The following is a 61,069-nucleotide window of genomic DNA, read 5'->3' on the forward strand; positions in this document are numbered from 1 at the left end:
TTAACAACACAAAAGTGTAAAAAGGATGTAAGCCCTCCCTCTTAGGATATTTTCACTTGCCTAAATTTCCCTCTGACTACATGCTCTTTGAATGGGCCTCCTGACTCCTCCGCCTCCATCATTCCTCATCCTTTTACCCCCGATTTCCTCTTCTTCATGGCACTGATTACTCTCAAACACTACTTGTGTGCTTTCTGTCTGCCCTACCAGAATATGGCTCCATGAGGGCAGAGACTTTGTTTTGTTCACTGCTGTGTCCTTATCTCCTAGAACAGTGCTGGCTTGACACAATATAGGCTTTTAGTAAATATTTGTTGAAAGAGTGCCTGAATATCAAGAAGAAGATATAGGAGAGCTCTAAGAGAAATGCAGGCTTTCTTTTACATGATAGCAAAAAGCCTACATAGAAAGTCTAGTTCAGGGTAGGGAGAAGAGTCAGGAGTGTTGATGGCTTCCTGAACCCCTCTCTCCAGGCAGGAGGAAACAAGATGAGGGGGAACTGGTAAAACAAAATACAAGTGTCCCTGTGAAGGTTCCCCCCAAATTTGCACTCAGGGAGGATCAGCTGCTTTGGCCTCTCTCACAAGTTCTCAGTCCTTATAGTTACGTTTTCATACAGCCGAGTTGTCTTACAGCACAAAATTAAAATGATAAATAAACAAATAAATGTAAAGGACCACAAAAGCTAAATTTACTAAACAGCTATCATGTGTTTAATAACTTTACACATATTAACTCAATCTTCATCACAATCCTAGCAGGTCGGTACTATTAATACTCCCACTTTACACGTCAGGAAATGGAAACTTAAGCAATTAACCATAAGTCATGTGGATAGAAAACAACAGAGCCAGGATCTGAATCCAGAAGCTGTATGTTCAAGATAAAGACATCATAAATGTTGACCACTACCTGGAAGTACACCAACCACAGTGGAACTGTACTTTTTAACACTGTTGAAAGAGAGCTCACTCTAAAGAGCTTACAATGGGAAACTGAGAATGGGAGGGAAACTGATTCCACTAGTGCACAACTCGTGCATATGAGAGTTTTGGAGTGCTTTCCTTACTGCGTGCCAGGTAGATCCAGCAGTGAGCTCTGATTTCTCCAGGAGGACCACATCTTTCATGCCCGCTTTGGCTAGGTGATAAGCCAGACTCACACCAATGCAGCCGCCTCCAATTATCACTGTTTCTGCCTGGTCTTTCCATCTTGTTTCTGCAGATAAAGGTGGGTTGTTCTCTCTGGAAGACAATTTGTTTTTAATGGTACCTTTACTAGGCTATGGTAGCTATAGTTTTGTTGTTGTTTCTTTGTTTTTTTTAAGGCATCTATAGCCTGACTTAGACAACCTGGTTGGGGGAGGGGGTGGAGGCATTTGAACCCCATTCCATATTATTCTGGTTCATCAGAGATAACTAATTTAGCTAAAGAATTAAACAGATGAGGTCTTTTTCTTTTCAAAGAATGTAGAGAATAATTTTTCTCAGTCTACTTAAAGAACACACTTATAATCATTTTACATTCCACAAAAAACATAATTGTCATGAAGTTTAATATCCATAAATCTTGGATCACCTCATCTCTCTACTGTTATCCAGAATGAAGAGAGCCAGATAGGGTAAAATATTCTTAACTTTCTTTCACTTAACTTTCTTTCACTTAACTTTCTCTTGCTGTTTACATGTTTCTTTAATTATATTGTTTAGTGGTTTAATGTATTTATGTGCATGACTGTCACCTTAGCTGGATCGTGAGCTTCTTCAAGACATTGTGAAAATCGATGTGTAAATAAGCCAAAGTAGAATATATATATACACTTGTGTTTGCCGACACATAGACCATCTCTGAACAGATACAGAAGTTACTATACAGTTGACTGGGGAAGGGGATTGGAGTAGGAGAGACTTTGCACCAGGAACCCTTTGATACTGTTTCACTTTGTACGGTTGCATATGGAAAAGAAAACAGATAAATCAAGAAGAAATCCAAATGCCCATTTTTTAGAGGCCGAAGAGCCGCCAACCCCAAAATCTGCCTTAACCCGCCCGCCCCCCGCCCCACACTCCTTGGGGCCTCCAGGACTCAGGCCTCTGGTCAGGCCGGGCCCCCACTCACCCTTCGCGGCCACAGACGGAGCGTGGACAGCCGGGGAAGCTGGGCAGTGGAAAGCCCCGCAGTCGCTGCGCGCCCCGGCGGAGCATGGCGAGGCGGAGGCTGAGGGCGCGGGCACCGGCTCTCAGGCCAGCCGACATCCTGGGACCGCGGGGCGGCGGGGAGGCAGGGCGGCAGGGACGCGGGGCGGCAGGGGATCCTCCCCCAGTTGTAGGGCGGGCTCCTGGACAGACGCGCTCCCAGCGACCCGACCCGGCGCCCGCAAAGCTGCAGCATCATGGTACCAGCTGGAGGCCCCGGGGCCAAGAAGGTGAGTTTCCCGGAGCCTTCTAGGTTCTCAGTCAGCCCTCCCGGCTGCGGAGCTCCCAGAGCCGGGAGTTCAAATCCCACCTTATCCCCTAGCCCAGATCTGCGGCCTTGGCAAGGCACCTGTGCGGCTCTGAGCCTCAGTTTACCCGATCGCGAAGCGGGGGATGACAGTACGGCCTTGATGTAATGAACAATCCTAGGTACCATTTACTGCCTGGAGTGCGTTTTGCAATTATCTCCTCATCTTCACAATTGTCCCCATTTTACAGGTGAGGAAACTGAGGCCCACAGAGTCAGCCTGCTTGCTTGGGGTTAAGCGGGGATTTGAAGTCTAGCCTTGGACTCAGAAGCCACACACACGCACCCCGCTCCCCCCCTCCCCGCTTTCCTGATCTGGTTGCCAGCTATAATGGCTTTGTCTCCCCATTTCTACCCTTGGGCATGTGCGTGGTAGGAAGAAGGGTGACAAAACAAAATTAGGAAGGGCATGAACTTGGACGCAGGACATGTGCAGGACCCCTCAAAGCAACCAATCGGTGCCCCAAAATTCAGAAGAGAGGGTCAGGATAGATGGGGCACTATAGACATGAAATGTGCACCACTAACTTATTTATACTAAAAAGTTAGGAATGGCCAAAATGCCCTACAATAGTGGGCTCCCTAAATTAATTAAGGTTCATCTACTTAAAAAGTTGTTAGGCAGCCAATTAAAAAGCTAAGTTTGGAAACGGGCAAAGTGCTTTGGCAATTTTAAGTATAAAAGGAGATATATCACAGACTGATTCCAACTATGCATGTAAAAATATTTATATATACGCTGTAAAGAAAGACACAATAATGGTAGTAGTAACATAAGATGAAGAATATGGGTTTAAAAAAACTTAAAACCATATTTTGGATATGTTTTACTGATCATAAAAGTAAAATAAGGGCATTGGAGAAAATGAGCATAATAGAAAGATAAAGAAGCAAAGAAAAGTGCTAATTTCTTTCTCTAAACTTTCTGTAATACTATGTTCACTTTTACAGTTCATTTTTTTTAAGTTTTAAAAATATGCTATCTGTTTAATTTTTTCTTAGCCTCTGCTCTTGCAACACCAGGCTATGATACACTAATCCATGTTAATGTGTACCTGGGAGTTAAAATGTTAGCGAGAAGGAGCTGACCTCACCTCTCTTCTCAGCTAACAGGTGCATTTTAAGAAGTACATTTAGGTCTTCTGCTCATTTTTAAATTGGATTGTTTGTTTTTTTGGTGTAAAGTTGTATGAGTTCTTCATAAATTTTGGATTTTAACCCCTTATCAGATGTATTATTGGCAAATATCTTCTGCCATTCATTAGGTTGTCTTTTCATTTCGTTGGTTTCCTTTGCTGTGCAAAAACTTTTTAGTTTGATATGGTCTCATTTGTTCATTTTTTTCTTTTGTTGCCCTTGCCTGAGGAGGTATATCAGAAAAAATATTACTAAGAACAATGTCAGAGAGTTATTGCCTATGTTTTCTTCTAGGAGTTTTATGGTTTCAAATCTTACATTTAAGTCTTGAATCCATTTTGAGTTTATTCATGTATAAGGTGTAAGAAGGTGGTCCAGTTTCATCTTTTTGCATTTATCTGTCCAGTTTTCCAACACCATTTATTGAATAGACAATCTTTACCCAATTGTATCTTCTTGTCTCCTATGTCATAGATTAATTGACCATACTGAATTTCAGTATCACTTATCATCAGAGAAATGCAAACTAAAACCACGATGAGATGTCACTTCACACTAGTCAGAATGGCTATCATCATTAAATCAACAAATAACAAATGTTAGTTAGGAGGTGGAGAAAAGGGAACCCTCGTGCACTGTTGATAAGATTGCAAATTGGTGTAGCCACTATGGAAAACAGTATGGAAATTCCTCAAAAAATTAAAAATAGAACTACCTTATGAGCCAGCAATTCCACTTCTGGGTATTTATCTAAAGAAATTCAAAACACTAATTTGAAAAGATATATGTATCCCTATGTTCATTGCAATAGTCAAGATATGGAAGCTATGTAAATGCCCATCAATAGAATGTTGGATAAGGAAGACGTGGTACCTTCCTTATATGTACAATTTACTATTACTTGGCCTTAAAAAAGAATGAAATCTTACTTTTGGCAACAACATCGATGAACCTGGAGGGTATTACACTAAGTGAAATAACTTAGAGAAAGGCAAATACTATATGATCTCACTTATATGTAAAATCTAAAGAACAAAATAAATGAATAAACAAAACAGAAACAGACTCATAAATACAAAAAACAAATTGATAGTTGCCAAATAGGAGTGGGGCTAGGAGGCTGGGTGAAAAAGGTGAAGGGATTTAGAAGTACAAATTGGTAATTACAAAATAGTCACAGGAATGAAAAGTACAGCATAGGGAATATAGTCAATAATATTGTAATAACTATGTATAGTGCTAGGTGGGTACTAGACTATTGGGGGTGGGGGGAGAAATACTTTATAAATTATATAAATGTCTAAGATTTCACTGAATTGCCACAGATGACACCTCCAATTGCTTCTGTAATCCAAAAGAGCAGTCTTGGTATCAATTCAGGCAGCTGGGGAGATATTTTAGGTAGATTAGATTTCTGGCTGCCTCCTGCCACAGGTTGCAGTTGGTGGATTCCTCTGTGTGTGACTAGAGGTGCCCTGAAGCCAGATCTCAAATCCAGAGGTCTAGAGACTGATAATATGCAAGAAGGGGGCATAACTATCTCCCAGAGTTCACTATCAGATCCCAGGCAGATTCGCTGCCAAAAGGGAGGATGGAATGAAAATATCAATGTACTGCAAATTAGTTTACAGTGTTTTTTATTTTACACAGTCCTCTGTCGTTCTAGAGTTGTCTTTAGATCATACTGGTATAGAAATTAATTGAAGTGGTAAGTATAGCAGTGAAGGAGGGGCTAAAAGATGCTCTAAATTCAAATTTTAACAACTTAGTTACTTTGCTAATGGCTGTTTAGAAAACTGGCAAAATTTAAAATGTTAGACAAACGTCTACGTAACAGATGAAAATGTCCTACCTTTGCTTGGTATCATGAAAACACAGCCAAAATTATAATTTTCTGAAAACCCTAGCTAATTTTCTGTTAAAGAATGTCACTTTTTTTTCTCCTTAAGACCAAACTTGTAGCATATGTGAAACATATGACATTTTCAAAATAGTCTTGTCTGTCTGCTAACTCCGCATAGTTTATTAAGGGCTTATTCTTTGTTAGGTGCTGTAGGAGGTGGTAGAGAAAGAGACGAGATGTGTCACCTTAGCCACAAACAACTTACAATCAAACAAGAGACAAGTAAGTAAGCAGACATTGCAGTGTCCTGATGGATGCAGGAATGGAGGATGTTTGGACTTAAGTAGCACACAAAGAAGAAGGTAATCACAAATAGGAGTAGTTCAGGCAATGAAAGATAGAATAGAATGGGCTGGAGTGAACTAAAGACCATTTCAATAATCCACAGGTAGTGAGGATGGGAGTATATGTATAAGAAGTGTTGAATAGATATACTTGATATAACGCTGTGACAGATTAGACATGGGAGGTGAGATACTAACTTATACCACCTAAATTATATACCAATGTTTTCTCTCTCTGTAATTGTTTGACGTGAACTGTTAAATTTGATTCCTAACATGTTTAACTGAGGTATGTTAGATTTTCAAGGTGAGATTTCATACAGGTCTATATGTCTCATTCTCTCGTCTATATTCCTCTGCAGCGTTCATTATTACATTGTGTTTGTAATGTAATAATAATTTGTTGACTCATTGGCCTTCCTCAGGGTGGCCAGACTTTGAGCTTCTCAAAGGCAGGGACCTTGTCTTATTCCAATGTCTATCCCTCTTGCCTAGAGCTGTAACTGGCATGTGAAGAGGTCTCGATGAAAGTTTAAAGTTTATGTCTTTCTTTTATGTTTCAAAAGTACAAAACAAAGATGAATTGCATTTTATAAAGGGATGGGTGAGAATCATGGTAAATATTAAAATTTCTTCTACGTTCAGCTAAAATTCATCTTTAAATATGAAATATGGAAAAATAACCAGAGTCAGAAGGTCTCTCTGTCAAGACAATGTTTATGTTTAACACAGCTGACAGAGCTGGGCTCCATTCTACTTCCCTCCATAGGGCAATGGAGGTGGTACAGGTATGGTAGACTGGTACTTAGCCTCCAGTGTAACCCTTTTTAATGTACTTCTCTGGACTGCACATATGACTGGTTAGAGGAGGCAACTGGAGGCTTTTCTCTCCAATTTTTGCATTGCTCTGTATCCAGCTATAGGCAGGACTGAAATGAACTGACCTTGTATTTTCACTAAAAGGTTTTATCTTCACCTAATGCAGTCTATCCACGAGGGATAGGGATCACCATGGGGGTGTTCGCAGTGTGTCATAAGGTGGTCAGGGAAGGTATCTCTAGAAAGATGACACTTGACCAAAGACCTGAAGGAACCGAGAGAGTGAGCCATGCAGAGGGAGGCATGCTTTAGACAGTGGAAACCCTAACTCTTGAATAACTGCTCAGGATACAACCTTTTATTCAAGTTATGTGTGGGCTGAATAGAAAGGTGGTAAAAGAGAAAAAGACTAGATTAGGAATTTAGAAGATCTGAAGTCTGCTTTGTTACTTACTTAGTTCTGTGATCTTGGACAAGTCACTTAGCCTCTCTGAACCTCAGTTTCCTCACTTGTAAAATGCCCTGCCTTGCTCACAGAGTTGTTGGGAGTACCAAATGATAACGTGTGTATGGACAGCCTGGAAAATGTAGGGCATAATTATGAAATACTGTGTCCATTAGGATTATGTTGGATGGTTTACACACACAAAAAAAGGTTTATTTTTCTCACCTAACAAGAGGTCTAGCAGTCCAAAGATAACAGGCTACGGTTGTCATTCTACTCCACTAGCCTTAGCATGTGGCTTTCAGTGACATGGCTGCAAGATGACTGCTATTCCCCCTGTGCTCATGTTGACACTCAAGTCAGGAAGGAAAAAAGTGTCAATATGGAAGGGAGTGGGCATCTATATCAGGAAAGCAAAACTTTTGCAGAAATCTTCAGTGGATTTCCACCTTTGTCATATTGGCCAGCACTGTATCCTATGGCTACCCTCAGCAGCAATGTAGCCTGAGATTTATTTTTTAAGTTGGGAACATTGCCCAAACAAAATACATCAGCAAAGAAAAGGAGATAAAATGAAAATTAGCTATGCAACTAGCAATGTCTGCCACAACATGTTGGAAAACTAAACTATGGAATCGCTGCTTTCACTATATTTTGACTCAGATAAAATGTTAAGAGAAAAAATAGTCACAGCACTCTGCACAAAACAAGTACCCGGGTTGTCGAAGAAATATAATATACTCAACCTTTCTGAACTATTATTAGACATTGACGATTTTAACAGAATTGAAGCTATAAGAACATAGTACTGCCTTTCCTAGAATTAGAAACTGCTTTTAGGACAAAAGAAAAGAGGGGTCTTAGGTGATTTTTCTTTCTTTTCTCAGAGTATTTTGGAACGTCTGAATAGTGGGGAGGTTGTGGTTGGAGATGGCAGCTTTCTTATAACTCTGGAGAAGAGGGGCTACGTAAAGGCCGGGCTCTGGACTCCAGAAGCCGTAGTAGAACATCCAAATGCAGGTCAGTGCCAGCATGCCCAAGAGTATCTGGGTGACATTTTGCTTACATCTGACCTAGAGAATATTTTTAAAAAATAAACAGCGTGTGTTTTCCAATGACTGTTTCACTTGTTAAAATTGCCAAGATGTGGAGACAGTGACAGTACATGGGCTGATCAAACAGAAGAAAATGTCCCTCACTGCCTCTTCTCCTACCATACACACACATTTTCATCTGCATATATAGGTAGTGCTAAAATATACATCTTAATATTCATTTCATAAATATTTACCTTGTGGATTTTCAAGAGCTTCCTTACCATAGTAAAACTATTATTGCTTCAGATTCATTCTTCTGGCTAATTTGCATATTATATTATAACAATGTGTTTGATAAGGATGATTAACCATAACCACCAGCTTGGCAGAGCATAGACAGCCAGGTTCTGTTGGGGGAGGGGGAGGGAGTGAAGAAATAAACACAGTTGTCCTCATTCTACTTTGAGGGGTCCCCAGTGCTGACTGTAAGTAGACATCCTTCACAACACTGGCAAATGAATAAATTCTCTCTAGATCAAAAGACCAAGGGACAATTGGCCAACCAAGTCTTAATTTCTGCATGAGACTTCACCAGGCCTTGAAACCCATCAGCAGGACATTATAGGCTACTCTAAACAGCCTTGATTTGGTATAGACTCTGCCATGTCTTGTCCTTGAATTCTGCTGACTTTAGTCTGCAATTTTTAAACAAGTACTAGGTTTGAAATTGTGTATGACTGGAAGAGAGGTGAGTGGGTGAATTGCTGCTGCTGGTGAAAATGATAGCAACTGTGATTTTTAATTTTTAATTTCAATTTAAAAAACAACTACTTTGTAGTTCATCAGCTTCACATGGAATTCTTGAGAGCAGGATCAAATGTCATGCAGACTTTCACCTTTTCTGCCAATGAAGAAAACATGGAAAGCAAGGTAAACTGGATTGCCAGTCAGTTGAAGGTCAAAGTGGGGGCAGGGGAAGCAGGGATCATCTATAAAAAAATAACCTCTCGATGGGAAACTATGGAATTGACCTGATGTGTTACTATACTATATTACAAACTCCACATAAAATATCTATTAAGTAATCAATTATTTATGTATATACTAAATAAATTAGCTGCTTCTGTCTTTTTCTCTAGGGGAGGGGTAGAGATAGGACTGGTAAAGAATTGACCATTGGAAGGGCATGGCCATTTTCCTATGCTATTTTTTATAGAGAATTGACACTTTATAGACGCTCTTTTTACCTTCTCATTTCACATTCTTCTTTTCTGACCTGTCCATCTGGAGACAGGGTGGTCTCCAGCACTGGCTTAGGCATGAGCAGAATTGGGTTGGATGCTCAACTTTGCTACCTATTTGTTGTGTGACTTTGTGCAAGACACTTAACTGCATGGGGCATTGGTTTTCTCTGCAAGTGGAAATAAGTTATGGTTAACTGCATAGGGTTGTTGAGAAAGGTGGATACGGTGAAGGGTGTGGAAGCGTTATGAGATATTCTGTAAATGTAATTTATAATACTTATAAATGTTAATGCTCATTTACTCATTCAACCAACAGACGTGTACTGTGTGCTTGTTACAGTGCATTCTCTATGCGAGATACAAAGATAATACAAAGGCATAGAGTTGATTCTGGGGTGGCTCACAGTCCAGTTTGGGAGGCAAACAAATATGCTAAAATCCAGTGTGGTAAGTACAATAATGGAAATAAAAGCCCACTGCTAATAGAGGAGATGGTGCCCAATTCTGCTGGTCTTCTCGAATTGCAGTTTAAACCAGAGACTTGTACTCATCTTACTTACTCATTGCCCCCTGTGCTACTGATTATATTTTACATTTAAAATATCGTCTTAACTCTTGCTATCTAACCTCAGTGGGAAGATGTAAATGCCACTGCCTGTGACCTCGCCAGAGAAGTGGCTAGCAAAGGTGACGCTTTGGTAGCAGGAGGAATCTGCCAGACATCAATATATAAACACAGCAAGGATGAAGCTAGAGTAAAAAAACTTTTTCGACTACAGCTAGAAGTTTTCGCCAGGAAAAATGTGGACTTCTTGATTGCAGAGGTAAGCCTAGCGTTATAGGGAAAGGGTTAAATCTATTTTGACAAGTATGAATGCATAGCCTTTAACTTTCACAAGGGTATTGGACTGCCTATGCCCTCATTTCCTCTGTGTAGATGGTCAGAGGTTTATTTAAATGCACTGTAGTCAAGGCCAACACCCTCTCACTTGTATGGTAGCAAGAATTTTTCAGACAAGGTGTCCTGTGCATGATCCACAAAGAAACTCAGTAGCTATCCCTTCCCACTCTGTGCTTCAATGTTCTCATCTGGCGAAATAATCATATTTCCCTTTCTACTTTATGGAACACTTATCAATATCTAATTAGAAGTGAATATGAAAATACTTTGAAGTAGTATAAAGCCTGACCAACTATTCATTATTTTTCAGCATTACTCCAGTTCCATAAAAGATAAATCCAAAATTTATCAGTAAAATATTTATTCCTTTAAAATTCTGATTTTAAATACTCAGTTACTTTAAAAACCTTTGTGTTTCTCAGATTATATCTGAATGAAAATCTATATATTGTTAAAAGCATTAAAACGTTTCCTAAAAAAAGATATTCTTTAGTCAGTCTGATAGACACATATTCCTTAGCAAGTTTTATCACATATTACATACTGGATAATTTTTATAACTTTTGCAACATTTGCATTCTACCACTCAAAATCTGATTTATATTTGAACCAATAGAAAAAAAATGAAATTTCTTTTAGTATTTTGAGCATGCTGAAGAAGCTGTGTGGGCTGTGGAAGTCTTAAAAGAATCGGGTAAACCTGTGGCAGCTACTATGTGCATAGGCCCTGAAGGAGATGAGTGTAATCTAACACCTGGAGAATGTGCTGTTAAACTGGTGAAAGCAGGTAATTTAGACTCATAATGTGATAAACAGTTCAGTTGTTGTTTATGAAATTTAGCAAAGTTTGCTTAATATTGTGAGAGCAGTTTAGAAATAAAAGAACACTAACTGGAATCAGCTTCCTTATCTGTAAAACGCAAGAGTTGGAGGAGGATGGCTAATCTCTAAGGCACCTTCCAACTATTAAAATATAAAATAAACAAGTAAAAATATAAAATGTAAAAATTCTTCATTTCTTTATGTAGGAGCTTCGATCATTGGCGTGAACTGCCGATTTGGGCCCACGACCAGCTTGAAGACCATAAAGCTCATGAAGGAAGGCCTCCAGGCTGCAGGGCTGAAAGCACACCTGATGGTACAGTCCCTGGGTTTTCACACACCTGATTGTGGCAAAGGAGGGTTTTTGGATCTCCCAGAATATCCCTTTGGTAAGCTCGGGTGCATAGTAGAGGTCTTTGTGATTTCTTGTGACAAAATGAAACAGCTATGATGAACAACTGTGGTACAATCTTATAATAAAAGACTGCATAAGACAAGAAAACATTCAGTGTTAACCCAAAATGAGCTATCTTAAGAATGTATAATCTAAAGTTTACAGTTTTTTAATTAATTAAAAAAAAAAAAACCCATCAGAGCATCTATCATTTGAAAATAGAGATGGTAACAGAGATGTTGTAATTACTGTATTACAGGACTGGAGCCCAGAGTTGCAACCAGATGGGACATTCAAAAATATGCCAGAGAGGCCTACAACCTGGGGGTCAGGTACATTGGTGGATGCTGCGGATTTGAGCCCTACCACATCAGGGCAATTGCAGAGGAGCTGGCCCCAGAAAGGGGCTTTTGGCCTCCAGCTTCCGACAAACATGGTAGTTGGGGAAGTGGCCTAAACATGCACACCAAACCCTGGATTAGAGCGAGGTAGGAATTTTTAAATTAGCATTACTAATTTCCTCAAATCTCATTTTATTTATTATTTTAAACACTATGTATTCATATGATAAGAAAACATTCAGAAAATATAGAATTTAAAAAAAAATAAAGTTGCTCCCTTCCTGACATCAGCCCCAGTCCCAGAGGTAACATGTTTGCCATTTATGTTTTGAAGTCTTGTAACTCTATTTTTTGTTTTATTAATATTATGTAGTAATTACCCTTTATGAAATCATATAATTGTGATTCGGCTACCTACTTTGAAACTTCTGCAGAGTATCTATCTTGCTTTGACACTTGATATCTATCCTCTTGATGCCACAAATAAAATATCCAATCTAATATTCTGGTACCCCAGTAATGATTTTCTAAACATTATTCACTACAGAACCAAGTGGTAAGCATGGACTAAGGAGAAAGAATCCTATTTTATAAAACTTGAGCCACTTGTAGGAGAATGTTCTAAGATCAAGGTCAAGTTGACACTCCTCTTATCTATTCAGTGCTGGTATATACGTAATCCATTTTGTACTTCTTTATCCGTTTCATTAGAATTAGAACAATCTTCATTTTTGAACTAGAATGACTTTCTAATATAAATTTATTTAGATTGTAAAAGTAGGCAAGAAACCATTTAGCCAAACATTTCTTCTGGGAGGTATGGATATTTAATAGAGAAGGTGGAGTTTATAGGGCTCATACTTAGAAAAAGTACTAAATATAAATATAATTAAAAGGAGAGGAAAGGATACTTTGGTGATGATTAAAATACTTCAAATAAGTGAGAAATGGCTTATTTTAATTATCATTGTTTAGGGATCCTTAAAATGCATTAGCCACTAAAGATAAAACATTATTCTGTAGAATAAAACCATACATTCCTTACCCTGAACTCCCCAACATACTGAAGTTTGCAGACATTTGTGATTACACAGAAACCTGTATACTCCCCACATTTCTAATATTTTCTCATCCCAAAATATCGATTTGTTCACTGTTTCATAGGTAAAGAGGAAAAAACTGTAAAAATATATTTAACACAAAGGTCTTTGACCCGGAATCTTTGTGCTCTTCTTTCTTTGTCTAAAAACAAGGAACAAATACAGACAAAACAATCTGTATTCTGTTTTTAATTACTTTTTAAAGAATTATATTTTGTCTCATTACATTAAAAAACTATCTTCATATACTTGTCATTACATTAAAATACTGAGTAGAGCTAGAAGGACTCTCTAGAAATTTCAGAATGAATATAATTCACAAAAACATGTAAAGTCAAACACATTGTCATTTCTGAACAGTTGTATGAAATCTAATGATTGTTATTGAGAACAGACATGTGAGAAAGATCCCTGACATTAATGGATATGGACATAGTTTTCTGTATGTTGAAACTGAAGTTCTACTTTAAACCAGTGATCTATATAACTTATGTGTGTTTGAAAAAATGTATATATAATGTATAGAACTTATAAAATAGGTATTAATCTTTTAATTAATTAACTACATATTTTTTAAAACACAGGGCTACAAGGGAGTATTGGGAGAATCTGCTGCCAGCTTCAGGCAGACCTTTTTGTCCTTCGATGTCAAAGCCAGACATCTAAGAAGTAGTGAAAGAGAACACTGAAATAATAGAACAGAAAGAAATGCCCCTCAAGTCCCGTCTGGACTCCTTCCTCACCTTAATCCTCAGCTCACCCTTACATTTCCATCCACAGAACAGCTAATGTGCTGTTGCCCCTTCAGTCAACTCAACATAACATGTATTACACTCATGGGGTGGTTAAGTACAGAGCTGGATGCTGTGGGAGTTGGAAAGATGATGAGAAAGGCCCCTTGTTCTCGGTATTAACTATCCAGTAATACTGCATGCAGTACATTGTTCTGAAGGTCATCAAGAAGAGCAAAACTTGTCTTTTAGGGTGAATTTGAGATTTTTAAAATAACCAGAAATCACTAAGCACTGAACCTAGTGATTAATTCAGGTAACTAAGCTAGGTGCTTGAGAAAGATGGAGCAGCGTTCTAAACTAAAGCAATGAGTCTGCTTTTCTTAAATGATTTGTTAATGACTCCAAAGGCAATCCCAAGGGAAAAGATGCAAAAAATGTTTTGAGCAATGGCAGGATTATCAAAATAAGTGTTTAACCGTTCAAAGTGATTACTTTAAAAGATGATTTTACTTAAAGTTGTTAGGTCCTAGAATTTTTAAATGTGTTTTTATAATCACAAATAGCTAGATTATAAACTATGTGGGGATAAGGACCATGTGATATGCTTCTTATAGGTTTCCTTATAGTATTTTAGGATTGTGCTAGACATAAAAATAGATGCTCAATGAAATACTTATTGTTTAAAATAAAACACAGTTTTAGAAGACCTTTTTAAAAGTCAAAGTTCAAATCTATCTTGGTCTCATGTTTTTTGATTTATGTTTGTGTTATTTGCTATGTGCTGACTTCTTTGATCTTCAAAACAATGTATCAATTTGTGACAATTAATAAAATTAAAAATAATTTACCTTTTATAGTGTTTGCATATTTAAAATTTTATGAACATTTTTTGAAATAATAACAAACAGTTATTACTTATGTTCCAGGCTCTTGCTTTTCTTTCAAGAGAGAGTGAGAGCAAAAGAGCAAGAGAGAAAAAGAGAGAGAAAGAAACTCATTTAATCCTCACAGGGATTTTAAAAAATGACATAGTGCTTTTAACACAGTAGTTTAGATATGAGGAAACTGAGGTATAACAAGGCTAGGCAACTTGCCTGAGGTCACACAATTAGTAAATGATAGAATGGGATTTGAATCCAAATGGTCTGACCCAGGAATCCATGTTCACAACCACTATACTGCACTACCTCTGCAACTGCTGCTTTTATCAGAGTCTATTCAAATTTTTCTGTTGTAGAGTTTAAGACATTTTTTTCAAATTTGCTTAATATGAATCAACCTTTCAATTCTGAAATGCTTGTTTCTGTAATGTAGACACCTGGAATTCATTAAATGTTGCCACTGTACCCGTAATATAAAAAATGAAAGTGAATCATTTACCTTCATCTCAAGGCCCTAAGGGTCTTTGAGGATGCCTAATCCAAAGCACTAAGTAAGTGCCTGAACATCATTGCCAGCATCTCCAAAAAGGGCCATCCAGTCTCTTCACTATTCTAGTAGTAGCTCACTACCTCTCAAAATCACTTATTCTTTTTTAAAGATACATTTCATTCTTTGAAAGTTATTTCATATATTAATCAGAAATCTACTTATCACTAACTTTCACTTCCTGGTCCAAATATTACACTCTGAACACCTATAGAAATATTTATTGTTTCTTCCACGTGCTAGCTCTTCAAAGATTCAAAGATAAGTGTTACGGCTTCCCTATACTTACTCTTCATTTCCTCCAACTGAAGGCATAAGCTTTTAAGAAATTTTGCTAAAACTAGCTGTGTGACATTGGACAGTTAAGTTTCATGTTTTAATTTCTTCATCTTTAAAATGAGAATAACAATAGAATCATCCCCATTGGGGTGCTAGAGGATTAAATGAGATAAAAAGACACTTAAGATCAGTTCCTGGCAGATAGTAAGCACTCAATGCATGTTAAGTAGTGTAGTATAATTATGTGACTTGATTTCCAAACCCCTCATCCTCGTGGTGACTCTTCTGGTCACACTCCAGCCATCAAAGCTTCTGTTTAAGTTTAGTACCTGGTCCTGAACAAAACACTGTGAGAGTGGATGCTCACGCAATAACAGCCTGCTTAGTAAATAAAGATTTTGTGAAAAGGCAAAGAGCAAGGGCTAAGAGGCTACATAGGGAGGGGAAGCCATCTTCACGCTGAATCCCTTCCTTGAGTTTGCAGAAGTACAAACTAAAACCTTCATTCAGTTTCATATTATACAGTTAGAAGTGGTGCAACAAATAAACATAAATTATATATGGTAGGTGGTAAAGAACTGTTTTTCAATCTAGGTTCTTTGGCCACAAAAAAAAAAAAATGAAAATCACTTGAGGCCCATTTTAGCTAAGAGCAGCTCATTTAAAGTTTTAGAAAGTGTCAAGTCATTCATCACCTTTCAGATTAACAATTGTGATATACACCAAATAATAATTAAAATATATTCTCTAGAGCTTGTTAGTCACAGGAATGTCATGGATTGAAAGATGTGAATAAAGAAATTAATAAGGAAAAATGAATTTGAAGAAGATATGCAGGCTGAGAATAATAAGAGAGGATGAGACATGGCATAAAGATCAGCCTGAGCAATAATGTAGGTTATATCCACTTGATGAAACAGTGTGCAGTCACTGAAAATTGTGTTCAAGAAGAGAATTTAATAACTTCATTGCAGATGCTGCTTTGCTTTGATAACTTGTCTGAGCATTATTGCTAAGACAAAAGTCATCCTAGATTTGTAAAACATACTGGTTTCATTTTGGGTTTAGTGAGTGCAGTGCCTGGGATAGAATGTTGATGACATGGAAGTTGATAAAACTTCCAAAGGACAAGCAGGTAACCAATAAAGGAAGGTCTTTAAGAGGAAGATTTCTCACACTGAAAGATTCCACGTTTATATAGTGATTGGATCACACTTTAGATAATAATAAAAATACATTGGGAGAAAATATTTCAAATCGTGTAGTTCTAACTCTAACTTTTTAAAATGCATACTAAAATGTTAAATTCTTATTTTAATTTACTTTAAATAATTTAGTGTATTAAAATGAGGGTTATTTTTAAAGGCAAGATTTTCACAGGCTTTGATTTGGTAGAAAGAATTTAAGAAAAAGGAAATTGTCTATAAAAAGTTCTCAGTGAAACTAAGAAAAACTGGCTTAAACTAACTTTTTCCAGTTCCACAGAAGATATTTACTGTACTAGAGAGTTATCAGGAAGAGTAAATGACCCTCTGATAAACCCTGCTGTTCTGTGTGTAGAATCAGCAACGCAGACGAGCAAATAGCTGGCATGAAAACCACCATAAGGGATGGAAGAGACATGCTGAAACCAAAGAGCAAAGTTCAATGGCAAAAACAATTCCTGCTTTGAAATGATCACAGCCATGATTTGATACCCTGATGCAAAATCCTAAGCAAAGTTCAGTAACCTATTTTGGCTGTACAGTCAGTTGCCTTGAAGATGAGCACATACGTTATTTAACCAGTAATGAAAATGCTGAAAATAGCATCAGAAGGGTACAGTTTTGCCTGAAATCAGTTATTTTATTAGTCTTGGGCCAAGTTGGTGGAGCATGCTGACTGGCATTGACGGCACTCTGGTAGTCACATTTCATTTCATTCAAAATAGTGAAACTGGAGAATCATCCTTCCATTTGATGGTGACTACTTACCTTGAGGGTTCTATTCTCTCATACCAATTATATTCACTCATTCATTCATGTATTCACTCACTCATCCATTCATTATTCAAATAACTTTTAGTGATTGACCTATGAATGTCACTGCACTCCCCTTATGTGTTTCCGTAGAACCCTAGATTTATTATGAATAAGTACTATGTCGTTTTAATACTTCCTTGATCATTCCTATTTACTTTCCTGTCTTCTACTTAACGGAGCAGAGAAAATATCTTTTTAATTGTTGTATTCCCAGTACCTGGCACACGAAAAATTTTAAAAAATATATATGGAGAGGATGTGGAGAAAAGGGAACCCTCACACACTGTTGGTGGGAATGTGTACTGGTGTAGCCACTATGGAAAATAGTATGGAGATGCCTCAAAAATTTAAAAATAGAGCTATCAGACGATCTAATGATTTGATTTCTAAATATTTATCTGAAGAATACAAAAAGAGTAATTCAAAAAGATATATGAACCCCTATGTTCATTGCAGCATTATTCACAATAGAAAAGATATGGAAACAACCTAAGTGTCCACTGATGAATGAATAGATAAAGAAATTGTGGCATATATCTATTCAGCCATAAAAGAATAAAACCTTGATTTGTGGACCTTGAGGTTATTCTGCTAAGTGAAATAAGTCAGAAAGAAAAAAACATATACCATATGATTTCACTCACATGTGAAATCTAAACAAACAAACAATTGAAGAAACAAAACAAAAAAATCATAGATACAGAAAACAGATTAGTGGTTACCAGAGGGGAGGGAGTAGGGGGGCGTAAATGGATGAGGGGAGTCAATCGTATGGTGAAAGATGGTAACTAGACTTTTCGTGGTGATCACTTTTAGTACATACAGATATTGAATTACAATGTTGTATACCTGAAATTTATATAATATTTTTACACCAATTTTACATCCAGAAAGGAAAAAAAAAGATGTGTTAAATAAATGAATGAGTGAATGAGTGAATGTTCAAATCATGCTAGGGTCAAAGGATGCAAAGATGAATAAGCCACTGTCTTATGCTGCCTTGTTGAATTCTTACCAAAAATATTTTGAAGAACAAGTGTGTGTTGTATGACAGACCAGCATCCGATTGTGCTAGTTCAAAAAAGCTAAAGTTGGGGAGACTGGTGGGCATTGGGATGTAGAATGGCAGTCTGTACAAGCAGAGTGGCTCAGGGAGAGGACCTCAGGAAGCTTTACTAAAAAAAGTTATATTCAAGAAAAGACTTGGAATAGATAAGGACAATAGCCACATGGATATCTTGGAGAAGAGCAGCCAAGAAAGTCTAAATCCTGAGGCAGGTAGTTTGTCCCATGTGTTCAAGGAACAGCCAAGAAGCCAGGGTTGATGGGAACACAGTGAAAGAGGAAAAAGTCATAGGAGATGAGATCTCAGAAATTAGAGAAGTCAGATTATGTGAGAACCTACCTATAAGTGTTAACAAGCATTTTGGTTTTTACTCTGAGTGGTATGAGAGGACATGGAGATTTTGAACAGGGAAAAGACAGAATCACTTTGGCAATTGTGTTAAGAATAAGCCACAAAGAAGGAAAACAGGGACAGGGAGGCATAACATTTAAATAGTGTTTTTGAAAGTTCTAGTCCCTCTCAGCTGTACCCAAGGAAACTGAGGAAAAGATTATGGTCCATTCTGGGGGGATCAGTTTTATCTTCAAAGAAAGTTTTATCTTCAAAAGAAGAGTCTTTTCTCTTTCCTGGTTCTATAGTGACTGTTGATTCTCAATTTTATGAGAAGGAAGCAGTTTCAAACATGAAGAATATAAATGGTGTTATCTAAATTGAAATGCAGAGACTTGACCATACCACCACAGAGAGGTGTTAAGGATGTGGGTCTGGGGCCAGACCACCTGACTTTGAATCTCAGCCCTGCTGCTTACTAGCTATGTGGCCTTGAGCAAATGACTTAGCTTGGGGAGGCTCCTTGCTTTCCTCATCTGTAGGAATAATAGCTGTACCTATTCTTCTAGTCATTGGGATGGTTCAGTGAGTTAACACATGTACCTGGAGCAAGGTAAGTACTCAGTACTCACTAATGTTAAACGTTATTATAATTATTAAGTCATCCAAGAATAGATGCTCAGCTTTAAAACAGATGTGGGCTTTTAGAGACAGGGCTTGTATCTTACAAATTACCATATCTTTTCAGCTCTGGGCACATTTGTTGAATGAATAAATGATTGTTACTAAAGCATCAGTCATATTATTTTATGAACTAAACAACTGAGTTTAAGAACATAACTCAAAGCTTATTTTTTGCCTTAGAAAGTAACTACTTTGATCCCAGATACTTAGAGATTATCTGGGAAACGAACTCTATCAGTCAATGTTCTTGTTTACCAGCAACAGGGCCCACTCTATCAAGTTAAGCGGGAAAATGATTTAGTGAAGGTTATTTGGAAGTTCACAAAACCTCCAGGAGGGCCAATGTCAGGCTAATCTGAAAGAATTAGTTCATGGGTGACCCCACTGTTGACTACCTACATCATGAGGATCCCCTTACATCAGTGCTGACTTAGCCACAACCCATGCCATAAAAGGGATGGTTAAAATGGCAAATTTTGAGTTATGTGTATCTTATCCTCCTCTCCTCTCCCCCCTGCCTCCAAACACACACACACACACACACACACACACACACACACACACACACACACACACACAAGTCAGGAGAATAATATCTGCCTGGAGTATCTAACAGAGTTGTTATGCTATCAAATTTGGGGCCTTGTATAAATAAGTTAATAGTACTAAGCACCCAGAACTAGTTTCCCTATTTGACACTGTTGGGAGCTCCAGACCAGAATTTCAAGCCACAGCAGTGCCTGCCATTTTGTATATTCAGTTCATCAAATAACTAGAGCAGACGGCTCCAGTGCCCCATGTGCCATTCCATCTACACCTCTGACTGAAATTCACCTGCAGCGGCAGGGGCCAGCTCCCTGTGGCTCAGACTCACCTGGCACTGACAGCACCTTCCCCTAGTGCTACCTGAGTCATCCTTCTTGCTGGCTCAGGGCCTTCTCCTGTGCAGCTGCAGACCTCTCTTCCCACAGGCAAACAACCAAAAGTGTGAGTGGGTTTACATCCTCCAGGCAACCCTCAATCAATAGAGAACGGATCCAGTGGGTTAATGTTCCAGCATTCTGTCCTTCCAAGAAGACAATTCCAATAGACACTCTGGATGATTCTCAGGCGGTCCCACAGCAAAGGCAATGCAACCCCATTGCTTATAGCTAGCAACAGCCCTAGGGTACCATACAAGGACTTTACTCCCTCCTCATTCTTACTCTTCCAATTCTCCACTTTGGTTTCCTGGCTAACTACTTAAAACAAAATCCATATCTCAAGAAACCCAGTTAGAAACATTATGATCTTTAATTTTATGTTAATTTCTTCAATATTTTATAGCTTATTTTTTAGGTATAAGCAGTTCGTGGTTGTGTTCTAACATATATACAAATTTATAAATATTTTGAGACTTGAAACACATTTTCCTAATCTGAAAGGGGATCACGTCCCCAAGCCCACATAAAGTTCCTATTCTGGGATGAAATTGGGAAGGGGTGGCCAGGGAAGGGCTTACCAGGGAAAACTTTGACCTGAATCTTAAAGAATAACCAAGAGCACAAGGACAAGAAGCACATTGCAGGTGGAAGAACTACAGAACAAAATACAGCTTTAGCTTCTCACCCCAACTACATAGGGCTGAATATGAGCACGAGGTTCTTTATAACTTGACTATGGGGATTTCTAAAAGCAGGCTGGCTGGGATAAAAAGAGAAACTCTTCTGCCACGCCCAGAGGTATGAAGGGCAGATTCTTGGACACTCAAAGCAGAAAAGCAAGATAAGTAAGATTCATTTTATTTCAGAAAGAAATAAGGCTGGATGGGTGAAGCTGTTTGAAGATTTAAATTCTCGTCTAGGGCTTTTTGCTTTCTTTGGCATAACTAACTCCAAAATAAGCTGACTCAGCATGGAGTAAAGATGAGGTGAAGGGATAGTCCTAGAAAGCAGCTTTTGGAAGGAGAAAGAGAAGGAAGATGGGAAATTCCAAGTGATGGCCAGGAGAGGAATGGAACAGAAGTTCTTCTGACTCCACCAGGGTCATTGGGCAGGAGTGACGATTCCTTTGTCAATCGCTCACTGCCTAATTTCTTCTGTCTAATTCAACAAGTATTAATTGAGAGCCAGACATTGTTTTCATCTAACAACTATAATTTAATTACATCTAGAAATGAATATTAGACTCAATAATTGTTAAAGAGTAAATGAAAAATAATAAGTATAAAATTAACCCACGTATTTAAAACTTTTATAGACCTGCATTTCATATAAATTATCTAACTTGATGAGTAAACCAAACTTCCCCTTCTCCCATCTACAGCCAAAACCTTCCTCAGGTAACATGCCAAGAGAACAAAACAAAACTCCAAGCCCAGCTGCAAGGGGCAAGAATGAAGTGATGTCAGATGGTCTGTGCTGCATTCATATTTATCCTCACACCCCTACAGAACTGGCTCAGGGCTCTCAGCCCAGAAGTTTGGAATGGAAGCCAGGCATTTCTCATTGCCTCCTCTGTGGCTCTACAGTCTCCATCACCTCTACCCGGCATATTGCTTTCACCCTTGTCCTACTACAATCTGGTCTCAATCCAGAAGCCAGAGTAGGGCTTTTAAAATGAAAGTCAGTTGACTGTGAGCTGGACTTAGTAACTGGCTTCCAAAGAATAGAGGGTAGAAAGGGAAAATTATTAACTTTATAGTAGAGAAATCTGGCAGACCTACCTTAACCAAATGATCAGGTTAACATCACCTTGTCAGGTGGCTGTCATGTGGCCCTGATATGATGTAACTAGAAGGACACTCTTGTAGTATTCTTTCCAAAAATCCATAAGCTTACCCTAATCATAAGGAAAACATCAGACAAATCTCGACTGAGGGACATTCTACAAAATATCTGATCAGTCCTCTTCAGAACTGTCAATGTCATGAAAAACAAAGAAATACTGAGAAACTGTCATAGCCTAGAGGAGACAGAGGAGACATAAGAACTAAATACCATGTGACATCCTGGATTGGATCTGGAACAGAAAAAGAACATTAATGGAAAAACTGATGAAAATTTTTTAAAGTCTGGCGTTTAGTTAATAGGAGTATACCGATGTTGGTTTCTTAGTTTTGGGAAAAGTACCACAGTAATGTAAGTTGATGACATCAGGGAAACAAACTGGGTGGGGTGGTCTGCTTTTACAAATCCTCACAGTTAAGTTTTAAAGAGCTGTATTCTCATACGGGGACCTATATAGTTGGGATGAGAAGCTGAATTATCTGTGCTACCTTTGCAACTTTTCTACAAACTTAAAACTATTTCGAAATAAAAACATTATTTAATAAAAGAAAAAGAAAAAAAATGTGATGGTAGGGAAAATCCACCAATAGCCCCCAGCTCATGCAGGACAAATGCCAAGTCCTTAACAGGGATCTGCCAGCCCTATTTAAAGTTGCAACATTCTCCTGGAATTGCCTGTCCCTATTTCTGCTTTGTTTTTCTCCAGAGTATTTAACCTTTCCTCACATATATATAAACTACTTATTTGTTTTATGTACTTTCTGTCTCCTCTCCCCACTTGCACTCCCCTCAACATACACCAGAAAGTAAACACCAAGACAGCGGAACATTTTGTCTCTTTTGTTCACTGAGGAGAATAAAGTAGGGCTCAATAATTATTTGTTGAAGGAGTAAATGAATGCATGATCAATTAATCTCTTCTACCTGAAAACCCTTATGACATGTAACACTAAAACTCACTTTTGATTGTTCTAAGTTAAAAACTAAAATGACCAAGTGGAGAAAGCAAATGAATGTCTAATAACATGAAATTAACCAGTTTTCCAGATTTACCAGGCAGATATTTATTCAAATGTATGAAATAATGTCTGTGGAAAGCTATTTATCTCAGTTTTATTTGAAGTGGCAAAGCATGAATATAATGTTACTATCAGTAGGAACAGGCTAAATAAGTCCTAGAATATTACACAATAAAATATTATTAAGCCATAAAAAAAGAGGAAGCTCTCGTCTATTAATAAGAAATGATTGCAAAGACATATTGTTAAGTAAAAAACCAAGATGGAGACAGTGTCTATGGTACACTACTGCTCGATTAAATGGGAGACAAAAAATGTTTAAACGTATTTGATATATGTGCATAAAATATTTCAAAATAAACACAAAATAACTGGAACATTGGTTGATGGGGAGAATTGGGTACCCAAGGGACACTTTTTAAATTTTTAAAATTTTGAACCAAGTGAATGCCTTACCTATTTTAATTAACTAATTAATTACAATGAAATTAATTAACTTTTAAAAAATACATCTTCTAAACATTATGCAATGCTAATCTAACAGTCATTTAAAAATAAAATAAAACTGACACCCTGAAATAGTGTTTTAATTTTTCCTTTTTATTGTTTATTCTAGATCATGATTGTATAGTTAATCTCATTAACAATTAATGACCTTTTGAATTTGGGGTACCGTATGCATATATTAAGTACTAAATTTCTTTTTCAAAACAGATTACTTTTATAATATGGAATCTATTAGAGTTAATACTGTCTGTCTAAGTCGTTCCCTACCACCAGTGAAATGACTATACTCAAAATCTAGACTGGCTTATTTTTGGTTTTTTAGTATATTTAGTTTATTGGGCCTTTCATGGAATCTACAAAAGGCCAAGAAGTTGTTTTATGTTGTTTTTATTTTTGTTTTTAATTTTTTATTGGCGTATAATATACATACCAAAAAATACATATGTTGTAGATGTATAGCTTGGTGAATACTCATAAACTGAACACACTCGTGTACAGCACTTAGATCAAGAAACTGAACATTACCAGTACCCCAGAAGCGTGCCATTCCTTCCTTGTCATTCTCCCCTCCCCCTAGAGTAACCAATATTGTGACTTCCGAGAGCATAGCTTAGTCTTGCCTGTTTTTGTACATTATATAAATGTAATCTTATAGTATTGTCTTTTGTGATCTGGCTTCTTTTACTCAACATTGTAAGACTCATCCATATTGTTACAGGTGAATCATTTCTATAGCATTCCATTGTGTAAATATGTCACAATTCATTTATCCATTCTATTGCTGATGGGTATTTGGATAGCTTCTAGTTTGGGCCATTTATGAATGGGCTGCTATGAACATTCTTGTGCATGCCTTTTAAGAAACATTTACATACGTTTTCACCTGGGAGTGGAATTACTTGATACAGATATATACAGCTTTAAAAGATATGACCAAACTTTTTTTCTAAACAGTGTACCAATTTACATTCTTACAGCAGTGATGAGAGTTCCAGTTGCTCCCTATCCTCCCCAACATTTCATATTTTTCATTTTAGCTATTCTGGTAGATGTATAATAGTATCACAAGAAGCTGGTTTCTGAAAGTACCAACTTCTTTCAGAAATTCTTTAAGCTGAGTAGGTTTAGATACCAAAAAAGTTGAGGAAGTGGAAGTTAGAGAGAATCTTATTTTTTATATATCCCCTCTTTTACTCCGTGGGATTCTTATTATATGCATATATTAACTTGAAAAATATATATGTTCCTATATTCTTGAGATTCAGAAGTTGGTAGGTGATTTTGCTATTTAGAATGTGTTCCAAGTCATCTGAGGGCTGTGTACTGGCAATAAATCTTAAGTAGACCTCTGTATTGGGCCAAGTGAGTGGGAGAGGCCATGTTGGATGAGTTGATAAAGAGTTTGGAAAGGTTTTTAAAGAAAAATAGTTCACTGAAAAGAAAGTACAGAGTAGTTCTAAAGAGCATGAACTCTGGCGTCATTCTGCCTGGGCTAAAGTCTTCCTCCCAGCTCCATGATTGACATTATCTTGAAAAAGTTCTCATTTAATCTGTGTGGCCCAGTGCTGTCATCCGTAAAACAGGGATGGTAAAGTCCCTACTTCCTAAGCATACAGTGAAAATTACATAATGCCTATGAAGCACATAGTATAGCTAACTCTATATAGTAAGTGCTCATAAAGTTAGAGTTTTCTGTTTGTTTGTTTGTTTGTTTGTTTGTTTGTTTGTTTGTTTGATGTTCAATGATCTCTGAACTTTTTATTGGCTTCCTGACCCTCCAAAGGGGTGTCCCACTTCTGCTGCCTTAACGCCTCAGAATTTTGGTATCATTGACCTCAGACACAACTTTGCCATCCACAATCTTGCGGGTGGTGGTCTTTTGTATGGATTGCATGGAGTTACTGTCCAGGGCATCACCAAGATCGAAGTCCTCCCCCTCTTCCAACAGGTGGCAGTAGGTAGCAATCTCAGCCTCCAGCTTGACCTTGATGTTCAGAAGGGCCTTGTCCTCCTGAGTCTGGCGCTGCCCCTCTACCCAGGTCTGGGCCAGCTCTGACTCCAGGTGCGGCAGGATCCCGTTGAGCTGTTCCATCTACATGGTATAGCGTGCCTTCACCTCTGTCAGGCTGTTTTCCAAGCTGGCCTTCAGATTTTTCACTGAATTCAGATAGATCTCCAAGGACTGGACTGCATGTCTCAGCTCTGAGTGTCATCTCAGTAGCTCCTATCTCAGCGGCTGCAAGGTGACTACTGTAGTGCTCTCCTCAGTCTGTTGGGACCAGTACTGGTCTAGGTCTTCTCTATTCTTCCGAGCCAGCTTGTCATACTAGGCCCAGATGTCCGCCATGATCTTGCTGAGGTCCTGAGATTTGGAAGCATCCAATTCCACGGTCAACCCAGAGCTGGCAATCTGGTTTTGTAGACCATTTACTTCCTCTTCATAGTTCTTCTTCATGCTGCAGTTGAGTGAGATTGGTGTCATTAATGACTTTTTTGAGCCCATTGATGTCACTCTCCACAGACTGGTGCATGGCCAGCTCTGTCTCGTACTTGACTCTGAAGCCATCAGCAGTAAGGTGGGCATTGTCAATCTGTAGAGTGATGCGGGCATTGTCCACAGAACTTGCAAAGATCGGAGCCCTCAGGTCCTCAATGGTCTTAAAGTAATGTCTCCAGTCTCTGACCTGGGTCCCTTCTTCTTCGGTTGTTCCCAGATTTTACTCTCCAGTCTCCGATTATCAGTCTCCAGGCTTCTCACCCTCTCCAGGTAGGCCAGGTGGTCATTCAGGCATTGCATAGTTTCCTTCTCAGTCTGGATGCCCCCTATGCCCGCTAGGCCCCTGGCCATCCCCACAGCCAGATCCCCAGACCTCCAGCCACCGCGGACGCTGGTGAAGTGGGATACAGAGATCCGGGAGCCCGAGCCCCCTGTACCTGCATACACGTTGGCCGCGCTGCTGGCCAGCTGGACCCGGTGGTTGGGCATCTGCACGGAGCCCAGGGTCCAGTAGCTGATGGAGAAGCTACAGCAGGTGCTGAAGCTCATGTTGCCCAGGGAGGAAGGTCTCTGGTTCGAGTCACGGTGTTTGTTTTTTTAAGAACAGAAGCAAAAGGACACATGATTGCAGAAGGCAGGCTAATTACCCTGTTAGAAAATATTAAAAGAAAGGTGGAAGATAAGAAAGAATATTTCAGAGATAGAAAGAGAAATTGGGATGAAATTGCCATGCTGGGAGGATAGTTTGAGAAACTGGAGGTGTCCGGAATTCACAGAAACATTGGCTAGCAGACTGTCCTGTGGAATTCAGGTGATTCTATACAGGCTGGCAAATCTGCCAGTTCTGAGAGAAGCATTTTTACCCGTAGTGGAAGGAAGTCCTAAACTGTCCAACAAAAACAAAAAACTCTCCTGTTTCTTCAGGAATCAGGAATGGGCAAAAGATGGAGGCACAAACAGGAGCCAGAAGCACCCTCCAAGCCAGCCTAAGGAAGTACTTGACCAAAAGGGGAAGGCATAGAAAGAACCCTGAGAAAAGACTATTTATTTTATAAAGGCTCTGGTGTATCCTAGGCCAACTTTATGTGAAGCCAATTGAAAAAAAAATCTGAAATATCAACTAGCTTCAACTTGGATTTTATATGTGAAGAAAACAAGGCTCTTAAAAGGGGAGTCATTGTGTGAGGGTTTAAAATTCCTGGTGTGTTGGGATAAATGTTGAATGCGGCCATTGCAACAAACAGAGGGAATGAAGCACTACCCGAAAAGATAAAGTGAGAAAAGGCTGTGTACCCAGGGAAAAGGATTTTAGATGAAAAGCCCACCGCATCACCCCTGGGCAGCGGCAGCAAAAAAATAACTGGGGTTAGTGGCAAGAGGAAAATATAAGGAAAGTGAAACCTTCAACTTAGGGTCTATCTGGCAGAACTCAGACCAAAGGACACTTCACATGTATCAGATAACCCCAAGTTCACATTCTATTTACAGCAGAATTTGAAAACTCAAATGCCTTCAAGTTAAGGCAAATATGTGAACCAAGAGAGTGTAGGACAACAGGGTGTGGGGTAGACTGGCAAACTGGAAGGCTCCACCTAAAGTAATACATATTCAATTTTTTAAAAACACTGGCCTTGCCAAAGGAAGCATGGAGGTTAGCCCCATTTCCCTGTTATCTGTTTGCAAACACTTTTATATGGTGTTAAAATATAAACCATTTTCAATGATTTAAAGGCTAAATGAAGCATTTTCAATGTCAAGAGATCTGTGAAAAGCCATTTTCATTTTTAAAGATGATCTCAATCTAATGGAAAATGAAAAGTCCTGATGTTTTCCCATCTACATATTGAAAAGGGGGACATTTTAACTTGTATATGAGATAGTGTACACCTTGTCCTTGGAAAAAAAAGAGGAGCTATCCTTTACTTCCAGCAACAAGCAAGTGTTTGAAACATTGTATGAATGGTACTTAAATGTTTGTTGAATGAATAAATTGGGTTACAAGTAGAGCAAAGCACTAGTGAAAGACCTCTCTTTTGAGGTTATAAAACTGAGGGAGTTGATCTCCAGCTCTAACCCTTCTCTTTCTATTCAAGGTTTATCTCTACTCCCAAACATCTCTTAGTTAGGAGGCCAAAGACTTCGGTGTTCTGACCTTCCTCATCTCATTGCTCTAGCGGAGAACAAAAAACATGGGCAGCCTCCCAAGAACAGTTATGACAGAAGTCAGTCCCCAGGTGATATCTAAGCAGACTTAGCCCTTTGGGAATGGGGCGAAGAAACTTTGGAGCTCACACTGACAACTCTTCTAACATCTCGAGTTCATGGTTCTTGAGTACAAAGAGGGGGTGCCTACCTCACAATGTTGTGAGGAGTAAATAATAATGTATATGTAAAAGGCCTAATGTAGTGCCTGACATATAGTAAATGAACTGTGACCTCAGTGAATGAACTCAATGAACTATAGATATTATTATTTATTATGGGAAAAGTAGGTGAATTTTTTAATGGCCCTTATTGGGCTGGGGATGGGGAGGCAAGCTAAACTGAGAAGCTGAGGAAAAACAAAACTGTTTCAACAGCTGCCTATAAGTTGTTTTTGGAAAATGTGGAAGTGGATAAGTGTTTAAATAACTAAAATTCCCTACATTTAAATACAAATCCTTATCTATACATGTATAGTTAGATATGCATAGAGCTACTCTGGAAGAATGATTAACAGGTAATGGTGGTTATCTCTAGGGAGGACTTGTACTGGGAACAGTAGCTGGGGAAAATCTTTTTTTAATTCGTCATGTGTGTCTATATTATCTACTAAACACACATGATTTATTTTTAAATTACATGCTGCTAGTTTAAAATCTCTTGTAAGTTTTGCTGAGTTTGGACGAACTGTGAAATTGACAATGCCTACTTTCAGCTTTTACTGTCAGAGCCCTGCTATTGCCCCTAGCACCTGCTACCCACCATTGCAGCTGCTCCCTGCAGCCATAGCTGGGCTCACTCTGAACCTGTTTGTCTCACCAATACTCACAAGGTTACTGCTATAAGTAGTTAACACACTAATTGAACTATTACCTACTCAGGTACACCGATGCTTTGATGGTCAACAACCTAGGAACTGTAAAGAATGACATTACCGTTATTCTTCATTCTTGCTGGGCAGGTGAAATATTAGATTATTTGAATTACATATATGCATCCATCATCCTTCTATTGTTTTTTTCATTTTAAACTTGACAGTTATCTGAGGCAAAAGGATTTTTCTACTTTCTCAGTTATAGTTCAAATACAAATCATTTTAAACATTAAATTTGTATTAATTCATCATTTGCTACAGCAATTTTCTTCTTTGCATATGTTGAAATGGAGGCTATTATTTCACGTACAAAATTTCCCTATGTGCTTCCCTGTGTGCTGGGTAAAAGATTCTGAACTCTGTTTCAGGCTTTTTAGTTGTTCTCTAGGCTATTTACTGTCATATTGTATATTTTTAAAAGTAATGTTTTTATTATTAAAAATCAATATGTTCTCATTATTATGGTGCTTTGGAAAATACAGCAAACCATAATAAAATAAAAGCAAGCCCTAATTCCACCATCAGCAGATAACTGCTGTTACCATTTCTATTTTCTTTCAGTTTTTGTAATGCCTATATGTTTTTATATACAGCTTTGCCAGCAAATTTGGAAGTCTCTAAAGTATGTTTTCATTATGCTGTAAAGTCTGCTCTGGTTAAATATTACCAAGATATTCTTATGAGAAACCACTGTATTATTAGAAACTGCAAGGCATGTTTGGTATAAAGGGAGAAGGTCATTTTGAACATGTCTAATTCAGGGTTAGTATCGGATGTTTCTGTAAATGCCATTATTTGTGTTATATTATATAACTGCTGGATGTATTTCACATAGATGACACTTTAGGCTGATTTCCAGGGCATTGCCTTCTCATCCAATAATCTTGTACCCTGGCCTTTGACAAATATTTGGGCATGAATGCCTTTACGGGCAACTTAAATAGGTAACGGTGCTTGATCCCAGGCAAGAGAGGTAAATCAGGGCCAGGGACTATTGAGGGGCAAAGAGAAACTATGAATGAGCAGATAGGTTTGAAACCTGAGCGAGTGTCGACCTCATTAATTTTTGTTTTTATTTTACTTATCGATGTTTTCACCCATTTGGGAGGACAATTTCGATCGTCTTCTCTGTAGGATAAGTTCCCAACGAGCCGCAGCCTCAAAAAAAAGGCTGGTGGGCGTATTCCCCGCCCAGGGCCTGCGGGGGACAGTGCGGAGGTTGAGCAAGGACTATAAAGGGCTTGGCCGCCGCCGAGGGACAGCTCCGGGCTTCTCAGTGGGAAACGCTCGCCTCGGTGCTCCACCCCCGTATCCGTGCCGAGTACCCGTTTGGACACCGTGAAGATGGCACCCGTTGGGGGCAAAAAGGCCAAGAAGGTGAGTGTTCGGGGAACATGTGGGCGCTCTCCGTCCCGGCCAAGGCTCTGGGTCTGGACCTGCTGGCCCGGCACCCCAGCCTCGAGGAGTACAGAAAGGTTCTTGGAGCCTGGCTGTGACCAGAAGGTGCTCCCAGAAGTTCTCCTGCAGGACCCCAAGGCACCTCTGAGGCCCCCATTCCTGCCCATGTTCAGAACATGGGCAGGAATCTATGAGGTCTATGTGAACTCCCCAACTCGAGGGCACCCTCAGAGCTCCGAGACTCCCAACATCTTCTGGGTCCTGCACTGCAACACCAGAGCACTCCCCCATAGGTGTCTCCTAGGCTCACAGGAGCGTCTCCTCCCCGCAAGGCGGTGAGACAGAGGAGCGCCTTGTAGTATACCCTGCCCTTCTCCCCGCGGCCCCCCGACTCCTGAGTGTCTGTATCCGCACCGCCCTGTGCATCGCTCTGTGCCCTGGTGCGGCCTCCGACGGTTTCCCACCCGCGCGTCCCAGCCCCCGCTCGGTCTCCCGGACCCTCTCTGCAGGGTTCTACTTGCGCAAAAGACCCGCGACAGCTTGGTTGGGCGATGGTATGTTTTCTCTTGCAGTTTGGTTTCAGCGATCACAACAAAATGCACTGTGTGGGCCTCGAAACTGGGCACAGAGGCCTCAAGATATTGAGAAAGGGCTGTTAATAAGATTTTTAAAACAGCAGCTCCAGCACCTGATAACAAGAAGCAACTTCCCTTGTTGGGATAAGTGTTCCAGTCCAGACTCTAGTTTAGGGATGGACAGACTGACCGCAGGATATGGCTGGGTGGGCAGGAAGAGAAGGATGACCATGGAGGAGGGAATATGCATGACCCTTGGGTTTCACGGTGCCTAGCCTGTGGCCTGAGGGACAGAGGCCCCCAGAGAATGCTAGGGAGATGGGGGGGCGGGGGCAGGCCAACTGTACCTCCTGGCTATAAGACCCGCGAGGGCAGGTCTACCTTTCATTGTCATTGCCAGCCAATCCTATGCCAGGTTTCTAAGGATATGGCCCCCAAATCAAAAAAGATCCCCACACAAAGAAAAAAGTTAATTCGGTTAAAATTTTAAAATGCTATGAAGCATTAATAGATGTATGTCAATGGCCTGAGGAAGCTGTTGAGATGGCAAACGATTATAGGTATCACTAGTTCAATGAGGTTGAGAATTTTTCACAATCCATAAATCTACTAAATAAATAGTCGAAGTAGACTGGAAAGTATAATTCCTATAGAAATTTTTTTTTAATTGGGTGGCCCCATTTACATACCATGGATTCTAACCCTCTCCCCAAACTCAAACTCAGAAAATGAAATATTTTAAAGGATTATCTTTAAAGGAACATATAAGCAACAGAAGGACATAAAATAGAAAAAAAAATGTTTCTTTGGTAACCTTGTTTCCATGCATATGTCAGTGTTAAAACATGGACAATAATATGTCTATACTTTTGAGTTTAAAATTAAAATATATGTTACAAAGCTAACACATGTTCATTGTTAACGACTTGGAAAAGCACTATGAACACCATCTGCTGTATTTTGGTGTATATGCTGCTAGTTTGTTGTCTAGGCAAATATGTACTTTTATACAAAAAATGGTCTGATATTACACATACTGTTCTGTAATACTTTTTCACAAAATAATATCTCGAGCATTTTTTTCATAGCACATTCCACTTTTTCAAAAAAGCTATTTAGCTTAGGAACAGAAAAGTCTGCATTCTGGGTAGTTAAACAATGCACTAAAATTTAAGCGATTGTTTTTTCAGATGTAATAGCTCAACAAATTTACGAACAGTATAGTAATGGAATTATCACTAGCCACTCCACCAGTAAACACCAGATTCTTCTATGCTGTGTATTTAAATGTTTGTGGTACTAGAGTATAAAAACATACACATGTTGAATGAGAGTTGCTAACTGACTTGAACAACATGCCATGAGTTGTTTCTGTCAAATGAAAGTAGCAAGTCATATTTCATTTATTTGATTCTTGTTCATATTTTTTATATAACTCCACTGCCTAGCTATATGCATATATATCTTGTTAATTAGGTCATAATGATCAAAGTTGTGGTTTTAAGATGTGGCATTTAGACACATTGAAATCATGATAGATATTTGGATTTCAAAATTACATATGCTCAATTCTGTATTTTTGTAGTTGTTTGTTATCTCATGGACTTCTATGCTTGAAAAATTCTCTATCTGGAAGGGATATCAGGAACATATTTTACTGCTTTAAAGTAAAAATGTCAGTTGTGTCTTCCCTCCGAGTACTACCTGACCAAATGGCATAGGAAGGGGCAGTGCAGGGGAAGAGAATTAAAATAAGGGAGACTCTAAGAAGGTAGTAAGGATTTAGATGCAAAATCCTATGAATGGTTCTCTCAGATTTATGTAACCTTTGTTATATCAGCATTTGTTTTACCAACCATTATGGTAATAAATAGAACACAATAGCTAAGTAGTTCCAAGTTTTTCCTTTAGTGGTCTTTTAAAGACCACGCACTCCCCGCACTCCCACCCCTATTTAAAATCAAATCTAGACACCATTTAAGGATAAAACAGTCAGGAGGCCTTATACTTCCCACCTGGGAGACTTTGTATACATTACTCAGAGATTCTGGGCCTTAATTATACATTTGTAAAATCAGAGAGAGTAACCTAAATTGAATGTAAATCCTATTATTCTTTAAAATTTTAGAGTAACCTAAATTGAATTTTTAAATCCTATTATTCTTTAAAATTTTTTTAAATGGTTAAACTAGAAAATTACTTTCTAATTCATAAACCCCTGTAAAAACATTAAATTCAAATTTATCTGTTGAACATTAACACCAGGGTAATTACTGTATAGTACTATAAATAGAATCAGTACGGAGACTGGGCTGGAAATCATTTACGAATACCTTATTTAGTTGCATCTTCCCTATTCTTGTCATCTTGCACTTGTAGAATGCAAACATGCATGCTTATAACCTCCTGGACAGCACAGCATAGCTGCTGTTGTGGAGACTGAATTCTAACAAAGATACAAGTCTTTATGGGATTTGGCCATCTCTGTGGTAGTTATCTTCTTCTTTCGTCTTTACCAAGTGTCTTCTGACTTTTCAGTCTTCAAAATGACTTAATAGCATTATATGCCGCTACAACTTCTTTAACAATTTTAACCTCATTTTAGTTTATAGATAAAGAAGAAAGACTAGTCTTCACCATTTTAAGAATGTGTACTTAAGTATTTGTTTGAGGCTTTACAAGAAAAACTTTCATTTAATTCTTCTGCAGATATCTCTTCAAACATAACATCCTCCTACAATATTCTTCAAAGCTCTTTAATGTGTTCTAAAAGACCACACCTCCCCTCTACCCCTCCCCAACACACATGTGTATACACAAACTTTCAGTACATGAGCATGCTGGTTGTTTGCCTTATAGGACAGTAACGTGAATTTATAAATATACATGTACTTTCTGATAATTCTAAAGAACCCATACATCTCAAGAATATGATAGTAAAAGTATGGCAAATAGAATATTGTCTTAAAAACTCAAGTAGCTTTTTTTCTTCCCCCTCATCTGAAATTTTAGGGCATCCTAGAACGTTTAAACTCTGGAGAGGTTGTGATTGGAGATGGAGGGTTTGTCTTTGCACTGGAGAAGAGGGGCTATGTGAAGGCAGGCCCCTGGACCCCAGAGGCTGCTGTGGAACACCCAGAAGCAGGTTGGTGCATTGCTCTGTTTGAAGTTCTCATAAAAGACCACTATGTTGACCCAAACCTAGAAGCATACCATCAAACAGATGCATTCATGCCACATTTTCCAAATATTTATTATTGCCTGCTGGGCACTGTGTTGGGTATGTAAGTATGGATTCACATGTCGATAAGCATAATGCCCCTCCTTATTGCTGTCACTTATGTTTACCTTTTAGTCTCTGCCCCTCACTCTAGATGAGTCTAGTACCTGGCTCACTGCCTTCCTCTCTGCCCCTCCCTCTCCTACTTCCCTAGGTGACTTCAGATTCCAGCACTCTTCCCATTAGTGCCTTGATCTCTTCCTCATCTCCAATTGAACTCTCCCTCTGCCCTCATCTGAGCAGCCCATTCCTAGGCCTTGCCATCACCAATAGCTGTCCACCTCTGAAATCTCAATTACCAGTACTTCAGTCTCTGACCACCACCCTCCTATCTTTTCTGTTCACTCTCTCTAATACTGCCATTCCTCAACCTCATCAAAAATTCTCAGTCTTTCATCCCTTTTAGTGTTTATTATCCATTCTTCTACATGTGTCACCCTTCCCTCCTTACCCATTTAAGTTACAATTTACAGTATCAATCACTGTCTTGCAGATAGCCTCCATTGTATATGTGCCAACTGGTTAAATTCATTGTATACTCGCCGTACCCTGTTTAAATTTAATTATCTACATAGCCTGCACACATACCCACACACCTTATTCTCACTTTCTTTTTTGACTACAAATCTTTTATGGCCAGGAGGGGAAGTGGGATGCAACCTGAGGGAGATTATATGTATATATATAATATCTCCCAGTTATATATGTACAGAGCACAGTTAGATAGTACCATTGTAAATTTAACTTGAGAAATGAAAGTCTGGAATTCCACAGCGAACTCTAAAAGGTCAAATAAAATTTTGCAGAATTTTGTCAGTGGGATAATATATTTGCAGCAAAATCATTTAGGGATAAAATGTGACCTGAATTAATGTGAGGGTATTTATAATTGTATACCATTTAGTGAGGGTAGTCACATATTTTGATGCAAAAAAATAAAGTATTAATGTATTTGATGGGGGGGGGAGCATTGCTTCAGGCCTTGATGAGTGTTGCATAATATACAATACCTATGTATTACATTAACTTTCTAAAATTCCTCAAAATTCTGGATTCCAAGACACATTTGGTCCCAAAATGGCTTAGAAAAATGATTGTGGCTCTATAGCATAACCTCCCCTTTCTCGTCATTTCCAGCTATAAAAAGTCAAGCCCAGTTCTAACAAAAATGTTTCAGGTGCAATCTAGCTTGCCAGGAAACTTTTCAGGGTCCATCTCAATTCTAGCTACCACCTAGCCTAAGTTAGAAAACCACCTGCGGATACACAAATTCATTTACGTAAGATAGCATGAAAACTGACCACCACTCTCATCCAGAGCATGAATATTGTAAACATTTTTCATCCCCCCAAAAACTAAACACACTCTATGAAACACTTTGAAGACAAACTAGCAAATAGCAGTGAGGGCGATGATAATTTGCCTTTAAGATTAATAAGAATAAAATTCAATTAAAATGACTACAGAATTCATGAATTTTTGTCTTTCTGTATTTTTTCTGAATTTTTATCTTTCTCAATTAACAGGTAAATGTATCACAAGTAAGGTCTTTTCTTATTATTTAGACATTAAATGGACACTTGTCTTCAAAAAACCCCAATGCTATAGGTCACACAGACTCATGGAATTTTGAAACTCCTTTTTCATTTTAGAGATGAAGAAATTGCCACCTTGATGGGGTAGGTAAATAGTTTGCCCCAAATCACATAATTGATTGTAGCTGACTCGGGAAGATTCCAGTTTCACTGACTCCTGCCTATGACCTTTCCCCTATATCATGTCGCATTAAAAAATCCCTGCAAGGATATAAAAATTTGTAAGGATACCCACTCAGCAACTTAGTCAAGAGACTGGGTAACATTTAGGTTCTATGGTGCTAAAATAAAACTAGTATAATGAAGGGTTTAAAACCATACAGGAATGTAATTAATTAGTACAGGCTGTGTCCTTGTCATAGGGAGCAGTCACACCCTATTACTGGTTAGAGGATGAAGACTCAGGAGTCTTATGATGAGAGAAAACAAAAAGTAGAAATTGAAAGGATATCCAGAAATTATCAGATTAATTATTCTACTGATGTTTATGGCAAAAGTGGTGGTTCTTGCACCCACTGGAATCAGCATTGAATTCAGCAAGGAATTTGGGTTTGCTGGGTCTGGAAGGGTTTGGGGAATATGAATTTATAATAATTGCCCTCCGAGGTAAGTCCAAGTTGGGTCACATTTTGAGAAGCACCTCAGTTTTAAGAAGCATGGTAGGATAATCAAATCAATAAGAACAAGGAGGTGGGTCACCACCCTCTGAAAAAATCTGATAAAAGGATATAGACCCTCTGCACTATAAAATGCATATGTACACAAACAATTTGCCTACCAGTCCAAGGTTTTTCCACAGAGTCTCTGGAAATCTACCTAAAGACAACCTGGGTGAACTTCCTGTTTAGAAACTGTGTCATTCTAGTGTACAGAAACCTACTCTATAGGCCCTGCAACCCCTGCTCCAACTGTAGCAGCTCATCTGATTGATACATGAATACCCACATCAGGTGTTTTTCATTGGTTCTGTTGCTAATTAAAACAAGTTCAAAGCCCCCTAATTTAGGTATCCTTTTAAATTCCCACTGAGAATTAAAGTGTCCATGATTTTAAAAACAAAGATTTGGCTTCAAGCTTAGAAACCCATTTCCTGAAATTCAGAGGAGTTTTTTTGACTCACTTATTTGTCCATTTGAAAACAAAAACTGAGCGTTTTCCATGAAGATGGCATCGAAAGTGAAGAACAAAGCCCATACCCCTCCCAAAGCCGAAGCCAAACAAAAGCTTTGAAGGCAAAGAAAGCAGCGTTCAAAGGCGTCTACAGCCACACACGCACACAAAAAAATAAAATAAAAGAGAAGGACAAGGAGAAAGACAAGGACAAGGACAAGGAGAAGGAGAAGGAGAAAGAAGAAGAGAAGAAGATAACGCACGTCATCCACCTTTCAAGGGCCCAAGACACTGTGGCTCTGAAAGCAGCCCAAACACCCTCAGAGGAGCACACCTGGAGAAACAAGCCTGGCCATTATGCCATCATCAAGTCTCCCCTGACTACCAAGTCAGCCATGAAGAACATAGAAGACAACAATACGCTCATGTTCATTGTGGATGTCAAGGCCAACAAGCACTAGGTCAGACAGACTGTGAAGAAGCTCTATGACATTGACGTGGCCAAGGTCAAGGTCCTGATCAGATAATGGCTGGATATAGATAAGAAGGCATGTGTTCAACAGGCTCCTGACTATGATGCTTTGGATGTTGCCAACAAAATCGGGATCATCTAAACTGAGTCTAGCTGGCTAATTCTGAATATAAATTTTTTTCACTGTAAAAACAAAAATGAAAACAAAAAAACCAAAACCATTGAGCTTTCTATGTTCTTTGCAGTCTACCAGGCACCTAGGATGCAAAGATGCCAGACTCATAGCCAGTCTTAGCCCCCGAGGGCTCAGAACTCCAGTGTCCTGGTAACTTCCTAGCCTCTAGTATAGTTGTTTCCAGACCTTTAGATTTCATAGGTCTCTGAAATTTCAAAGTAAATTTCAGGGGCTGATATTAGATTGCTGATTTCTTACTTTGCCCAGTTAATTCCCCTGACAAAACAAAAACCAGATAAGTCTCACTATTACTTTATAAAATGAGCATTATTTCACTGTCTTAGTATGGAGGTTCTCAACAAGGCTAAAAATAAGAATAAGTTGAGGAACCCTTAAAAAAAACACAATCTGTGCCCTGCTCCAAACCAATTAAATTAGAATATCTGTGAGATTGACCCTAGATTCTATAAGTTTTTAAAAGCTTGCAAGTTATCTAATGGGCAACCAGGATTTAGGACCACTATTTTAGAGCAAAGAATAGGTAATTCTTTAAGTTGAATACATTTGGTTATATATATAAAAAAAAAACTCCTATCATATTTCTTCTAACCAGGGAAAGCTTTGCCATCTGGCATTCATCCATGGACATGTTTTGGAACCTTGCTCCAATTCTTATTCTACTCTGCTACCAGAGATGTGTGGGTATGTGCCTTTTGAAAACATCATCAGTTAATAAACTGATAGCAATTAATGCCTTTCTTCATTCAATCTCCCAGTTCGCCAGCTTCACCGAGAGTTCCTAAGAGCTGGATCAAATGTCATGCAGACCTTCACCTTTTATGGGAGTGAAGACAAGCTGGAGAACAGGGGAAACTATGTTGCAGAGAAAATATCCGTGAGTAAAACCATGCATGGCACTCTCAGAAGGGTATAGTGGATATACATGTCATCACCAAAGTTCTCACAGAGAAAAATGTTGAGCCTCTTCAGAGTTTTGTTTTGTTTTCAAAATACAGAAATGAGATATATGTGAATAACACTCTTAGATTTTATCTGGAGACCTCAAAATTGACAGAAAGGTATTTCATGAAACATATCAGAGAAGAGATATTTAATGATTAATGAAACTGTGATTTAATGAAACTGTGATTCTCTCAGTTTCCTAACTAGTTGCTGAGTGGGTAACCTTACAAATTCTTAGATCCTCACAGGTTTTTAATGTGGCACGGTGTAGGGGAAAGGTTATAGGCAGAAAGAGTCAGTGAACCTGGAATCTTCCTCGCTTAGCTACAATCTACTGTGTGATGTTGGGCAAGCTTTTTACCTTTCTCATTAAGGTGGCAATTTCTTCATTTCTAAAACAAAAAAGGAGTTTCAAAATTCCATGAGTCTGCATGACTTACAACACTGGGGTTTTTGAAGTGTCCATTTTTAATATCTAAATAATGAAAAAAAAACCTTACTTGTGATACATTTACCTGTTAATTAAGAAAATACAGAGAGACAAAAAGTCATAAATTCTGTAGTCATTTTAATTGAATTTTATTCTTATTAATCACAAAGGCAAATTATCATCAGTATCACTGCTATTTGATAGGTATTCTTCTAAGTGCAGCTTAGACATTGGAAGAGACCAGATCTTTTATGTAAAGACTTCTACCCTCTCATAGACCTTTGGTATAATGTAATATCCTAGATACCATCATTAGATTTATTTTTTCATTACAATTATTGGTGTTGTTATTACTGCAAATTGCTCGACCTGGTAAAGCACTGAAGTATTCCATCACTGTCACCTTCTGGAATCAAATCACTATTGTGACATATAACTGAGATGTGGACATTTGAATAATAATTTTGTTTCAATTTCACATGAAAATGCAGATGTATTATATACTCACCGTTTAGGGGCAGAAAGTCAATGAAGCTGCTTGTGATATCGCCCGGCAAGTGGCTGATGAGGGAGACGCTTTCGTGGCAGGAGGCGTGAGTCAGACACCTTCATACCTCAGCTGCAAGAGTGAAACTGAAGTTAAAAAAGTATTTCAGCAACAGTTAGAGGTCTTTATAAGGAAGAATGTGGACTTCTTGATTGCAGAGGTAAACAAAGATATAATCAAAGATGGGACACTAAGTACACTTAGTACATTTTTTCTCTGCCTTTGGTTTTCATGAGGACCATGTGCTATTAGGTACCAATCATGACTAGTAATAGTAATATTTAGTTTTGAAATCTTTTTTCAATTTAGAGCTTCTACTAAATTTGATTCAGTTAATCTAATAGTGTTCTTCAAACCTTTTGATGGCAATCCACAATAAGATATCGCCATTCTATTCCATTTTTAAAATGCTAGTGGGTCTCAGTGTCAAATTCTTAATATTCAAAATATTTCAAATTCAGAGTTTTAAGGTCAGTCGCCTGGTAATTATTAAATTATTAAGCAATAAAATAAGTTTTCAAATTGTTTGGGGGAAATGAGATTAAAAGTATCTTAACCTTATCTTATTTCAGTATTTTGAACACGTTGAAGAGGCTGTGTGGGCGGTTGAAGCCTTGAAGGCATCTGGAAAACCAGTGGCAGCGACCATGTGCATTGGCCCAGAAGGAGATTTGCATGGCGTGACCCCTGGCGAGTGTGCAGTGCGCCTGGTTAAAGCAGGTGATGATGGATTTTGATAGGTTTGCTATTAGTGAGTCTTTTAAAATGACATACAAATTCAGATCTGTTTATGAATCACTATATACTACCTTTATTAACAGGAAAACCATTTCTGAACTTTTTTAGAAATATTGATAATATTATTATTGAGTCCTAAAGAGAAAAATGTTTTGTTTTGTTCTGTTTTGTTTAAAAAAAAGATAAACATACATACCAGCCTTTGAGCAACTAGACTTATGCTGAAGGTTTAACAATTAGGAATAAGAAGAATTTTGGTAAACCAAAAGCAGCATTAGGAAAAACTGTGTTTGAAAAAATCTTTAATTTATCTCAAGTCGAAGTCTTTAAACTTTAATAACTTTTAAGTCAGTTGCCCTCTTTGCCAAAGTTTTTCCATTCTCATAAATTATGGGTATGCTTTGCATTTTGTAATTGGTATAATAAATCAAAAAATCTTTTGATATGAAATACTGACCACTTAATTTATCTTTTTATATAATTTCCATTCCTAATATTGAATTTCATTTAAATTAGGAAAAAGACAGATTGTTTTCCAATCTGCCTCAATTTAAACCCAAGAAATAGCTCAGTGTCAGTGAAAGAGTCCGACTCATTCCATGGAATAGAGAGATTTTGATTGGCTATTTTTTTGTTTCTGATTTTTATCTAAATCCTAATATTTCAGGAAAGTCACTTCCCACTTTTCATTAACAATAACAATTATTTATATTTAGGAATGAAATTGTATTATCTTAATTTTCGGTAATATAAAAATAGGGAGAGAAGCAAGTTAACTTGTCTCAAAAAGATCAGAGGAGGCCTTCACAATCCTCGTTGTTAATTGGCAAGGATTCTTGGCCTGCAATTCATCCTTCCCCCACCATTCTGTTCAGAGTAGGTGGCCACAGTGTTTAAAATCATAATACCTTTTTTACATCATTTGTAGCACTTAACCCTTATCTCATTTATCTCTTTAATGTCTGACTCTTTCACTAGATTGTAAGATCTAAGACAGCAGAGACTCTGTTTGGCTCAGCATTGAGTACTCTGTGCCTAGCACATAATAGGTCCTTAATAAATTCCATCTAATAAATCTAGTCTATCTTCCAATGTTAGATCAAATTCTACCTCCATATACCCTTATATAATCATCTCTACACCAAATGATCACCTCTTCTCAGCAACTATAACACCTTCCATTTATACTCCTCATTTGGAATATCCTCAACTGACATTTGCCAATCTATGAGAATGTTAATAGGATTCTGTAGTCAAATACATTTAGAAAATGCTATATTAAACCAAATTAAGCAGGTCTATTTACTGCAGAACTTCTCAGAGCCTTTTATCCGTCCCATAGACATAGTAAATAGCTACTATCTAACTTAATTGATCAGAGAACCTTATTTTCATATAGCAACCTTGGGAAGCTTTGTATTAAAATATAAAATCCTTGGTGTCAACGACTATGTCCTATATTTACATTTTTCTAGAACCCCTCACAAGGAACCTTATACCTAATAGACATCCAATAACTCACCAGTGTATAATTAATTCATGAGTGTAATAACATCAAGCAAGGAAAGAAAAACTCTGGCAGCAGAATATCCCCCCCCCCAAAAAAAAAAATAAAGGAAAGGAAAAAAATGGAGAAATCAAAATCCAAGTGAGATGTTAAGTAAGCTGTTGGATATACAAGTCTGGAATCCAATGGCGAGGTCAGGATTAGAGAGAGAAATTTAGGAGAGTTCTGGAGCTAGAGGTATTGGAAGCCCTGGGACTAAAAAGGAAGTGTGGGTGAAGAGCAGAAGATGGCTCAGTAGGATCCTGGAATGATGCAGAATTGAAAGGTTCAGACTTGAGGAGGGGTCGGTGCATAACATCCAAAAATAGAAGCCAGGGAAATAGGAGCAACACTCAGGGAGTGTGGGAAGTTCTCACAAGCCAAGAGAAAGGGAGTGTTGATGAAGAAGGGAGTGGTCCTCTAGACTGAAAGCTGCTGAGACATCTAGTAAAAGGAGATCAGAGATGCGACTACTGGATTTGGTAAGATTGAGGTCATCAGTGTCCCTGACAAAAATTGATTCAGAGGAATGACTGGGAGGGAGGCCTGATTGGAACAAAAAATGAAGAGCAAACTGTAGACCCAGCCCAGTAAGGAGACGCCTACCACAAAGTACCAAATACCACAGCTTGCGGCAGGCAGCAGCTCTGCTGCTCATGAAATCTGGATTAGTGATATTATTAAATTGGCCTGAGGAAAGGGAACATTGATTTATTCTTCAAATGAGTGGTACAGTAACCACGGGTACAATCGAGAAGCTGGGAGTGCTGAAAAATTATTATGCTTGCAATATAATGTTCAAGATGAAAAAATTGACTATTAAAATTTGAAGTTAAAAAAAAATTCTTATAATGATTAAAAAAAAAAAAAAGATGGACAGCCAAGTGTGTATAAATGACACTTCAATTATACCAGACTCTTCAAAGCACTTCTCACAGAAAGCACTTGCTGCCTGTTTGTAATCATTCTTGCCTAAAGGTAAGATAAGTTTGCAGGGAGCAAGGCTCAAATGCTGTACTTCTAAATTCACCATTCTAAATAAAAGCTCCCTGTGATTTAGAGGAGAGCTGGGCCTCCCTGTATGTGGTGAATCCCCAAAGCTAAAATGTTCTTTCCACTTTCAGGAGCTTCCATCATTGGCGTGAACTGCCATTTTGACCCCACAATTAGTTTACAAACAGTGAAGCTCATGAAAGAAGGCCTGCAGGCTGCCCGGTTGAAAGCCCACCTGATGACTCAGCCCTTGGCCTACCACACTCCTGACTGCAACAAACAGGGATTTATCGATCTGCCAGAATTTCCCTTTGGTAAGACAAGCATTCTATACACCCTCTCAATGTTTCTATGTTTGAGAAATTCCAAATAAATCTATAGCCATAGAGCTTTATCCTAGTAAAAAAATGGCTGCATATCTTCTCATCTCTAGCCTCTCACTTCCCTCCCTAAGGCCACAAGTCCTTTGATATTAGACAGCAGAAGAAGGAAAAGATGGGACCAACAAGCAGAAAAGACCTCTGAACTTATATGTAAAAGTTGAATCAATACCTACAGAGACAACCAATTAGTCATACTTTTAGATTGGTGAGATCATGGTGAGATCAGAGAAGGTTTGGGTTTTGGTTCGAGCTCTGTTGCTGAGTTGCATAACCTTAGCAAAATTCCTTAATTCCTCTAGACCTTAATTTTTCTCATCAGAAAATAAGAAGGTTAGCCCAGGTTATCTCCAGGATCCTTTTCTCCTATTTTGATGGTTGCTCAGATATTCCAGGGTTTGAGGGTGGAGAGAAGATACCATCATTAGATTACTGTATGACAAATTTGAAGGAAGAAACTAAGCAGATGAAGTAAGGGAATACTTGCAATCTCGGCAGAGGGATGAAGTCTTTCAGTGCGTTTTGGAAGTGAGGGTAAGTCTACTTTGAAAATCAAGCCCAGAGATGTCAGCAGGGCCAGAGCATGAGCAGCCTCCTATTCCGTTCCTAGGTCCTTATATCGTACATATCCTATATACTATAGGCACCCTCAGAGAAGTAAGATATTATAATATTCACTCTAAAAGAACAAAAGAGAAATAGCAAAGCATTTGTGTTACTTATTGCTGTATAACAAATTACCGTAAAACTTAGCATTTATTGGCTTATAGTTTCTGTGGGTCATGAATTCAGGAGCAGCTTAGCTGGGTGGTTTTTGCTCAGGGTTTAAGAGGTTACAGTCCAATCATTGGCCAGGGCTATAGTCATCTGAAGGCCTGATGGGGACTGGGAGATTTATCTCCAAGCTCTTTTAGTTGGCTGTTGGGAGTTGGTGTCAGTTTCTTGTTGTCTGTTGACTGGAGGCCTCAGTTCCTCAGCTTATGGGCCTTTCCACTGTGGTGCTTGAATGTTCTCACACCATGGCAGCTGGCTTTCCCCAGGGTAAGTGTACAAAAGAGAACAAGGGAGAAACCATGATGCCTTTTACGATGTAGCCTCGGAAGCCAGAGACCATTTTCTGCCATATTCTATTGCTCTCACAGACCAACCTGATATAACATGGGAGGGGGATGGACTGCACAAGGTGAGAACATCAGAAGGCAGGGTTCATTGGGAACCATTTTGAAGGCTGGCTACCACAGCATTTAAAACTGGATATATAGACACAAAGTAGCTAATAGTTTTTAAAAGTTAAGAATTAAATATTGACAATGTATTTATCTCATTTATTGAAGACTATATATTTATTACAGCTGTTCATTTTGAACATTTTGTTTAAAAAAAGAATTTGGGCATAATGCTGTTTATTGTAGGACTGGAGCCCAGAGTTGCAACCAGATGGGATATTCAAAAATATGCCAGAGAAGCCTACAACCTGGGGGTCAGGTACATCGGTGGGTGCTGTGGATTTGAGCCCTACCACATCAGGGCGATTGCAGAGGAACTGGCCCCAGAAAGGGGAATTTTGCCGCCGGCTTCAGAAAAACATGGCCCCTGGGGAAGTGGTTTGGACATGCACACCAAACCATGGATTAGAGCAAGGTAAGAACCTTTAAACTATATTTACCAAACCAAGCTCACGCAGATTATATGTCCAAGGGAGGTCATTACAAAGAGTATAGCTAATTTGCTATGTGATGATGGAGTCAGTCATCTTAAATTCTCTCACAGAAATATTTATTAAACATCTTTATAAAGTGATTTCTAGGGAATGTTTAAGAATATAGAATGTAAATAATATAAGTTGCAATGAAATGTGATTTCATGCTCTAGGAAACCATCCATGTGGGGGACACTAACATTGAATCAATTGATTGTTAAGATTTAAGTATAACTTAAGTATAACAAATGGTAATCAAGTGCCTGTTCTGTGCCAAGCATAATTCTTGGAGCTGGGAATACAACGGTGAGTAAGATAGAAAAGGTCTTTGCCCTCAGAGCTTACATTCTAGTGGGGCAGATGAACAATAAACAGATTTTACATCCGGCAGTATGAAGGGCACTAGGAATAGAGAAATGAAAAGCTGTAGCCCCTAGCTTAAAGAATCTCACGGTATGCTGGGGAAAATAGATAAGAAAGCCAAGGTATTATAGTGTGGTAACTGCTTTAATCATAGAAGCATAGATAAAAAACAATAAATAACAATGAAAAGAAGGACTATCTCTGCCTAATAGAAAGATGTTTTAGTAGTAAGGATTTGTTGGCTGGGCTTTGAAGGGCTAAGTAGGCTTCCACAAGATAGGGAAAGGGGTGGAGAGTTGAGTCCTCCAAGCAGAGGGAGTAGTTCTGCTCTGTTCAACTAACATTACTGAGCACAGCTCAGACACTGTTGTGGACACTGAGGTAAGGTAAGCAGTATGGACAAGGGACAACCCTGTCTCCAAGAAGTTAACAGTCTAGTTAGGCAGAGAAATAAACATGTGAGTTCAAACTGACATAAAGAGTTCAAGGACAAAGATATGCACAGATGTTGTATGGTCTGAGCTAATGGCTTATGGGGGCACAAGGCAGAGGGAGGTGAATGAAGGATTTCTGAGAAAGCGGATGCCCAAGCTAAATTTTGAAGTGTGAACTACATTGCCAGACAAGGAAATGGCCTACAAGAAACAGCTTACAGGAAAGCAGTAAGAGATGCAAAGAGAATGGTGTATTGAGAATATCAGAGACAGAATTTGATAGAAGACACATGTCAGGAAGAAGAGGCAGCCTTTCATTCATGCTCGTGAGTTGGGTATGACCTCATCCCAATTGCAGTGAGGAGACTGGAGTGTTGCAAGTGGTCTAGGACAAGGGAAGATTTGCAAGTTAGCAAGTTTTAATAGCCTTGAGACGGGGAAACCTCTGAGGAAGCCTTTTTTAAAATGATACCAGACATGATGAAGCCTGAACTAGACAGAGACGATGGAGATAGTAAGGAGAAGGAGGCAGGATCCATAGAATGAGAAGTACAGAAGTAATACTGGATTTGGTTCAAATTGTGCTCAGCTGGTTTGTGAGGCAGAATGCCAAAAAGTGAGGATGGGGAGGTAGGATAAACTGGATAGAAAATGTCCCTATTCTAATTCTTAGCTTTTAATCCCTTTGCATATGCTAAAAAGAAGGAATTCGAGGTAATTTTAGACCTACTGATTCTGGGGCAGTGGCAGGAGGATTTAGTTTTAGTCCAGATTACTAAATGTGCTAAGATGTGCTAAGATGACCGTGGAGTTCAGTGACATGGAGACCGACACTCTGGGAGGAATCTAACATGTATTTTGTTCACTCAGGGCCAGGAAGGAATACTGGGAGAATCTTCGGGTAGCCTCAGGCAGGCCATACAACCCTTCAATCTCAAAGCCCGATGCCTGGGGAGTGACCAAAGGAACAACTGAGCTGATGCAGCAGAAAGAAGCCACAACTGAGCAGCAGCTGAAGGAGCTCTTTGAAAAACAGAAATTCAAATCTGTATAGTAGCCTCAGTGGAACCCAGTTTTGAAAATTCCTCTGTTTGAGTCACAGTTCTTAGAAATAAGGAAAAAATGGTTAAAAAGCCATGCTCATATTAACGCCAGCCTACACATAAAATTGGTATGAGCTGAACAAAAAATATTACAAATAGCATCTGACAATTTTAAAAGTATATTTTAGAAGTTTCCTTAGAAGCAAAATAAGTAAAGAAGTAAATCTTAAGCAGGTTTATTAAGCACCCACCGTGTATAAGGTATTAATGAAATCACTGTGGCTAAAGAAAAGTGATTCAGACATTAATCCTACTTCAAGAAGTTTGCAGACTAGTAAAGAGGATTAGATGTGAGCTGTCATAAATGGCTCAGCAACCAGATAGGGACAGATAAAGTGCTATAGAGAAGTGCCTTCCAAGCTCCTTTGAACACAACCCTTAGCAAGAAACACAATTTATATAATGACCAGTAAAACACATATCATTCAACCATTGAAACAAAATGTGTGATCCATTCTGGCATCTTCTATTCCATTCCTTTCCATCCTATTTCATTAATAAAACATAACATACTGGTTGAGATCCTTCAAACTAATTATATGACCCATTATATTGGCCCACTGTAGTTTGAAAAACACTGCTATGGGACATGTTAGCTCTGGGAACTTTCCTATTTCTGTAAGTTTGTTTTTAGAAGATCAGTCACATGGGACCTAATCAATAAGTATTCAAAGCCCAGAGTCCTGCTCTCAGAATTCCAGAGTTGCTCTCTTTGCTGACCCATTTTGACCACTAAGAAGCATATTGAGTAATAGGGAGGGGGCAAGAAAGGGTTGTTATCTAGGTCCTCTCCATCCTACTCAGAACTACATGCCTCCAGTCCGTAAGGCTGAGGAGCAATGAACTTATGTTACTTTGATAGCTTAAAACATAATAAAGAAAGAGAGATTCTCCAAACTTTACCCAGGTTTCTTAGGTTGAGAGCTGTGATATTTTTTACTTAATCATATCTACTCTCCTATGAGAGCTCAAGCCTGATGATGCAAGATCATTAGAATAAACATGGCTACTCTTCATGTATTAGGAAAGAGTTCATGCTGCTTTCTAAACATTCTTGGATTGATTTAGCTGTTTTGAAATTGTAATTTCTTCAGCTATTAAAAAAAGAAAAGCAATGAGAGTATCTTAGTTGTTTTAGATTCTTATTTTTGTTCTATAATTTGCTAAGTCCTATATGAAATCTCTATACCTCAGTTTATCTTTTAAAAAATACTACCTTCTCAAAAAAATGTATTGAAGATGTGCTTGAATGAAACTGTATGTCAACACTGCCTCCTAGTGGCATACTTCATATTTTGAAACTTTTTTGGAAATTTAGCCCCTCCACCAAGTGCATTCGTTTTATTTCCAGAAATCTTATTCATTAAAAAGGAAGGACCTTTTAATACCTAAGGGTTTCTTTATGTTAAATAGACATTTCTCACTGATAAATATTTTTATGGAATCAGCCAGAGGGACCTTAGAGATCAAGAATCCAAACCCTCCTTTTTAAGGATAAGATTCCTAAGGCAGGATGACAAATCAGGAAGGACTTCCAGCTAGTCCGAGGCTGCCAAGAAGGATGGTTTTAGCTTGAATTCTTGGGAAAAGGAAAGCAAGACCTAGATAGATGGTTCACAGAACTGAGTTCATCCTCCAGCCAGGGAATAAAGATCCTTGCATTACTCAGAGTCAATGCAAACTCCCTAAACAAACCTCTGGCAATTTATGCCCTGACACTTCTTTACACTATAGCAAAGCACCTTCTGGTAAGCAAACCATGCCAATGCTGACTCATAATGAGACAGAACCAGACAAGAAGGGATCAAAAGCTTCAGTTCCCAACTGCTCCAGACGGGAGCAGCAAGTCACCAGCAGGAATGCCTGAGTAGCTCCATTTTGCTTTGAACTTAGGCTATTTGATCAGAATAAACCCTAATGTTAAATGGCAGAAATACCTGTAGCCCTTGTTTGTTTGTTTGTTTGTTTGTTTGTTTGTTTGTTTGTTTGTATGGGTCAGTTTTTTCCTAAAGATACATAGATCTTTGAATCATATCTAAGACAACTCACCCAGCAAGGAAAACCTTTTATGTCTCCAACCAGATCTCAATTTTTCCTAACTAGCTTCATTTGTCCCAGCTTTGAGCACCCTGGTTAGCTGTGAGCATTACACACTATTTTCCGAAATAGCCTCTCTGTTAGTCAGTGACATCCCCTTGTCCAGTCTAGGCACTTCCACGTATTATCTACCAAGTAGACAACCTTGATTCTTACTTAATAAAGGATGAAGAAGTCAATTTGAAGAAAGAAAAATACAGGGGTCCTATGAACTGTTTCAGGAGTGGTATGTCTGGCAGTGTGTGAAAGAACAGAATTAAGAGATAACAAAAGCCCATATTTCTAAACATCTTCAGGAACAAATAAATATTTAGTGTTTGAACGGAAAACGACTGAAAGGCAGCCAAATTCAAAGACACTTCACAGATGGTGGTAGGAAAGGCAGGGTCATTTGATGAAAATTGATGGGAGTGTGGTGAGGGAAAGGAAGAGCCAGAAAATGCTTCCAGTTTTCAAGCAGCTGGAGACATTCTGTTGGTCTTGGATAGATAAAAAATTAAGGGGCTGGAAAGTGAGAGAGACAGTTGTCATCATTTGTGCTGCTGTGAGCTATAGAAATAATGCCAAACAATTTGAGTATAGCAAAATAAAACAGGTGAATTTATATGCCACTAAATTAGATGCATAATAATTTTAACACATGGTTTGACTGACATATTTTTGAAAGTTCCCTAAGTAAATTTCTACATAAAGTGAGTTTTCAAGGGAAAGGTTTAGCTTACTTTTAACAAAAATTTATTTCCCCAAATGCCTAAAACATTTTTGTAGTCATCACTTATATGCAAATTGTTAATGTATCATTTATAAATTATTCCTGTTTGTTCCTTCAAGCAGGTTCAGTGAGACCTCTGCTTGGCCCCATTTTGTGGTTATTTGTTCTAGTTTACTATATGGCCTTGAAAGGAAAAAGCTGACTATCTTTGAAAACAGTTCAAACTTTTCCCCCAATTCAGTCTGGCCATTCTTCCAATTATTTTGACTTAATGAGATTTTACTGTTCTTTGAAAAGGTTAATGTCTCACCATATGAATTGGCTTAGTGGAATTCAGCCATCTCCCCAAAACACTAGTGCAATGTAGTAGAAAAAGCAATGAATAAATTTAGAATCAGGAATTTGGGGTACAAGCCCTAGCTTTCCCCTACTTCATTGTGCAACACTGAATAAATTATCTTGCTTCTCTGACCTTCAATTTTTTCATCTGTAAGATGACAAATCTCGTAACACCTTTCTAAAAAAACTCCAGTTTATGTTTCTAATTTGATGGTATAATAAGCAATAGCCTCATCATTGTCAACAAATATTTACTGAGTGCCACTTGGTGATATGTTTCCAGCAAACTTAATTGTTAATTAATTATACCCCTGGCTAAACAGACGGCAGACTAAAGCAAATAACACTGTTCAGAGGGTAAGGGAAATGGTATTAGCCTTCACTAGGCCTGGCACTGGGAAATGAAAATGTCATTCTCCCCCCAGGTGCTGCTTCCTCGGGAGATTCGGGTGTATAGTTTATCATATAAACTGTTCCTATTTTCAGGTTTGCACAAGCTATGGAAGTTCTAGAAGCCATCAAATGGGTAATTCCTTTTTAGAATTCTTCATCTACTTAGGAAGGGAGAGAACTGTCTACTCACATTTAATAATAAGGTGGTAGAGTTTGGAAGCTAGAAGCCTCAGAAATTTTTTTTTTTTTCCATAAAGCCATTCTCAGGAGCTTGATGACTCCCAGGTTTATATCTCCAGCCTAACCATTACCCAGAAACATGTACTTGACATCCACCTGACCTTTAGACCCAAGCTAGCCCTTACCCTGGGCCCTGGGCCTCAGGCCCTGTGCCAGCTTCCTGTGGTTATCCAGGAAGAGTGTCCCCAAACTGGACCTGGTCCTGCATAGGTTCTGGTTACCAGATGCTCCTGCTCAAATTTTCTAAGTCTCTCTCTAGTGGCTAGGACTGGTCAGGGCCAGCTATGCCATCTGGGAGGGGTGCCTCCCACTTTCTTCCCTTCTGGGTGCTCGATGACCTTCTACATCCCCTTCATATAGATCCCACTTCCACCTTACTCCTAGAGTCAACCAAGTGCTCCAAGGAGCCTGGGACTCTTATAGGCCCCTGTTCCAGGAGGGATGCCTGGAGACAGGGCTCCCAGTGGCAGGTACAGTGTTTCTGTCTCAGAATTGGGTAAGATTGGGCTGCCTGATATAGTGCTGACACTCTGCTTTTGCAGGATTCATGTCACACACAGGACAAGTTTAGGGCCCTGAGCCACTGAAGGTCCACCGCCAGCTCTTGCCTTGAGTGGCCAATGGGGGCCCTGCATTGGTTCTCGCCCATAGGGGTTCCGACTTCAGTTCTGCCCACAGTCCACAGCACTTGAGGACAGCAGGGGTGGCAATGGGTGTTCTTTATCCTGTGTGTCCTTCTCCAGACACCATCACTCCTACCACCACCACCACCACCACTGTCACCCAGTGGTCACCCGCCTCCACAGGCTCCACCACACATATCAGGCCTCCTCTAGGAGGAGACCATGCCTGACCAGGCCATCCCTAATCCTCCGAGGGCTTTCCAGTCATTGCTCCACCATATCAACAGGCTATTCCCATCAATGTCCTCTGCTTCTTAGGGATATGGTGCTATCTTGGTCTCCCCAGTTGGTATTAAATCATGCCAGATGAGAGATGGACATTCTGTGAGTGAATGGAACCTCTCTGTCAGCCCTGCCTCCTAATGGAGGTGTGTGGAAGGCAGGAGCAGTCAACATTGAAAGAGATCACATTCTAGGAGAGCACTCACTGCTCATGCCCTACAGACATGGTTGGAAGATGTACTCCTCTACATTTAACTATAAAATTCCCAACAGTAAATTTATCAGAAACTTGTCATAAAATGAATTATCAGGTACATGATCCATATATTCTGGGTATGAGAGGCACTCGTGGTCATCATCCATGAAGCACAGTTGTCACCCCTGAGAGTTGTGGAAGCCAGTATTCACAAGCTGCACCATAAGTGTAGTGTCAGGAGTACTGATGTCACCAGCATTAAACAAGTGGTATTAGGGAGCTGCAGAAACAAGATCTATATTGTTTCAGTACAAACAGTTTCCACAGAACCATGACATTGAGAGTGGTAATAGCAATGCTCTCTTTCTCTCTCAGTGGAAGATACAAAAGCAGCACATTTGACAATAAAGAACAAGAAGAGATGGTTCCTTTTCCTCAATAAGTAGAGATTGTAATCTTCATATGCACCAATTAGACAAGGAACAAATATAGAAGTATCTTTTTTCAACCCACCAATCTAAATCACATGGCAGATCCTTACACCTCATATGGGCCTATGATTTTTAAATACATTTTTAAACAAATACATTTTATAAGTCAAATTGCTAATATAGACAAATGTCCCATAAAAATATTCCCCAGAGCCCTCCACACCCTAGGAGCAGCCCAGCTTGACTCTGAAGACAGGTCCTGATCTTCCCTTGTCCACCTAAACTTGCACCTCCCATGACATCGTCCATCTTAGAATACAGCGGCTCCAACCTTGTTCAAGCCAAAATTTTGGTGTCATCCTTCACTCCTCCCTTTCTCTCACACCCACTTTCACTCCATCAACAAAGTCTGTCAAATCTACCTTCAAAATACATCCAAAATCTGACCACTTTTCACTTCCTCCCTACCATTATCTCCCTGGACCAAGCCACCATTGTCTCTCTTCTAGATTATAACATAAGTTTCTCTACCAGTCTCCATGCTTCCTCCCCATTCTTCCTCATATCTATTCTTCATAAGGTATCCTGGATGATTCTTTTAAGAAGTAGATCATATCACTCCTCGATTCAAAACCTTCCAATTGCTTCCTGTCATAGACACTGAGTTGTGCCACCCAGATGCCCCTTCAAGGAAAGATAGGCTGCCTGGCTGTAGGTAATATGGCCACAGTGTCCAGCTCCCTCAAAGTCAAAGCTGCAGAGGACCTCTTTGTTAAGGGTCACATCTTTCCTAATCCACCTGCACCTGTTGCTTGAGCAAAGCAAGGGTATAAAAGTGTGGCATTTTCACCTGATGAAGGACAACTTTGACAGGCAGTATTCTCTCCAGAATTCACCACTGGGCTGGCAAAGGCATTTTTGGATCTTCATCAGAATTCAGCTCAACCTCTGCCCAATCCTAGCTCCTGCCTCTTTTCACAGATATCAGACCTGCATTGCAGTCTGAAGGCTCTGCCTGCCTACTCCTGCTTCCTCTTCTCTCTGACTTCTACAAGCATTTACTCCCACCCCCAAATCTTGTGCTTCTGTGTCTCTTGGCATCTGATTCCCAGAGGACCCTAGAATGACTCATTTTCCCTTACCACCCTATGTAAAATAGCAATGTACCCTCCTCAACACTCTATTCTTATTGTTCTGCTTGTTTTTCTACACAGCAATTGTCACCACTTGCCATACATTCTTTGTTATATTTTTTGTTTGTTTTTTCATCATCTCCCCACAAACTAGAACATAAATTCCTCAAGAGCAGAGATTTGGCTTTGTTCACTTTCCTATCCAAGTGCCTAAATGATGCCCTGGATTTAGTAGAACTCAACAAATACTTGATGAATGAAAAAAAATGAATGCATGTTTGGGAGACACCTGCTAGAAAGAAGGAAACTTGAATAACTACAAAAATGTGTCATTGTCTACTTCTCTCAGACATGTAAAGAAAATTATAGAGATTGAAATTTTTTGTGATTTGCTTGTTACTTTCAAATTTGAGTCTAGAACTCAAGTGTACAGATTCCCAACTTCTTTTTTTCTAGATGCACACATGTATGCCTCAAATATTTATTGAGCATCTTCTATGAGCCAGACACTGCTAAGGGCTGAGAGATAGATGAAAATGGCACTGCTCTGCCTTTGTTCAGTCCCTGGACTAGTGAGGAAGAAAGGCAAGTCCTCACTAAAGGAGTTAAGTGCTATAATAGATGTTACAGATGGTACTGTGAAGGCTAAGAGAAAAGCCACGTTAGAGAGGGCTAAGATGCCCTAAGAAAGCCTTGAGAAATATCTCCATCTTGTTTACCTCTTTCTGTTCTTCAAAGAGCCCCTAAGCTCATTCCTGCCTTGGGGCCTTTGCATTAGCTGTTCCCTCTACCTGAAGTATGGTACCTTCTAGATTTTTATATGATGGTACCTTCCTGTCACTTATACCTCAGATCAAATGTCACCCCTTCAGGGAGGCCCTCCTGAATAGCTAAAGTGTTCCACCCGCCCAATCCACCCACCATTCCCTATACCTTGACTAGATGCTGTCAAATAGCCTCGCTTTTATCCTTTATAGCATTTCACATGACTTTTTTTTTTTTAAATTTATGTATTGTATCCTGTCTGTTTCCTCCACCCTGTGCTGTAAGTCCTCTGAGGACACAGACCTTGATTGTTTTGCTCTCTGCTTGAGTTCTAGTGCCTGGTACACCTAAGGGGCTCATTGCATTGAATGATTATGTGGGAAAGTGTATAAAAAGATTATGTTTCTATGAAGAACAACTAGTAAGAAAGGATGGAGGTAAGAGCGGAGCATGCCAGACCAGGGGAAATGCTTTTGCAAAGAAATGAATTGGGCTGCTCTTTTTTTTTATCTCCCTAGGGATTCCAACATCAGTAGTCTTCAGGTCTGGGTGATGGGATATGGGGACATGGAGTTTCATTATACCATATACCATTCTCTTTACTTTTATATTCTGGAATTTTTCATAATAAAAAAAGTTAAGGGAAGTAAAGGCTTGGGGCCAAGTAGGTAATATAAATGTATGAAGCATCTCTATTTAAAGCCTAATGGTGGGACCTAGGGTAAATTGGAGACAGCAAGCTCTGCACAAAAACATTCAAATTCAGTTCTTCTCCCCAAACTCTAGTGTCATCTAAACAGAATGAGCCTGAGTTCAGCCAGTTTGTGACCCCTGCGCATCATAAATCATGGATCCTAAACAATCTATTCACTTGGTTCTGAGAAACTTTACTCAGAAATCCTCAAGTATCTAGAGACCAAACCTCAATAATATTGAAGAATCAGGCTCTTTTCCAAGACTTCACTTCTGCTACAGCTCTGTCTTATGGCAGACTGTTCATTTCTCTACTGCAAGATAAGAGAAAATATGTACTGGTCTCTGTGCCCACTTCCTGGCACAGAGCTCTTGAAACCTTTGTAACTTCTTAAGTGATAAGAGCACTAGGAGCATCCATTGTTCCATTGAGGCTACTCTAAGTGGGCTCCTAGATGGCTCTCTGATGGGGGCTGTTCATCAGAAAGACCAAAGCATGATTAGAAGCTTGGAATGTCAGTCCCCTTTGTTGTTTTCCAGAGAGAGGAAAGGGATCAGAAATGGAGTTAATAATCAATGTGCCTACATAAGGAAGCTTCCATAGAATCTCATTAGCATGGGATTCAAAGAGCTTCCAGGTTGGCAAAGACAGACACATTGGGGGAGGCGGGTGGCGATGTACCTCAACTCCATGGGGATGGAAGCTCCCGTGCTCAGGACCCTGCCAGACCTTGCTCTATGTTACTCTTCATCCAGCTGTTCATCTACATCCTTTAATAAACTGGTAAACACAAGTAAGTCTTTTCCTGAGTTCTGTGAATCACTCTAGCAAATTAATTGAACCCGAGGAGAGGGTCATGGGAACCTCTGACTTATAGCCAATCAGTCAGAAGCACAGGTGATAACCTGGTATTGCAATTGGAGTCTGAAAGAGGAGAGTGGCATTCTTGTAGGACCGAACCCTTAACCTGACAGGTAGATAGTGTCAGGATTGAGTTAAATTGTAGGACACCCAGCTGGTATTGCAGAATTGCTTAGTATGGTGAAAACCCACATATTTAGTAACCAGAAGTGAAATCTTTTGTGTGAGTAGTAAAGGAAACACACAGGAAAAACTCACAGTAGAAAACTGAATTTTTCTATACTCTTACCTTCTCCAAAACTTCCTGCAGAGGAAGCGGGTAGTTATAGCTTCTCTAAACTCCCCACTGTACCTTCTGACCATCACTTCCACCCCATTGAAAAACCTCTCCTCCTTTGAGGCTCATGTAATCCTACCACCCACCCTCTTTCCATCCCTGTTCTTTCAATATTCTACCCAACGTCCCTTCAGCACAGTCAGCAAGGGCTTGACCACCTCTTTATAGGCTTTCTCTCTCTGCAACCTTGGCCTCCGGTCAGTATCCCAGAAAATTACAACCATCCACGAAGGTGACTCAGCCAGTGGCCTCATTTTACCAACCATTTTGTCCCCTTCAAAGTTCACTTCGGCAAGTCCACTCCTGCTGAAACTCATTATTACCTTCAATCCTGACATCCTGCCCTCGGAGCAGCCTCCCATCTGAATCCAGGTCTTAGTCCTGGATCTCCAATACTTCGACCTCTCATTCCCTTTTCAATCTATCAGTGCCTATCTAACTTCATTTTTTCCCCTTACATACAGCTGTGTTTTGCAACTTTAGCTAAATATTAGAACCACCTAAGGAACTTTGAGGCTCAAGATGACTAAACTGCCTTAATCAATGACATCAGATCCTCTGGGGGAGGAACTCAAGCATCAATATTTCAAAAGGCTCCCCAAGTGATTCCAACAAATAGCCAAGGCGGAGAACTACTCAGTGCTCCTTAAACTGGAGGAGGTTCATGGTTCATTACTTTAATCATTGTCCTACCAGGACCTTGATTTCCTCATTCTCTACTCTGCTACATGGTTCCTGAAAAGCCCAGACTTGGAGCAACCCCACTGCCCACTCTGAGCCCCACTAGAGGAATATCACAAAACTGTCAGCTTTCTCTGGAGGGTTAGTCTTACATAAGGCACTACCATGGTGGAATTTGAAGGATACCAGAAAGAGTCATGCCTTTGAGACACGCTTCTTCAGACAATAATCTTACCAAATGCATGTCACTGAGAAAAGTCATAAATATACGAATAAGAATTAACTTATTTAATGACGTAATAGCTGGAACTCTGGTTGCAAGTAACAGATATCTCCTTGAGTAAGATGTATAGCAGCAGGATGGTGTGAGTTCCTGATTGAGAATTAGCCCTGCCCCTCATATTAGCAGAATAATGCAAGGATCACAGCAGGTTTAGTGCTGTATTGAGAAAAGTTATTAAATTCTCAGAGCTGAAATAAAGAGGGACCAGATATTAACTGGAGACACCTGTATTCCCAGGGGCTGAAAAGATTAGACTGGTTCACCAGGTTCATAAAGAAAAGGTCTAAGAGGAAGACTTCTCCTTTTGGAGAGGAAGACTAGGTTTGATAAAAAACTGAGGGAGGGGAACTCAATGGAACCACTCCAAGTTGGTGGGTGTCTGGAAGAAAGAGAAGTCTTACATCTCAGTTGCTGGTTGCATGACTGGGGAGCACTGGTCTTGCCAATCTACCTCAAGCTACTACTGGAGGAATAAGTATTGAGGCCAAAGGTGTGATGGTCCAATCAGAATAGAGGAGCCAGTGAGCACCCCTCACATTCTCAGAGGTAAAAAGCATGAGCCTGTTCACCTCTTCCTAGACCCCAGAGTTGGAACCACAGAAGCTATATAAGATTGGAGGCTGCAGGCTTGTCAGAGATCCCAGCAGCATGAAGCAAAGAGGCTTTGGCCACTGAGGAATGTGGGAAGGCTTCAGGCCTGGAGTCACCAGGTCTCTCAAAGGTTATTTGTGCTCTAATCCCTTAATGTCTTTCAGAGACAATGAGCTCCATTAGGAGTGCAGACTAACATATTGCCTCAGGAAACATCTTTTCTCTCTCTACCCATGCTAGAGGGGTACACTGCAGAAGAAGGTCGGCTTTTATGAGAGAACAGTGCATCCTCCTCCATCACTGACATGCGCACACACACAATCACACACAAGTCACTGGGGCCACAAGCCTCGTGTAGTGAGAGGAGCTTGGGGAGTTTGGGATCAAACTTGAAGTTTTAAAATGAATCAGGATGCGTGGAGAAAGAATCTGATGAACAATTTGGATTAGATGTCCTCTCTTGGTCCAATCGACCATGGCTGGGGGTGAGTCATCTAATATAATAATGGCTACCAGGTGGTCACCCTGTGAATAAGGCAGTCATTTAAAAGACATAGTGAACATGGCATGGGATTCTTTTCTTCCTGACTGGAAATTGGAAGACATGAAAATACTGAGCTTCTGAACAGCTAAGGGTTGCTGCAGGTATGGAGGAAGAAATGAGGAAGCACAAAGAAAGAGAAGCCAAAAGACACACTCTCTATTTAAATAGAGCCAGCCACAAACCCAACCTTTGGCCAGCTTATTTCTTCTTGATTAAAGTTTTGTTCCTATGACTTTCACATTTTTCACTGAAAGTTTCATTATTTACTTTATTTATATGGCCCCGTAGAAGTCATCTTTGACTAATATATTACAAGGACAACATATTACTGCATTACAAACTAGAAGATGAAAAACAAACCCACAGGGACAATAAGATATCTGGAGGAACATTAAGAAGTTTAGAAAAACTAAAAACGATTGCTAAAACACACATATAAAGAAACATTAAAAAAAAAAAAAAGAACTACAGATATCTTAAGGATATAAGACAAGAAACTGGAATTCTATCTATCACATCTTATGCCTGGAAAATGAGGGTGATACATAGCACCGTCATGAAACATATGTATTATTATAGGAAAGTGTCTCCAGGTGACTGCCCAGAGGTATTCACCTGTCGGAAGCATATGACTGTCAAGATGAATCAGAGCTCTATAAATTAACCGGTGCATCATAGGCAGAAATATGTTTTAGGGAGAAAGACTGTAGCCATGGATTTGTGGGCAGAAGTAGGCGTGCAAAGAATGAAAAACAGAGCTAGGAAAGAAACAAAAAAAAAATATCCTAATTCTTCTCTTTAACTGCTTATACAATTCAGCAGCTAGGCTTAAGTTTTCAAACAGGACAAGAGATGAGATGTACCAATATCACCTAAAGCACTAACATAAATTTTTTTTGGCATATGAAAGGAAGTATAATTAGAAATAATGACATTTATTTGAAAATGTATTTCCTCAAACACACTCAAGACTGGATTTATAGAACCAGATAGAGAAATTAATTAACAAGCCTGCTCTCCAGTTTCTAGGCTTTATTTATGTTTCCGTATTTTAAAAATCCAATATCCTGTTTAATGATTAAGAACAAGAAATAGGATCCAGGTCAATGTAAAGTGTATGTTAAAGGTTTAAGCAATACATGTACACAGAATGTGGGACTCTTGCTTCCAAACACTCCCACCACCACACTCACTGTAGATGTTGTCCCTGGAGGAGACAATCAGAGCAGTGACAGTGGAGAGAGTTGAGAAAACAGAAAGGGATCCTAGGAAAAGCCTTAAAGTCTCGGAAGTTGGACTATTCACCTCAAAAAGGGAAAGAATTGCTTCTTTAGTACTTTTATACGAGCTCCCAAATTGGCACAAGAAAAATATTAGCAATACAGTCATGTGCCACGTAACAATGGGGATATATTCTAAGAAATGTGTCCTTAGATGGTTTTGTCAGTTTTTCAAACATCATGGGGTATAGTTCCATAAACCTAGATGGTATAACCTCTTGCACACCTGGGCTCTACGGTACGGTCTATTGCTTCTGGGCTACAAGCCTGTACAGCATGTTACTGTACAAAACAACACGAGATTAAATCAAGTACATGAGAAAATGATGCAACTCAGAGATGCAGTAAACAGGAGATGTTTGAGGCTACTGCCAGCATTAATAAAACATGCTGTTTTACATTAAACTTGTTTTTATATGTAGAAAGAGTACACTCTAAAATAAAGATAAAAGGTATAGCATAGTAAATATATAAACCAGTAACATAGTCATTTATTATCATTATCAAGTAGTATATTCTGTACATAATTGTATGTGTTATACTTTTATACAACTGGCAGCCCAGTAGGTTTGTTAATATCAGCATCACCACATGAATAAAGCATTGCACTTTGATATTCCAATAGCTACGATGTCACTAGGAGATAGGAATTTTTCATATCCATTATACCTTATGGGAGCACATATATGCGGCCCGTCATTGGCCAACAGTCATTATGTGGCACATAATTATAATATATTTGTCACGATCCTTTAAACTCTCATCTCAACAAAACATTATGTCATTGGTTTCCTATTTCCACCTGGGAATTCTTGAAGATGTGAAATATTTGTCCCATTAGATCCATATATTTCTAGGAAGTTTTTGGATTTCCTGGAAATATTTTGTGTAATTTAAAAAGAGCCAACAATAATTCTCACTCTGCAGACTCTGCTTTAAAAAGTAATGAGAAATGTTGGAATACACAGAAAGCTTTTTGAAAGTGAGATCTATGACTTTGTTGAATAATAAAAGGGAGAAAGAAACATTATTAAATATATTTAGCATTAGAATGGATTAAATGTTGTAAGTAAAACTATACTTTTGAGAATAATCTGCCCACATGTAATTCTTTTGTTTACAGATGGAGTGGCATATTAAAATATTTGTTATTTGTTCATTCATTTGTTGATTCAGTAGCATTTATTGAGAGTCTACATCTATGGGCAGACACCATGCCAGGTGCTGAGGTGGAAGAAAGAATAAAAATAGTGATAATAATAACTACGATTTTCTGAGTGTTTATTACATAACTATTTCTTTGAGCTCCACAATAACACTATGAGCTACATATTATTATTTATAGTTTCCAGAAGAGGAAACTGAGGCTTGCCTGAAGTCACTTAAATTAAAAGGATGGAGCAAGAGCTAAGCCAGAGGTGGCCCCAGCATCTGCTGCTCTTATTCAT

At 39.0% G+C, this 61,069-nt stretch overlaps 3 protein-coding genes and 1 pseudogene across 3 annotated transcripts in view; 2 read left to right on the top strand and 2 right to left on the bottom strand.

The window, feature by feature from the left end:
- DMGDH (dimethylglycine dehydrogenase) overlaps positions 1–2,204 on the bottom strand; it is a 61,386-nt gene extending 59,182 nt beyond the window's left edge. The window contains exons 1-2 of the mRNA XM_011377285.1: positions 2,119–2,204; positions 1,070–1,244 (exon numbers count right to left, since the gene is read on the bottom strand). Of these exons, the coding sequence (XP_011375587.1) occupies positions 1,070–1,244; positions 2,119–2,204 (261 nt within the window). The remainder of the gene's footprint in view (positions 1–1,069; positions 1,245–2,118) is intronic.
- Positions 2,205–2,386: 182 nt separating this feature from the next.
- On the top strand, positions 2,387–13,595 carry BHMT2 (betaine--homocysteine S-methyltransferase 2). Its single transcript, XM_011377297.1, has 8 exons — positions 2,387–2,425; positions 7,978–8,110; positions 8,966–9,057; positions 10,004–10,195; positions 10,912–11,059; positions 11,301–11,483; positions 11,748–11,976; positions 13,514–13,595. The coding sequence occupies exons 1-8, from the start codon at positions 2,393–2,395 to the stop codon at positions 13,593–13,595; spliced, it is 1,092 nt and encodes a 363-aa protein (XP_011375599.1). The 5' UTR covers positions 2,387–2,392.
- An 11,901-nt stretch (positions 13,596–25,496) lies between these two features.
- Positions 25,497–26,811, bottom strand: LOC105303581 (annotated as a pseudogene).
- Positions 26,812–30,682: 3,871 nt separating this feature from the next.
- Positions 30,683–47,090, top strand: BHMT (betaine--homocysteine S-methyltransferase). The gene is made up of 8 exons (XM_011378882.1): positions 30,683–30,715; positions 34,324–34,456; positions 38,720–38,838; positions 39,852–40,043; positions 40,456–40,603; positions 43,292–43,474; positions 44,953–45,181; positions 46,907–47,090. The coding sequence occupies exons 1-8, from the start codon at positions 30,683–30,685 to the stop codon at positions 47,088–47,090; spliced, it is 1,221 nt and encodes a 406-aa protein (XP_011377184.1).
- The last annotated feature ends 13,979 nt before the right edge of the window (positions 47,091–61,069 follow it).

This window comes from Pteropus vampyrus, unplaced genomic scaffold (assembly GCF_000151845.1).
Source record: "Pteropus vampyrus isolate Shadow unplaced genomic scaffold, Pvam_2.0 Scaffold11, whole genome shotgun sequence".
Taxonomy (NCBI): Eukaryota; Metazoa; Chordata; class Mammalia; order Chiroptera; family Pteropodidae; genus Pteropus; species Pteropus vampyrus.

Bases quoted from the DNA above. Each gene is read 5' to 3' on its own strand.
- BHMT2 (XM_011377297.1), top strand. From the start codon at position 2,393: ATGGTACCAGCTGGAGGCCCCGGGGCCAAGAAG. The intron at 9,058-10,003 runs GTAAACTGGATT...ATCTAACCTCAG, and splicing joins AAGAAAACATGGAAAGCAAG to TGGGAAGATGTAAATGCCAC. The intron at 11,060-11,300 runs GTAATTTAGACT...TTCTTTATGTAG, and splicing joins TGTTAAACTGGTGAAAGCAG to GAGCTTCGATCATTGGCGTG.
- BHMT (XM_011378882.1), top strand. From the start codon at position 30,683: ATGGCACCCGTTGGGGGCAAAAAGGCCAAGAAG. The intron at 34,457-38,719 runs GTTGGTGCATTG...TCAATCTCCCAG, and splicing joins TGTGGAACACCCAGAAGCAG to TTCGCCAGCTTCACCGAGAG. The intron at 38,839-39,851 runs GTGAGTAAAACC...CTCACCGTTTAG, and splicing joins ATGTTGCAGAGAAAATATCC to GGGCAGAAAGTCAATGAAGC.